General features: G+C 34.5%; 2 protein-coding genes across 5 annotated transcripts; both read left to right on the forward strand.

The window, feature by feature from the left end:
• Positions 1-31,589: 31,589 nt before the first annotated feature.
• On the forward strand, positions 31,590-39,207 carry LOC108486636 (LRR receptor-like serine/threonine-protein kinase ERECTA). 4 transcript variants are annotated; one of them, XM_017790789.2, is made up of 27 exons: positions 31,590-32,368; positions 32,776-32,914; positions 33,056-33,127; positions 33,254-33,325; positions 33,430-33,501; positions 33,604-33,675; positions 33,771-33,842; positions 33,962-34,033; positions 34,126-34,197; positions 34,291-34,359; positions 34,457-34,528; positions 34,639-34,710; positions 34,865-34,936; positions 35,064-35,135; positions 35,210-35,281; positions 35,365-35,436; positions 35,616-35,687; positions 35,761-35,832; positions 35,915-35,986; positions 36,068-36,139; positions 36,528-36,596; positions 36,709-36,780; positions 36,882-36,955; positions 37,042-37,170; positions 37,441-37,791; positions 37,950-38,320; positions 38,426-39,207. In XM_017790789.2, exons 1-27 carry the CDS (start codon positions 32,284-32,286, stop codon positions 38,777-38,779), a joined length of 2,937 nt encoding a protein of 978 aa, XP_017646278.1. In that variant the 5' UTR covers positions 31,590-32,283; the 3' UTR covers positions 38,780-39,207. The 4 variants fall into 4 exon arrangements, with proteins under 4 accessions (XP_017646278.1, XP_017646279.1, XP_017646280.1 ...); XM_017790790.2 differs by having other exon boundaries at positions 37,444-37,791; XM_017790791.2 differs by having other exon boundaries at positions 31,591-32,368; positions 38,444-39,207.
• Positions 39,208-41,957: 2,750 nt separating this feature from the next.
• On the forward strand, positions 41,958-44,365 carry LOC128293823 (uncharacterized). The gene is made up of 5 exons (XM_053029367.1): positions 41,958-42,927; positions 42,997-43,127; positions 43,309-43,360; positions 43,415-44,065; positions 44,340-44,365. Exons 1-5 carry the CDS (start codon positions 41,958-41,960, stop codon positions 44,363-44,365), a joined length of 1,830 nt encoding a protein of 609 aa, XP_052885327.1.
• The last annotated feature ends 27,724 nt before the right edge of the window (positions 44,366-72,089 follow it).

The raw sequence follows: 72,089 nt of genomic DNA on the forward strand, positions 1-72,089 counted from the left end.
GTGTCGAACACCCTTTCTTAGTTCAATTCGGCAAAAGCCAAAATGCCAAATTCGGCATTTCATGGTCATGTGAGTATCTGAATGCTCTCAAGTCATAGGGTAATTGTTAGATCCGCACCGCAAGGTGGTAAGCACGTTCGCGTGACGTTTTAGCGTATTTCGGAAAAAGGGGCTCGACGGGCCAAAAGCGGGCCCAATGGGCTTACGGACCAATATGGGTAAGAGATGGGCAAATTAGCTTTGTTAGGTAGATGGTGGAATCAAATTGCATAAAACCGATAAAATTCTTGAATTAGCTTGTGTAGCGGCGTAGATCACGAAATTAGCCCTAAAGAGCAAAATTATCGATATACCCCTAGGGTTTTCAATTGTCTGAACTGCATGATTGATCAATGTTGTATTTTACATGATATGCTTTTATTAATATCTGTTACATGGGGTTGGGGTATTAATGGAGGAAATCTGAAAGTGGTTCATCCACGTCTTGGAGGCTTTGCCTCAATCGATCGAATTTGAGCAACATTCTTTAACTGTGGTGTGTGTAGGGTGGGTGGGTTGAGATATTCCCACATGGTGTGTAGGGTTGGTGCAGGCGGTGTAGCGGTTGGTGGGTTGAGTAGTCTCCTCGGATGGGCTTGCATTCATTATTACCGATGTTACTCATGTTATTGAAGCGGGCCTATGGGCCACATTGTTATGTAAAAGGGCTAAGGCCTTGCTCATCAGATTACGAAAAGGGCTTGACCTCTCGTGTCTTGTTATCTGAATAGGGCTCAGCCCAATGGGCTCGAGCTGAATTGGGCTTTAGATGGGTTTCTGATATACTGAGTTTTCCCAAACTCACCCCTTCCTCTTCCATCCTTGCGGTGAGCCCTAGAATTGGTGGACTTGGGTGGTCGGGATTGAGTGGCCATGAAGATTGATTGACGATTTTAAATAAGTTTAGCCTTTAATTTGGATTATTTTATTTTATTATGCTTAAATTTGTAATAAGGCCGCTATTTTTAATTAATTTTATTTTGGGGATTATTAAACTGGCTAGCACTAGGGTTCGTTTTATAAAATCTACTTATTTTTAAAAAGATCACGATGACGCGCAAAGTTTCCGTAAAGTAAATGTTTTCCCAAGAAAAATAAATAATTTAAGCAAACGTTTTGCAACCTTAATCATTTTCTTAAGATGGTCATAATCAAACGGTTTTCTCAAAATTATACAAGATGTTAGAGTGTGGCAATGGCGGTGTGCATGTCTAGGATTGGATCCAAGAGAGCTTGGTACTTAAGCGATCAAGCGGACTCACCTCCTCTTTTTCCTGGTTTCCTACCTGGTGCACAGCTTCCATTCACTTTAACCTTCTTTTAAAAGTATCTTTTACAACACCAACTCAGCTTTTCCAAACTAAGTGTTTTGAACGCACCAATGTGGCGCATCAGATCCGGTCATAACATCCAGGCCGGGTTTGGGGTGTTACATTGGCAATTGGCTTTGTCACAACTCAAGCACGACATATCTGGAGTGATTGCAAGCACTTAATACGATAAGGAAATTAACCCTGGATGGTCCAAAGCAACGAGCAAAAATTGACAAAAGAATCGAGCATTCACCAAACTAGAGAATATGACAACTGTAACACCCCTAACTCGTATTCGTCACCGGAATAAGGTTACAGAGCATTACTGTTCAAACAGAACTTTAAATCATTCAATTCATACATTAATGCCAACATAATCTAATTACATTCAGTTACACTCATAACATCCCTTATTCGAGCCCTCGATGCCCTAAAAATACATTAGAAACAATCCGAGACTAAATTGAAAACATTTGGAAAGTTTAAGAAAACGTTAAAAAAATTGGACTACAGGGGTCACACAGCCATGTGGCCGGACGGTGTAACTCACACGGCTAAGATACACGCCCGTATGGCCGAACAGTGTGACTTACATGGCTGAGACACATGCCCATGTTTTTAGGCTGTGTAACCTTCGAAATAGGGACACACGACCGTGTCCCAGCCCGTATAGCTCTTTGAGTTGGGTCACATGGCCAAGTCACACTCCTGTGTGCTAGGCTATGTAAAACTCGTAATAGCTTTACACGCCCGTGTGCCAAGTCGTGAGCTAGGCCGTGTAATTGCCTGACTTGAGAGCCTTAAACCTATAAGGGACACACGGTCGTGTCGCATGGCTGTGTGTCACACACTGCTAAGTCACACGCCTGTGTCTCAGGCCGTGTGGACCTAAAATAAACATTGAACAACAAGTTTACCATTTCAAGCTTACTTGGATTCTAAGTAAACCATTTACCAACTGAAACACCTATTCAAAGTGACATTAATCAAGCCAAAAACATACCAAATCAACCTATCAAATGCCTAACCAATGTACCCTCATTGGTACCACAAGTATATACAATTGTACATCAAAATAAAACCTCAAGCACAACCTATTAATTTATCAAATCAACACTTAACCAATGTACTACCATATGTACCTCAAATACACATATCATTAACACATACCATTTCTTTTTGCATTGAAACATCTAACTCATTCATATGTATCTTATAGTTTAACAATATGTACATAAGTCTTACTTAACATTATACACATCCAAAACATTTATAATGACATATACACCTAATACATGCCATATAATTTGAAAAGTACGTTCCAAAAACTATCGAAATTAAGTTGGATGGTGTGCCTTGAGCGTCGATCCGGTCGTCCAACCTTCCGAGTATCTACAAGAACATCAAATAACACAAGTAAGTTCAACGTATTTAAACAATAAATCTTCCCGAAATAATTACAATAATTCAAACATTAACTATTCAACCACAAAGGTTTCCTGTCATCCACAATCTCAATCGATAAATCAGATGCGTTCAATTTAATACTTAAATGTATTACAAATCCATCAAATTCATTAAATAAATTACCTTACCAAGATTTTCAATTTGAAGAACGACTTACGGATAGGAGCACATTGTCAGTCCAACCATAACACGCCAGATGTTCATACAAGCCAATTCCTGCAAAACACACCAAATGCTCATACGAGCCAGTCCAACGGAAACATGCCAATGCTCATAAGAGCTAGGCCAACCAAAACACACCAATCAGATAGTATAAGACGAGAGTTTGTAACAAATGTTAAATCTCAATTTATTCAAAAAATATATATACATCCTTCCAAAACCATCTCCACTCCAATTCCCCCACAACACATCATATCACGACTGTACTTTATCCCGCATTTAAACCAATTCGAACATCAAATTCAAGAACAAATCTCAAATAATCATTCATTATCAATAATTGAATACATATATATATAGTATCATGTTATACTATTCAAAAATTCATATAGATGTTAAATTTTAAACCATACGAACTTACCTGGACTGAATTGTAGTAGTTGCTAAAGTTTAGGGACTATTCCCTAATTTTTCCTTTTCCATGAATATCTACAAGATCTTGATCTAAAATATAAAATTTCTCAATTATAAGCTTTTATTTCACATTTCAATCTACTTTACATTTAATACCGTTTTATTTTTCAAAATTACACAATTACCCTAAACTTTTACAATTTATGCAATTTAGTCTCTTAACTTTGAAATTCATCAAATTAACCATTTTCTAAATTAAATATTCCATCCAAATATACTAGGCCCTTAAACAATCTCTAATGAACATTAAATTTACTATCAAACCCTAAATTTTTGACATTTTTACAATTTAATCCTAAAATCAAAATCTAACAAAAATCACTTTACTAAATCATAAAACAACACAATCAAAGCTCCAAATACATGGTATTCATCATAAACATTCAAAATTCATCAATGGAAACTTCAAAAATTTTTAATAGAATAAAAAATGAAGGTATGGGCTAGTTAGATTTAGTTGCAACGATCTCAAAAACATAAAAAATGACAAGAAACGAGCTTAAAAATCACTCACATGCAAAGAATTTGTGCTTGGCCGATTCTCCCAAGCTAAACATCCATGGCATTCGATAATCACAAGCAAAAATTAAAGAAGATGATGACAATTTCATATTTGTTTTATTTTTAATTTTAACCTAATTACCATTTTGCTATTAAAATCACATTATTTTATTATTTTCTTTTGTTTAGCCATCCAACTAAGTTAGTTAGGGCTAATTTACCACTAAGTCCTTCATCATTTAACATTCAAGCTATTTAATCAACTAAATGCAATAATTACCAAGTTTTGCACCTTTTACAAATTACTTATTTTTCTTTAATTAGCCATCTAAACGTTAATATTTCTGAATCAAATTTTAATATGACTCAAATGAATCTATAAATATTCTAAAAATAATATTTATGAGTCGATACGATGGAAGTTTGTGGTCTCGGACTACTATTTTGTCAGCATTGAAAATCAGACTGTTACAACAACAAAATCATCCCTAAAATCACTTGTAAAACTAAGATTACATGTATAAGTAAGACTAAAAAAACGTGCTACAATAGCAAAAAAAAAATCTAAAACTGAAGACTTATTAAACAATGGAAAAACAAACAAAAAAACATATAAAACTTAAGACAACATGGGTCCAAATCGACATGTGAAATCATTTATTATTCTAAAATACTCTCAAAACATAAACATATTATGAAATTAACGAAGAGCCACCCACTTTTCAAGAAAAACTACTGGTGATAGGTAAAGTTTTAGCGAACGACAGGCACCGTCATTTGTCCATCACAACTTATGAAAACAACAAAGATACCTACAAAATAAATCTGTAAAATAAAATAAGAGAAAACATGTGTAGTGAATGAGAAGAAGAAAGAAAGAAAGTGTTGATGGAAGAAGAAAAATGCGGGCGATTGCTAGTCTAGAGGCTGACACTGCTACTGAGCAAAACAAAAGATAAAAAGAAAAAAGTTTTTAACAATTTTATTTTTAAATACAAATAAAATATAAATCTAATTTTAAAAAATATTTTTCATGAAAATAATTATTTCCCTAGCAAAAGTCAAGTGTAATTCTATTCTAATTTTATTAGTGTTTTTCAAGCACATGTAAAAATTTAATATAAATATTTAATACATGTGAATTATTTTTTGAAAATTTTGGTTTCATTCCTATTTTCATAATAAAAGGCACCAAAATTTTAATATATTATCACTTGTTACATTATTTTATCTGATTTATTTAATTAGAATATAAAATTTAATTAAAGTTTGATGAAATCAAACACTAGGACAACTAGCAAGGAGATGAAATAAATGTAAAGTTCAAAATTTGAAGTTTTAATAGTCGGGAGAATGGCTCAAGCAAGAATTTTTAGATCAGAAACATGGGTTTTTTACTAATATAGTCCAAAATAATAATAAAACACCAAAATGGTACAACCCAAAAATTATGTACCAAAATGGTACATCCAGGGTGGTGCTGCCCATGGCAGTAGCGTGACCACCCTGGTATCTGACGCAAATAGTAAAAAAAAGCATAAACAGAAAAAAAGCTGAAAAAGTAAAAAAAAAAGCTAAAAAATAAAAAAAGGTTACAGGCAACACAGATGGAGGCTCTGTAGCAGGTGGCACTGGTGCTGGGCCTGCCACAGGTCGTACCGATGGTGTCGGTGGCAGAGGCGGCACCGACGATTAGACCCCTCATGCAGGGGTTTTGTTTTTTCTTTGTTTAGGGACCATAGAGTTGATTTCATAAAGAAAGAAGGAGAATAAGAAAAGAAGAGAAGAAGAAGAAGAAGGAGATGGAGGCGTGTAACGCCCCAAAAATCCTGGAACCTAAAAATCCTGAAATCTTGAATTTTATTTTTTGTGCTTAACAATTCTAGTTAAGTGTTAGTCACGCAATAGTAGGTCTTGGTCAAGGTTTGAGTTTGAATCTAAGGGTAGAAGAAATTATAGTTTAATAATTTAAAGGACCTCGTCAGCAAGTAGTTGGGCTTTTAAATAAAAATAAGGGAAAATGGCATTAAAAAGCCTTGTGGAAGAGTGGCAAAGTGACGCCACTTAGAGTGTAGGGAGGTGGCGTTAGTAGCTAGTAAGGAGATCCAAGGCTCGAATCCTAGCTTAGTGTTTTTAGAAGTTTAATTTTAGCCTTCTAGAAGGTTGGAAGTGGCGTGAAGATGGACTCCAAGGGGAGTGTTCAAAAAAGAAAATTAAGGAAAGGATCAAGGGGTTATCAGGGAGAAAAACGAGGAGATGAGAAGGGGGAAGAGATAGAGCCGAATGGGGAATTGAGGGTCGGGCAATTCGGCTATAGGGGCTATAAATAAGTGCCGAATGCAGGGTTGCCAGGCTAATGCCGAATTTCCTTCACCCTGTTACCGGAAACCCTTTTCCCTAAAAGCCAAAAACCCTTTTATTTTACTCTCTTTTCTTTGTGCCGATTTTTATTCTTTCTCTACACAATTTTCTTTGTTTCGCTTAGCTGATTCCTTTTTCTACTCTTCTTCTCTAATCTGTACCAAATAAACCTTATTCACCATACTAAGTTTGAAAGCCGAAAAGCCAAATCTTACAAGGGCCAAATACTCTTCGATCGAATCTAGTGTAAGTGTTTATTCTTCCAATCAGTTTTGATAAGAATCTATTACGTTGTTCTTTCCTCACTCTTTCTAATCAATTGTGGTAAGGATTTAGTATCGGATCTCGAATCTTAGCTCTCTGCCAAAATTGCTCTTTAGGTGTTTGCAGTTTTGGTAAGTATTCCTCTCGATTTGGCTAAGGTAGCCGAATGTTCATAGTTAAGGTAAGAGGACTTGTGTTGGATACGAGTCACCTATTATTCTGGTTTTAATAGTTAAGATTGGTGCAAATCTAGGAGTTGATCGTGGTTAGTGATTTAAGAAGGGGCTGTTATACTTATCGCGCAAGGTAAGGTTAAGGTGAGGTTTCTGTTTTAGTAAAGATATGTATTAAGCATGAGATTAATTGAAGGGTGATATCATTTGTAGGTTGGTGACTAAGGGAATCGCAGGACGTTTGCTTACCAGGTGTGTACATACACTGTACACACAAGTAGATCGGCAAAAGTCGAAATGTCGAAAAGTCGAAAGTTTGGCTACGATAGTCTTGCGAGTGCGCGAACACTCTTAAGGGGGAAACCGATAGGTTGCTTGAGGCCCATGGGCAATTCCATGGACTTGGGCTGTGATCTGGCCAACCGGGCCAGAATGGGCTAAATGGGCCCGATGGGCTGTTGGGCCCATAATAAGCAAAATTTGATAATTGATGCTGTGTGATAGAAAATTTGTGTGTGAGCATAAATATAAGGTGATTTAGGCCTAACGAGCTATATAAAGGTGATTTGGGCCTAATGGGCCATATGAATATGAATTGGGCCTAATAGGCCATATAAATGAGATTGGGCCAAGTGGGCCATATGCATGTATGTAGGGGTTTTGGGCCTAGTATATGATAACTACATAAAACCTAATTAATATATTGCGACCGTGGACAAGTCATAGGGTTAAGGTGTGGCAACGGGTATATGCATGTCTAGGGTTGAATCTAAGGAGAGCTTGGTACTTAAGCGGTCTTAATGACTCACCTCCTCTTCCTTGAAATCCTACCTGGTGCATAGTATTCGTTCATCTTAACTCACGGGATTTGTTATCAAGCCGAGGTAAGTGAAAACCGTATTAAAGAAAAAATTACTGAAATGCCCCTAAAGACAAAAATGACCAAAATACCCTTAGGTGTTGAATGTAAGATTATGGATGTGAGACACATATCTGCCGCATACATATGATATCCTTCTTAGGTTGCATGTGGGTTGAGAATTATGGAACGGAGGAAGTATATGAGGATCACATGGTTGCTTGATAATCGTGGATCCACCGACGGCTTTAAGCCCAATATGTGAATGAAGGTAGTTTCGTAACTGGGCTACCATTGATGTATCGGTTGGGTGGGTCGATATTTATATCCCCACATAATGTGACGGGAGACAGAGTTGGTGTGTAGCGGATGGATTATTGGGATAGGATTGCATTGCATTGCATGCTTGATGTATGGTGTTTATTAAATGCTTGTTGCTCGTCGAGGGTTGTACACACTGAGTTCGCGAAAACTCACCCCCTCTTTTATTCTATTTTCAGCTGATGCTCAGTAGAAGGTTGATGTTTGGAGGGACTCTGGGTGGCTAGCTAGCAAGACAACATAGACTTGTGTTTTGTTTTTTTTTTGTAAGCATACGGGATTCTATTTTATTAAGTACTTTTCAATTCAGATTGTAATAAGGCTTCCTTTTTATGATTATTGGGTTATTATTTTTATGCGATGTAATTATGAGAGGTTAAACATGGTTTCTTAAATTATAGCATGTTATTCTACGTTTCCGCAACTAAATTTTTAAATGATAAGTTTTATTAAATCAAATGTTTTAAACAAAGCTTTCGCAACTGGAAGAGAGTTTTCATAAGTTAACTAAGGTTTCATATCTTGAGGAAGGGTTTTCAATGAAAACAAGGTTTTCGTTAAAACACTTCAATGTGACACGCCAGATTCGGCCATAACGTCCGGGCCAGGTTTGAGGTGTTACATTTAGGGTATCAGAGCCCAGGTTACAAAACACGGGCTGTGAAGTGGGCCTTATTACTTGATTTATTTTTTACGTTTTAAAAATATATATATACATTTTTGATTGAATTGCAAGGTTTTAAAAGGGAAGCCTTGCTGAGCGGTACACCGAGTCTCTAACATTGAACCAAGTAAGTTTTTTTATTCTTAAACATGTTTAAATTGTTGTATAGTAGATAGTTAGAGGGCTACTCTAGATAATTAGGTAGAATGAAACTGAAGCCCGTAGGATCTTAAAACTGTAGAGGATTTTCAGAAATAATCTTCTTTTTTAAATACTTTCATAAAATATCAGGTTAATTATTGAACTAACTAAAACTTCATAAAATTTTTCATCCAGAAAATATGTGAATCGACGATGAGTGTTAGAAGAGGTGTGAGAGGCCGTGGCCGAGGCCGCAGAGTGTTAGGGTTGAATCGTCAACATCAGGCCTTACGCTTGATGTTGGAGTAGAAGAGGCTCCACCTTCACTCGTAGCTGGGACTGGGCCGTATGATTGGGCCGCAGGAGAATGTGCATTGTCGCAAGCAATGCCAAAGATTTTGAAGAGGGTCGCTGGGCCCAATAATGGCACGGGAAATTAGGGGTCCATTCCGGAGCGACTTCGATCAAATAGGGCTGAGATTTTTAAGGGAGCCACACGTGGCTGAATATTGGTTGGAGGCCAGGAAAAGGATAATGTAGGACCTGGACTACTCACCAGAATAAAAGTTAAAAGGAGCCGTGTCACTACTTAGGGAAAAAGCCTACCAGTGGTAGCTAACAGTGAAAGAGGGCACCTAACTGGAGCGGGTCACTTGGGAGTTTTTCAAAGCTGCATTCCAAGAGAAGTATATGGGTGCAAGCTATGTGGATGCTAGAAGGAAGGAGTTCCTAAACTTGACCCAAGGAAACAAATCGATGGCGGAGTATGAGGCAGAGTTTCTACGCCTTAGTAGGTATGCAAGAGTAATGGTGGCAACAGACTATGAGCGTTGCGTTAGGTTTGGGGACGGACTGAGAGATAGCCTTATGGTATTAATAGCTTCACAAAGGGAGTGAGTTTTTTCGGAGTTGGTAGAGAAAGTAAAGATTGCGAAGGAGGTAAAGCATATTGAGTGCTTAAATCAGGAGAAAGAAAAGGGTAAGAATAAGAGGGAGGCTGAGACCCAGTTGTTGGACAGAGGCCTAGGGCTAGGGCCAGAAATAACGGGCTAGTTAGAGCAGGGCCCCTTACTGCTAATTTAGGGGTGCCACCTTGTGCTAATTGTGGGAGAAGCCACAGAGGCGAGTGTTGAAAGAAGATGGGAGCTTGTTTCGCTTATGGGTCTATGGAGCATAGGATTAAGGATTGCCCCCAAATGCTAGGTCGAGAGCCAGTAGTGGGCCAAGGTGGTGCTCAGCCACCAAGTGGTGGTCAGCTACCGCCAAGGGGTCGTGGGTAGGCCAGGGGCGGTAACGGTAATGGAAGAGGACGTGGAGCACTAGACAAAAATGCAGGCCATCCTGAGGCGAGACAGCCAGCTTTGGTTTATGTTGTTCGTCATCGAGAAGACAAGGATGCCCCAGATGTGATAACGGGTATGTTCTTTATATATGAGTTACCTTACACAGCATTGATTTATATTGGATCGACGCATTCATATGTTGCATGAAATATGACTGAATCTTTGGGTGATATGTTTGAAATTATTGTGAATGAGATGACTGTGATAAGTCCGTTAGGGCAGTCAGTAGAAGTGAATAGGTTGTTTAGGGAGGTACCCTTAATAGTCTAAGGGGTTACCTTTTTAGCGGATTTGATAGAGCTGCTATTTAGCGAGTTTGACTTAATCTTGGGTATGGATTGACTGGTGAAGCACCGAGCCACCTTGGATTGCACTGCAAAGCGAATGGTGTTAAGAACGGTGGAGGATAAGGAGGTAGTGGTGATTGGTGAATGCCGGAACTATCTATCGAATTTGATTTCAGTGTTAAGGGCTGAGAAGTTAGTACAAAAGAGATGCGAAGCCTTTTTGGCTTATATTAGTAATAAAGAGGCAAAGAGCCCTACTGTTAAGGAGTTGAGAATAGTTAGGGAATTTTTGGATGTTTTTCCCGGGAGCTGCTTGGGTTGCCACCCAGCAGAGAAGTGGAATTTGGAATCGAGTTGTTATTTGGGACGGCTCTGGTGTCTATCGCTCCTTATCGGATGACACTAAAGGAGTTGGTGGAACTTAAAGTATAGATTCAGTAATTGTTGGATCGATGATTCATACTACCAAGTATGTCTCCATGGGGAGCACTGGTGTTATTCGTGAAGAAGAAGGATGGAACCTTGCGAATGTGCATCGACTATCAACAGTTAAACAAGTTAACTATTCAAAATAAGTACCTTCTACCGAGAATCGATGATCTTTTTGATCAATTTAAGAGAGCGTCCATTTTCTTGAAGATTGATCTACGTTCGGGATATCACCAATTAAGGGTTAAGGAGGCAGATGTTCATAAGACAGCTTTCAGGACTCGTTATGGGCACTACAAGTTCTTGGTGATGCCATTCGGGCTGACGAATGCACCTTCCGCTTTCATGGATCTCATGAATCGGGTTTTCCAACCCTACTTGGATCAGTTCGTGGTAGTCTTTATAGATGACATCTTGGTGTACTCAAGGGATGAGGATGAGCATGATACGCACTTAAGGATTGTGTTGTAGACTTTGAGGGAGAAACAGCTGTATGCCAAATTCAGTAAGTGCGAATTTTGGCTAAGGGAGGTTACTTTTCTAGGACATGTGCTGTCAGCTGAGGGGATTAAGGTGGATCCCCGAAAAATCAAGGCAGTGTTAGAATGGAAAACACTCAAGTCAGTATCGGAAATTTGAAGTTTTTTGGGCTTGGCAAGATACTATAGGCAGTTTGTTGAGGGCTTTTCAGTAATTGCTGTACCTTTAACTAAATTGTTGAGGAAGGGGGTACCGTTTGTTTGGATGAACAGGCAGTAAGAGAGTTTTGGAAAACTTAAGAAAGTTTTAACGGAGGCCCCTGTGTTGATTCAGCCAGTGCCTGGGAAGGAGTTTATGGTTTATAGTGATGCGTCGTATGTGGGCTTAGGATGTATATTGATGCAAGAAGGAAATGTGGTTATGTATGCGTCACGACAACTTAAGACTCACGAGGTGAATTACCCAACCCATGATTTGGAGCTAGCTGCGATGGTTTTCGCGCTAAAGATATGGAGGCATTACTTATACGGAGAGAAGTGCGTAATTTATTTGGACCACAAAACTTTGAAGCACCTCCTTACCCAAAAGGAGCTAAACCTTAGGCAGTGTAGGTGGGTGGAATTATTGAAGGATTATGATTGCACGATTGAATACCACTCTGGTAAAGCAAATGTGGTAGCCGGCGTGTTGAGTCATAGGGCTAATTTAGACTTGAGAGCTATACTCGCCCGTTTAAGCTTGTTGGAGGTGGTAGCTTGCTTGCTGAGCTTCAAGTAAAGTCGGTGTGGGTCGAGCAAATAAGGAGTAAGCAATTAGTGGATTAGATTTTGAGTGCTCGTTTTAAACAAATGGAGAGTGGGGAGACATCAGATTTTGGGATAAATAGTGAAGGAGTATTGTGTTTCCGTGGGAGAATGTGTATATCAAAGGACGATGATCTAAGGCAGTCCATTCTGCGGGAAGCACATAGCGATCTCTATGCTATTCATCCTGGCAGAAACAAGATGTATCGTTATTTGCGTGAGCTTTATTAGTGGCCTGAACCTAAGCGCGAGGCTATAGAGTTCGTAGGTAAAAGCTTGGTTTGTCAAAAGGTGAAGGCGGAACATCAGTTGCCCTCAGGGTTGCTTCATCCAGTAAAGATTCCACTCTGGAAGTGGGAAAGGATAACTATGGACTTTGTTAGTGGGCTACCCTTGACGCCTGCTAGGAAAGACTCGATATTGATTATAGTGGATCGATTAACCAAGTCTGCCTATTTTATATCAGTTCGCACCAACTACTCATTGCAAAAGCTGGTTAGGCTGTATGTGGCGGAGATTGTAAGATTTCATGGAGTGCCAGTATCCATAATATCTGATAGGGACCCACGTTTCACTTCGCGATTTTCGAAGAAGCTGTATGAAGCGTTGGGTACTAGGTTGAACTTCAGTACGGCATTCCACCCTCAAACTGATGGACAGTCAGAAAGGGTGATCCAAGTATTGGAAGATATGTTGAGGGGATGTGTGATTGAGTTCTGAGGTAGCTAGGAAGACTATTTGCCGTTAGCCGAATTCACATACAATAATAGCTATCAAGCAAGCAATGGGATGGCTCCATGAAGCATTGTATAGCGAAGGTGTCGAACTCCAACATGTTGGACGGAGTTGGACGAACGAAGAGTTTTGGGCCCTGAGTTAGTAGTAGATACTGAGGAGAAGGTGAGATTGATTCGAAATCGGTTGAAGGAGGCCTCGGATTGGCAGAAGTCGTATGCTGACCTTAAGCATCGAGAAATAGAGTTTGCAGTGAGGGACTTAGTTTTCCTTAAGGTCTCTCCTTGGAAGAAGGTATTAAGGTTTGGACGGAAGGGTAAGCTAAGCCTAAGGTTCATTGGGCTATATTGGTTTATAAGGTGGATTAGGCCAATCGCTTATCAGCTAGAATTACCTCCTGAACTGAGCCAGATCCACAACGTGTTCCATGTTTCCATGCTGAGGCGGTATCACTCAGATCCTTCACATGTTGTGGCGGTTGAGGAAATCGAGGTCAGGCCAGACCTAACTTTCAAGGAAGAGCCCATACAAATAATTGGTTGAGATGTCAAAGAACTGAAAAGGAAGTCCGTTCTATTAGTCAAAGTGCTTTGGTGGAATCACAAGGCCGAGGAGTCTACTTGGGAACCTAAAGAAGTGATACGATATCAATATCCTCAACTGTTTAAATCAGGTAAAATTTCGAGGACGAAATTTCTTTTAGAGGGTAGAGTTGTAACGCCCCAAAAATCCCGGAACCCAAAAATCCCGAAATCTTGATTTTTTTTTGTGCTTAGTAATTCTAGTTAAGTGTTTGTTACGCGATAGTAGGTCTTGGTCAAGGTTTGAGTTCGAATCTAGGGGTAGAATAAATTATAATTTAATAATTAAAAGGACATTGTTGGCAAGTAGTTGGGCTTTTAAATAAAGATAAGGGAAAATGGCATCAAAAAGCATTGTGGAAGAGAGGCTAAGTGACGCCACTTAGAGTGTAGGGAGGTGGCGTTAGTAGCTAGCAAAGAGATCCAAGATTCGAATCCTAGCTTAGTATTTTTAGAAGTTTAATTTTGGCCTTCTAAAAGGTTGGAAGTGGCGTGAAGATGGACTCCAAGGGGAGTGTTCAGAAGAGAAAATTAAGGAAAGGATCAATGGGTTATCACGGAGAAAAACGAGGAGGTGAGAAGGGGGAAGAGATCGAGCCAAATAAGGAATTGAGGGCTGAGCAATTCGGCTATAGGGGCTATAAATAAGTGCCAAATGCAGGGTTGCCAGGCTAATGCCGAATTTCCTTCACCCTATTACCGGAAACCCTTTTCCCTAAAAGCCGAAAACCCTTTTGTTTTTTCTTTGTGCTGATTTCTATTCTTTCTCTACACAATTTTCTTTGTTTCGCTTAGCCGATTCCTTCTTCTACTCTTCTTCTTTAATCTGTACCAAATAAACCTTATTCACCATATTAAGTTTAAAAGCCGAAAAGCTGAATCTTCCAAGGGCCAAATACTCTTTGACCGAATCTAATGTAAGTATTTGTTCTTCCAATCGATCTTGATAAGAATCTATTACGCTGTTCTTTCCTCACTCTTTCTAATCAACTATGGTAGGGAATTAGTATCGGATCTCGGATATTAGCTCTCTGCCGAAATTGCTCTTTAGATGTTTGCGGTTTTGGTAAGTATTCCTCTCCCATTGGCCAAGGTGGCCGAATGTTCATAGTTAAGGTAAGAGGACTTGTGTTGGATATGAGTCACCTCTTATTCTGGTTTTAATAGTTAAAATTGGCGCAGATCTAGGAGTTGATCGTGGTTAGTGATTTAAGAATGGGCTATTATACTTATCGCGTAAGGTAAGGTTAAGGTGATGTTTCAGTTTTAGTAAAGATATGCATTAAGCATGATAATAATTGAAGGGTGATATTGTTTGTAGGTTGGTGATTAAGGGAATCACAGCATGTTTGCTTACTAGGTGTGTACATACACTGCACACACAAGTAGATCGGCAAAAGCCGAAATGCCGATAAGCCGAAAGTTTGGCTACGGTAGTCTTGCGAGTGTGCAAACACTCGTAAAGGGGAAACCGATAGGTTGCCTAAGGCCCATGGGCGATTCCATGGACTTAAGCTGTGATCTGGCCAACCGGGCTAGAATGGGCTAAATGGGCCCGATGGGCTATTGGGCCCATAATAAGAAAAATTTGATAATTGATGCTATGTGATAGAAAATTTGTGTGTGAGCATGAATATAAGGTGATTTGAGCCTAACGGGTCATATAAAGGTGATTTGGGCCTAATGGGCCATATGAATATGAATTGGGCCTGATGGGCCATATAAATGAGATTGGGCCAAGTGGGCCATATGCATGTATGTAGGGGTTTTGGGCCTAGTATATGATAACTACATAAAACCTAATTAATATATTGCGACCGTGGACAAGTCATAGGGTTAAGGTGTGGCAACGGGTATATGCATGTCTAGGGTTGAATCTAAGGAGAGCTTGGTACTTAAGCGGTCTTAATGACTCACCTCCTCTTCCCTGAAATCCTACCTGGTGCATAGTATTCGTTCATCTTAACTCGCGGGATTTGTTATCAAGCCGAGGTAAGTGAAAACCGTATTAAAGAAAAAATTACTGAAATGCCCCTAAAGACAAAAATGACCAAAATACCCTTAGGTGTTGAATGTAAGATTATGGATGTGAAACACATATCTGCCGCATACATATGATATCCTTCTTAGGTTGCATGTGGGTTGAGAATTATGGAACGGAGGAAGTATATGAGGATCGTATGGTTGCTTGACAATCGTGGATCCACTGACGGCTTTAAGCCCAATATGTGAATGAAGGTAGTTCCGCAACCGGGCTACCATTGATGTGTCGGTTAGGTGGGTCGATATTTATATCCCCACATGATGTGACGGGGGACGGAGCTGGTGTGTAACGGATGGATTATTGGGATGGGATGGGATTGCATTGCATTGCATTGCATGTTTGATGTATGGTGTTTATTAAATGCTTGTTACTCGTCGAGGGTTGTACACACTAAGTTTGTGAAAACTCACCCCCTCTTTTATTTTATTTTTAGGTGATGCTCAATAGAAGGTTCGATGTTTGGAAGGACTCTTGGTGGCCAGCTAGCAAGACAATATGGACTTGTGTTTTGTTTTTTTTATAAGCATACGAGATTCTATTTTATTAAGTACTTTTCAGTCCAGATGGTAATAAGGCTTCATTTTTATTATTATTAGGTTATTATTTTTATGCGATGTAATTATGAGATGTTAAACATAGTTTCTTAAATTATAGCATGTTATTCTACGTTTCCGCAACTAAATTTTTAAATGATAAGTTTTATTAAATAAATGTTTTAAACAAAGCTTTCGCAACTGGAAGAGAGTTTTCATAAGTTAACTAAGGTTTCATTTCTTGAGGAAGGGTTTTCAATGAAAACAAGGTTTTCACTAAAACACTTCAATGTGACACACCAGATTCGGCCATAACGTCCAGGCCGAGTTTGGGGTGTTACAAGGCGGCACTGGTGAGGGAAGAAAAAAGAAAAAGAATATGAGAATGAGAAGAAGAGGGAGGGAAGGAAAAAGAAAGAAAAAGAAGGAAAAAATGTAAATTTTTTTATAAATTGAGTAATTAATGTTAATTTAAGTAAATAATTTATTTATTTTAGGTGTTATTATTATTATTATTGTTGATTGATTTTGATTTAATTTAGATTTAATTTTTAAAATTTTTTTGCAAGGTGTTATTTGGTTAAAAGGGATATTAAGGTATGTTTGTATTTAATTTATATTTTCATTCTTTCCTAATTTATTTTTAATTTTATTGAAGTAAAAAAGCCTATGTATGTTATGTGCAAAGAATGTTTTATTATTGTTATTATTTTATGTAATTTATTTATTAAGTGTGTTTTAGGTTGATTAGATATATTTTTATAAAATTTATTTGGCATGTTATATTGATTATTGTAATTTTTTATTTTTTTATTTTTGTGATGGGGTTTTAAACTTTTTACAAAAATAGTATAAAAAATAAAATACTAAAAATATCTTAATAAAAAATAAAATACTAAAAAATAACTTTTTGGAGAAAGTGGTGCTGGAGGGTTTTTACTAAAATAATATAAAAATAAAATCTGAAAATAGTATATTTTAAAAATAAAATTTAAAAATAAAAAATATGAACAAAGTGCCAAAATCAGGTTATTTATTAAATTAATATAAAAAACTTAAATAATACATTTGAAACATTATGTACTAAAATAATATAAAAAATAAAATACGAAAATAGTATATTTTAAAAATAAAATCTGAAAATAAAAAATACAAACAAAGTACCAAAATCAAGGTTATTTATTAAATTAATATAAAAAAACTTAAATAATACATTTGAAACATTATGTACTAAAATAATATAAAAATAAAATACAAAAATAATATATTTTAAAAATAAAATCTGAAAATAAAAATACGAACAAAGTGTCAAAATCAAGGTTATTTACTAAATTAATATAAAAACACTAAAATAATATATTTGAAACATTATTTACTAAAATAATATAAAAATAGAATACGAAAATAATATATTTTAAAAATAAAATCCGGGAAAAATACTAACAAATGGCCAAAATCGGGGTTATTTACTAAATTAATATAAAAATACTAAAATAATACATTTGAAATATTATATACTTAAATAATATAAAAATAAAATCTGAAAATAGTATGTTTTAAAAGTAAAATCCGAAAATAAAAAAATACCAACAAAGGGCCAAAATCACCCAACAAAAAATTTAAGAATATTGCAACATAACCCTCCTTGTTTTCCCATCTTTTTTATTTCCCAAGGAATTTAATTACATATTATAATATATTTAAAATAATATTGAACAACTTATCATGTTTTTAATTATTATTGCATCACTCACATTATTATTAAATAAAATTAATTTAAAATATGTTGAATTACATATACGGTATATTATATATATTTTAAACCAAAATATATTACTTATTATCATTTTAAAATAATAATAAAATATTTGTATTTGAGTTGGATATATTTATTTTTTTTAATGTAGTATAGCAAAAAATATGTTGTCGAAAAAATTAATTGGTATTTTTTGTAATTAAAAGCAATACTAAAATTTAGTTATTCTGATAAATATTTAAAATCCATCAAACATTAAAATTAATAACCGAAATTTATTTTGAAATTGCAGGCATCGCAATGGCTTCATTGATTAGGAAAGATCCTCACATATCCGACACAGTTAATAATATGGTAATATATTATTATTTGTTAATCACGGGTTTCATTAAAAAAAGATCTACATAATTTAAGGAAATAAATTATGTCATTATAACTATTTTCTGTAATTTAACAATGTCAGGGCCCGTACCGCGCATTAAGGGGCCGGGTGAATGGTTTAGGATATTCCTCGGATGCACGACTAATGCCCTACTTGGAGCTAGCTAGATTCGGGTCAGCAGCATTGACCCAGACGTTCGATTTGTGGTACGATTTAATATCCATATCGGTCGAGCGTTGGCGCCCGGAGACCCACACTTTTCATTTGCCATGTGGGGAGTGCACTATCGTTGGCGCCCGGAGACCTACACTTTTCATTTGCCATGTGGGGAGTGCACTATCACTCTGGAGGATGTTGCATTGCACTTTAGGCTCCCAATCAACAGGGTGTCGTAACGGGTGTAAGTACGATAGCTAAGCCGGCTGCATTTTGTTATAGCCTACTAGGAGCCTCGCCCAGCGATGATGAGTCCAATTTTTCGGATTTGAAATTTACATGGCTGAAAGCAAATTTTGAGCATTTATCAGTTAATGCCACTGAAGAATAGTTGATGTGCGCAGCTCGAGCGTACATTATGCATATTATAGGGGGTGTGCTGATGCCCAATGCGACCAACAACAGGGTTCATCTCTAGTATTTACCTTTATTAGCTGATTTGCATAATGTTTGCTCATATAGTTGGGGTTCTGCAGTTCTGGCTATGTTGTATCCTGAGCTTTATCGGACAAAAAAGCTTGATGCCGTAGACATAGGCGGATGCCCTGTATTGTTGTGGTCATGGGCTTTTTATCGAATGTCATTCTTGGTATCGGTTAGTTACCAACCATACGTATTTCCACTAGTTAATAGGTGATAAAATTTAACTTGTTATTAATTGACAATTTCTTCATAATGATACTATTCTAACTATACTATATTTACTTAAAAATTGTTTTCGTAGATGGAGTATTTATCCGGGTATTGGGAAGTCGTACACTGTCCCGATATATCGTCTGATGATTGAATAACATGCCAGGGAAGGGGTAAGCTATTCAAATATTCGTGACATTTAATTACTTTGTATATCTTACTCGAACCGTGTTAAATTTTAACCATGGTATTAATCGTGCAGTTTATATGATGCCATATCGTAGACAAGAAATTGCTACTATTATACCCTCGTCTGCCTACGTTGATTCTCAATTGTGGTGTTGTAGCAGTTCAATTTTGAGGCTAGTCGGAATAGTGGTAGGTTAGCCAGAATAGTGGTCTTTTGACCATAAATCCGAAGTTAGAGAAATTATTTTATTATCAAAATAGAGTCATAGCCTGGTTATTATATGCATGAAAAATTTGGTGGATAATTTTAACGTTTGTAAGTCCGATTGCGAAAAAGGACTAAATCGCATAAAGTGCAAAAGTATTAAATTGAGAGCTAAAGATGTTAAATAGCTAGAGAACCAAAAATTAGGGGTCTTTATAGGGAAAATAGACCCTTAAAGAAAAGCATAGCCGGCCATGAGACAAGGAAATCAATTAGTCAAAGTGTTAGGTTTTGATGACATTAGCAAATTGAGTAAAATAAATAAAAGTTGTCATCTTTTCTTTTCTTCTCCCATACACCACCGAAAATCAGCCATTTAAGGAGGTTTGAAAGCTCAAAATTTTCAGCTACTTAGTTGACTCACAAGTAAGTGATTTCCATGTCCTTTGTTGATGATTTTTGTATTTTTGAGACCCTTGAAGCATGAGCTTTCAAATGAGGGGTATATCTTGCAAAATGGTTGAAGGTATAGGGTTTTTCCATGAGAGCATTTAGGGTTTTTTCTAAAATTTTATGGAAGAATATGAGTCTTAGTTGTGTAATAGGCAACTTTTGTGAAAGGTGTTACCATGAAAACACCTAAAGGGACTATTTTGCACAAGTTGTAAAATAGTTGATAAATGTGTGAAATATGATGAATTTGGAGTTGCTATAAGAGTAAAAAGAGTTCAGATAGGTTTGAGAAGAGAAGAAATTTCATAAAAATCGATTTTCGAACATAGGGGCAAAATGGTCATTTTGCCAAAGTCTAGGGGCAAAATGGTCATTTTATCGAAGATGTGAATTTTGATTTGTCTAATTTAATTTAGTGACTAAATGAGTGTATTTTTCTAATATAGATCAAGAATTGTTAAATTCAAACCTAAACCGGGGGAAAGCCAAGCAAATCGACTAAACCGACTAGTCGTATACATTTTGTAATCCGAGGTAAGTTGTATGTAAATAATACAACTAAATTGTTAATATATGTATTGAATTGTATTGAGTTAATATAGCATGAATTGTTTAGTTCTGAAATTGGGAATGTATGATGATATTTGAGATAGTGGATATTCCGTTGTAACCTTAAGAAGTGAATCGGATATTCATGCCATGACGTTTGGGTCATTTGTTTGTGGGCTAGTGAAAGACATGTCTAAGACATGCATCGACCACATTATGAGAGCCAGTGTAAGACCAAGTCTGGGACATGGCATCAGCATTGAGACGAGAGCTAGTGTAAGACATGTTTGGGACATGCATCGGCCTCGAGACGTAAGCCAATATAAGACATGTCTCAGACATGCATCGGCTACGTGATGATAGTCAGTGTAAGACCATGTCTGAGATATGGCATCGACACCTTACCCACGTTTAAGGCTTAATGAATATCCGGTAGTGTTCCAAATGATTCAACGGTGAACGTTATGTTCTTAAGCTAATGAGGAAAGTATAACCGTGTTGTGAATGGTACAGGTACCTAATTGGTACGTATGAAATATGAGCTCAGTATATATGTAATAGGTCACTTGTATGGATGGTATTGAGTAAGTTACACTTATGCCTACTTTGGTGTTATGAGCATGTTGATTATGGATAAATTGTTGTTGTATACTTACTTATATACAACTTACTAAGCTTTATGCTTACTCCCTTTTCCTTTCCATTTCCTTACAGTGTCGCCTATCTAGCTCAAGGATTCCAGAAGTCAGAGATATCGATCACACTATCAACCGAAGTATTCGGTATAGTTGAATTTATATTTTTGAATATGACATTTATAGGACTTAGACTTTATTATTTTGTGTCTTTGAGAATTGGCCAAATGTGTTGGCTTGGGTTGGAAACCCTTCAATTTGTATTAAGCCTTGAATGATGGCTAGCATTCATTTTGAATTTATAAAAGATACATTCTCATGGTTGAATGAATGTTTATTATGGCTGATTTAGTTATAGGAGTTACACTTGTTTTGATATTGGTTGGTATTTGTATGGAACTATATATGTAAGGGTGGCAAGGAGGCTTGCTAAATAGCCTTATACTGTCCATACGGGTAGAAACACGAGCGTGTATCTAGGCCGTGTGTTAAACACAGTCTGCCCCATAGGCGTGTGATCTAGCCATGTGTCCCTTGCACGTAAAAGTTTCAAGTCAATATGCATGGTAATAAACATACGGGCAGAGACACGGCCGTGTGTCTCAGCCGTGTAGAGGACACGGCCCAGTACACAGGCGTGTGCTTTAGCCGTATGACATTATGAGCATGCTAACGTCAGAAACAGAATGTCCATATTTTTGCACACGAGCTAGGACAAGGGCGTGTCATGGCTGTGTGAGGGACACGGGCTAATAACACGGGCATGTGTCTGGCCGTGTGAATACCCCTGTAGGTGTGAATTAGAAATTAATTCTACATGGGCATGTTACCCATCCACATAGGCGTGTGTCCCTGTGTGAAGTGACAATTTTCTATAGTTGGAAAAAGGGCCCGAAATGGTCCCGAATGATTTATGATATGTGTTTTGGGCCTCGTAAGCCCATATTCAGGATATGTTGATAAGTTTTAAAATTGAACAGAGTTTCGGTAACTCGGAATGAATGAAAGCTTGAGTTTAAAGTTGGGTAACGCCTCGTATTCCGTCACGGTATAGGATACAGGTATGGGGTGTTACAGGTGCACTAACGCACCAATTATCAATTTCAATGTAGTTGAGTGGTACTACGGGGATCGAGTACTACGACAGTTTGGTTGCATCTAGTATATCCTGGATCCATAAATACAAGTGGGGAAGGTTCACGGCATCAACAAGAGAGGAAAACATGGAAGTCATTGAAAGGTTGTGCATCGAAAATATATTGCGGTGTGGGATAATCGGATAGCTCAAAGACCTTAGATGGATATGTCTTCTGATTTGCAACCATCGTTAGAGTACATACAATGGTACTCTAGTATGGGAAAGCCATATTTACTTGGTGGGCAGTCAATTGTAGTCCCCCTGCAGTGCAGCGACCTAAGGCATACGAGCCAGTTATCGATATAGAGCCCAAGCCACAGTCAGATCCCGAGCCCGAGCCCAGCCCAAGCTAGAGCCAGAGCCAGAGTTAGAGCCAAAGCTAGAACCTGAGCCACATTCGGAGGCTGAGTTCGAGTGATCGTATTCACATTTGGCTTATACTTTTTACCATCCGATTTGTCGGGTAATGACTATTTCTCGGGCTCGTCAGGGGGCAGATACCATTACGGGTATGATATCTTTGGGTCGTATCCACCACAGCACAGCACTTCTCTCGGCCCATATCCACTACAATATAACACTACCCCCGGCCCGTATCCACCGCAGTACTCCACTCCTCTTGGGTTGTATCCACCGCAGCATGTCACTTCTCCTGGCTCAAGTTCATCGATGCCATTCGAGCCACATGATTTTTCTTTGATGTATCAGACACCCTCACCTGCGACTGAAGAGGATGTTGGTCGTCGCAATCACCCACAACGTGAACGTCGACCTCTGTAGAAATATACCTTTAGGACCACACCATTGAACCATCAATTTTAGGGGTTTCTTGAATTTATTACTTGTCTCAACATACTTAATTTCCTTGTATTAACATATCAAAGATAATCACATATTTACATGTCATGACAAATATCGTTCTCTTGCCTTTTCTTCATAAACATAAATTAGTTAATTCATTATATCAATATTTCATGTACCATGAACTCGTATTTCCTTATATCACATAATTAGGTTATACAAACTTACCTAGCTAAATTGCAGAAATACCAAGATTTAGGGGTATTTTGGTAATTTTCTATTTTCTCGATTTTTCAACCGATCTTTATCTAAATTAATAATTTCATTCAATTTATTAATTTAGACAATAAAATAATTCATTTTACTCAATTTGATCATTTTATATTTTTACAAAATTGCCTCTAGAGTTTTAATTTTATTTAATTTAGTTACTGAGAGTTTAAAACATGCAAAATATCCATTTAATATAAATCCACTAGCTGATTATTGATATATATATTTGTCCTCCTCCTCCTCTACATACCACATCCTTAATGTATATAATTCCACTATTTACTTATTCATATATAAATTAAATACATTACAACATAAGCTCAATTCCTACCCGATCGTGACGATTGTCCAACATGATAGTTTCGCTATGGGTATTTACTCCAATTATGACCAGCTAATCTGTACAATCCACAATGCTTACCATCGGATTTCTCCCTAATGTCCATTTCATTACAGATTCTGGATGATTACGGACGACCTCTCGGATTCCTATGTAGCCCTCTGTCTCGGACAAGCTCGAAAGTCGTCGGAGGCACCTCCCACATAGACAGGTCAGGCAGGACTGGAAACTCATTTTCTTAGACACGTAACGTACGCTCGAGTGTGTACACATCATCGACAAATTGTTCAACACTAAGGTTCACTTTAGCACACGCTGCCACGACATGCGCACATGGATAATGAAGTGTTTGGAACCTCCTGCAATTGCACTGTCTGTTCCGGAGATCAACTCCATAGGACCTAGGTAGTATACCGAGTTGACGACCGATGGTCTCCGTAACATGAAAGGTTTTAAGGTAGCGTGAATATATTTCTACATTCATCGACCTTGCCATCTGACGGTTTGCAACCATTGCATCCCTGACATATTCGACAAACACATGTCCCGCCTCCATCTGGTTGACTTGTTGCTGACCCATTATTGGCATCAAGGTAGCTAACTTGTAGAATATAGTCGAGAAGACAGATGAAATTGGAAGATGTCATGTTTTCAACAACACAGCGTTGACCCCCTCCACTAAGTTTGTGGTCATTTGACCAAAACGAAAGCCCTTGTCAAAACTTTGAGCTCATTACCATGGCTCCATAGTACTCAACCACTGTCGGAAAGATGTTTTTATTTGACCCTCCATGTCACTCTCAGGTCGAGTTTTTCTTTAGCAGAAAATGTGTGGCTCTAGCTCGTATGCATGTATATGTATTAAGAAAAGATAATTACAGTATTGCCCTAAAAAATTAAAACTTATATCGAAAAGACAAGGTAATCATTTACCCATTTTCACAACTTGTCTCTTCCAGTATGCATTCTTATAATCTCAATGGAAGTTAGCTGCGATGTGTCTAATGCAGTAAATGGATCTCCATCGGAGATGATGCAAATATTGCTAATAACATACCTCCGCAGGTTGGTAAGGAAGAATTCCCACGATTCCATGTTCTCCTTATCTACGATGGCAAATGTATCAAGAACACGTTCCTGTTTCCGTCTTGAGCAACCGCAAGAAGTAAGATATGTGTATATTTTCCATATAGCTAGGTCCTATCCACTTGTACAAACGGCTTGCAGTGGGGAAATGCACGCACACATGGATCGAACGTCCAGAACATCCGATGGAAAATACTTTTTCTCGGCTGTAGTTGTCATTTGGGCCGTAATAAGGTCATGCCTGTAACTCAATTACAGTTCCTGGTACGTACTCCCACATAGCGGCTATCCATCCTTGTAGCTCGTTATACGATGCATCGAAATCCCCATACAATTACTCTATTGCCATCTGTTTAGCTATTCACGCCTTTCGATATGATACTCAATACTGAAATTGTGTCTGCATTTCGGTAATCAGTATCGAAACTTTAATGGTCGGCATGTCCTTTACCATTGGCGTGATACATGTATAGATAGTTTTAGAATCAAGTTTTCGATGGTCTTTTATCATACGTGTTGATGTGTATGTGTGAGGCCCAACAAATTTGTGTATCTCCCACATCTATGAATTTTGAATAAATGCAGCTCGTACCCGCCAATTGCAGCCTTCTGCCGACTTCCAACACTCCCCAATATATAATGTCGGTTTAGACACTGCAACTTTGTAGCCCACTGATATATTCATGCTATACCACTTAATAGCAAATACGCTCTCTTCTTTACTTTCGAATCTCTGGCCTACGAACAACTCTTCAGAATCAGAATTTACGGCCAGCTGGTGAGCAGAAAATATTTCAAGGTACTCCGAAAACTCAGCTACATGCGCCACGTCGGGGTCTATGAGCGACATGTGTGGCCCAGGATTATTGTGTATCACAATACGTCGTATCTTGTTCCCGACCGAAGGAGTGTTAATGTTTCCATTATCATTCATGCCTTCATGGTCAATATCATCGGGGACATCGTCTACATCGGGATCACTATCACTATCGACCTCTTGATCACAAGGATCACTACTATCATATCCATCATTACCAACTACATCAATATCGGGTGTAACATTAAGATCAATGTCGATCCCACGTATAGTTGATTCACTATTAACATACGATATTGGAGCTACCATACACGGTTCTTGAGCTCCATGTTCTTCATCATATGAAGTGAGATCTTCATTTTGCTCTATACTGGCTAACTCAGCAAATAAGTAAATCGGTGCATTTTTGTCACTCTTATTCCCACAGTAAAGAGTGATCATTGTCTCCACATCTTTGTCATCTACAAGTTCCATTTCGGTGAATTTGATGGGATCTGTCAAAGATGGAAACTTGTAGAAAAGTTTCGAGATCCTTATCCCACAATGTCTAACAATTTTTGCGTTAATCATTGTCTTCATATCATCCAACGAGACATTTCTATTAAATCTTACTGCTATTTGTTGCCGACATTCAAAATATGTATCCAATGGTTGTTGTCAAGATGATTCCATCGAAATAAACGCATACGAAAAACTGATTATCCATCTTCAATACTCAATCTGTTAAAAAATAAACAAAATTTCTCAAAACAATTTTGAACAGCAAATAAATTACTTAAATAAAAATTAAGTAATCAATATGCAATTTTTTTCATTCATAAGCTCAGACTTTTTCATTTCCCATTTTGTACATGAACAACATTTATCTTTACATTTAACCACTTAAATTCAGTTATACGTTTTTTACATTTAACCACTTAAATTCAGTTATACGTTTTCTTCCATCTCTGATCCTATATCTTCATCTGGGAAATTTTCTACAATCCAATTTAGAAATTCTTGATTCTCTTCATATTCATCTTCTACAATCCAATTTGGAAATTCCTCGGGATCTTCTGGCTCTTCAATCTTTATAATGGGTATTGAATATACAAGTTCTCTTGATAATTTCCTAATAACTAATTTATCCATCCATGGTTTGTCAAACACATTTTGCTTTCCAATCAACTTTCGTGAACCTATACTTTGTCTCGTTATTTTCCTTACTCCATAAGAGATTATAAACTTCACGAAGTTTATAACTAGATTCCAATAGGTTCGTGGTACCGATGTCTTCCAAAGTTCGTCTAAAATGATTTGATGCTCCCATTCTATTATGTCCCTTTAAGGGTTAAGTATTGTACCTTATTATTTCTAATCATTTCATGACCCTTCTACAACACTTTTTGCATCTTTCGATTTACGGTAATAAGGTGTTGAACAATGTTTTCTTCTGGTTTCATTCTGTAATCTTGCACTTCTCTCATCATCTTATCAACTTTCTCGCTTTGTGCTAAAGTTATTATCTCATCAGGTAATACCAAATATGTTGCCATTTCTAACAATATGTATAACAGAAATATTTTCAGTTGTTATCACTAATTAACAATTACTTTATAATAGTTTTACTAACATAAAAACTTTCAAATATATTAAAAAATTTAAAACATAACATTCACAATAAACACATAATTAATCTAAATACAATATTTACTAAGAAACCACAATAAACAAAATAACTTTTAAAACAAAACATAAAAATAATACTAAACAAACTATATAATACTAACAAAATATTTTTTCTTATCATAAATCTATACTATTTAAAAATAACAAAAAAAAGACCTTTTATTTCTTCTCTTCTCTTCTCCCTCTCTTTTTTCTGTAATTTTTTTACTGAATTTTTTCTTTCTTTTTTCTCTTCTCCCTCTCTTCTTCTGCAAATTTTTTTTACTGCTGTGTGCATTCGTTTACACACCGAGGGCTTAAATAGGGGGTTTGGGGTGTGGGTGCCGCCTGTGCCATGTCAGCAACTGGTGCCGCCTCTGGCACAGGCACCTCTATACTTTTTATTTTTTTCAATTTTTTTTACTGTTTACGTTTTTTTAACTGATTATGACTGATTTGCGTCAGATACCAGGGTGGTCAAGCCACTGCCATAGGCGGCACCACCATGGATGTACCATTTTGATACATAATTTTTGGGTTGTACCATTTTGGTGTTTTATTTTTTTTGGGGGACTATATTAATAAAAAACCCTCGGAAACATACTAATGTTTAAAAAAAGTTAGAATATGCTTATACTTTCTATATATATGTTTAAAAAAAGTTAGAATATGTTTATACTTTCTATATATATTTTAAATTTTAAAATTCAAGTTTAATTATTAATATTATTAAAATTTATTTTGTTAAATTCAAGTTAATTATAATATTTATTTTATTATATAATTACTATATAAGTAACATTTTATTTTAAAATATTACAGTAATAAATTTAATAAAAATAATAAATAACTAGAGAGAGAGAGAGAGGCATTCGGACCCATGTGTTGGCAGATGAGGAACACGTTCTAATCTTAATCCGAAAACATTTCTTAACCTTCCTAGTTATGAAAACTTAAAATTACAAATTAAAAAAAATCAAAATTGAAAAAACTGAGGTTGACAGCAGCGTTAACGGTGTCAAAGGTGTCAGTGAAGGGACGGGACGAGACGAGATAAATGACCTTCCCGAGGTGAAATAAAACTTTATTAAATAAAATTAAAATTCTATTTGGAAATTTTTTGATTGATTGGATTAACTTTTTTCTTTTCTGAGGAGATTTATTAGCTCAGTGTACGATGATTTTAGCTAGGGGTGAGTGGTGAATAGAATCATATCAAATTAGGATAAAATTTTTGACTTGATTAATTTTATTTTATTATTTTTAATTTAATTTATTTTTTAAATTGAATAGAGTAAAATAGTAAAATTCTTCAAATTAAATTTAAAAGAATTAATATATCACTTATTATAATATAATTAATTTCATATTAAATTACGTAAAATTAAAAATCATATATATTTAAATTTTTTATAAAAATATTCTAGTATGATAAAATTAACAATTTACTTTTTTAGGTTTTTATTTTGAATTTTTAAAGTTTTATTTTCATTTATATATTTTTAGAATTTTGAATTTTTTAAAAAATGATTTTTAATTTTTAAAAATACTTTGAATATTTTGTAATTTTTGTTGAAAGAGATCGATTTGCTTATTTTTTAATTGATAAGGACTAAAGTGGTATTTATATCAATTTATTATTTAAGTTATTCAATTATTTAAATTATCAAAATTAATTTGACTTGAATTGGGAAATCAATTTACTTATTCAAATTTACTTGAAAAACCAAACAATTTAATTCGATTAACTCAAAATTTGAAAAAAATTAATTTTTCGAGTTGAATCGAGTTTTACTCACTCCTAATCTGAATCCTTATTTATATATTTTTAAAATTCTTAATTTAGTTTGCTTTTATTTACAGCAATAAAATTACTTTAATTAAAATACATATGAAAATTTTTTTATACACTTTTAGTAAAGTTTTTAAATTTCATAAGAATTTAAGAGATAATAAATATATATAAAAAATATTAAAAAGAACGTACGTTAATTTTTAATATTACTTATAAAATAAAATATATATATTATCACCATATAATATATTTAACACCAACGTAAACAGTATTTTAGGATATTGTACCTGCAAACAGATACACCCGATCTAAAATAGTATACAACGTAGATTTGTAATACGTGAGTTTTGTACGGTTAAAAGAAAATGCGAGTTTCGTGCTTTGGTTTATTTATTTTTATTGTGTTTTACTCTAAATTGATTTTATATTATAATGGGTTATACATATATTTATAAATATTATGCATTGAAACTTTGGAAAAAATATCAATTTAAAAATTCATTATTTTTATCAATTTTGTCACATAAAGAGGTAATTTTAAAGAACAAAAATCATTATAAACATAGAACAATGACGATAAATTAAAGATAACGATTCCAAATAATTAAGATCTCTGATAAAAATTAATAAAATTAACAATAAAATATAAAAATATATAAAATGAAAAAAATAAATTATTATAAAATATAAATATAATTATTATAAGGAGAATATATGATACATTGCTAGTAAAATTTTAGACTTCACAAACACAATTAAAGGTTCACAAGTATCTTATAAAAATATAATAAAATATTAAAAAATACATGATAATTTTTGAAGCTGCTGGTAAAATTGAAAAAAGTACAAATACTAATTCTTATTATAAAATATATAGAAATTATTCTTTTCCCCGCTTTGTTTATTGCCTCATGGTATTCGTTTTCAATATATACTGGAAACCATTTTGGCATCAACAAACATATATGTTTGAGTAAAAATATCAAATTTTAGAGTAGTCAAAGGGATGATGATGACCAGTGAATAAGGAGCCAACAGTAAATATGGTGAAAACAACTTAGGTTCATATCATTAACGAACTTCTGGCGAGCCAATAAAGAGTCACTGCAAATATTCAACCATGTCCTAATGAAACAACCACGCTTTGTTCATTGTAGTAAACTGAAAACGAAGATTGAGCTAATTTAATGCAATCAATAAAGGGGAATTTTTTATACATTTTATAATATTTTTCTATTTTATAACAAATTTTATATGTTTTTAATAATTCTCTCTATGCTTATTTTTTCTACATTTTTAACTTTTGCTTATTTTTCCTAAAGTTTAAATATTTTTATATTTTATTGAGTTTAATATTATTTTATCATTTTTCATCGGGGTCATAACCACGATACCAGTGGCGTAGATAATAACTTTAAAATTTTACGATCTTCTTATAAATTTTTCTATATCTTTTATATTTTATAATATTTTTCTATATATATTTTTATAATTTTTTCTTTTTTCTTATTTTATTGATTTTTATTAAAATTCCTCCAAGTCTCATAATCAAGATGTGAGATGTGGCTAATTTAATTGAAAAAAAAGAGAAGGATAATTAATTTTAATAGTCTATTATTAAGGTTAACAATTAATTAATTTTCTTAATACATTTTAACGGTTTAAATATTCAATTAAGTGCAAAAAAAAGTTTTTGAAAATATTTAAGAACTTTTTACACCATTAAGCTTTACTTTTAAATCTAATAAAATTTAATCATTAAAACAATATACAAAATTGTTGATACATTGATTTGGCGTGATTCATGCAAAGATGCCAAGAGTCATTTGGTATGGATCTGAGAAGATTAGAAAAAAAAAGGAATACTGAGAGAGATTTGAATCAAGTTTTTATTAATGAAAGAAAATATTATCCGTTTTAAGGTGATGTAAGAGTTTTTATGACTTACAAACTTAGGAGCGAGTTGCACAAGTGTCTGTTTTAAAGAGTTCAAAGATTTGAATTACGGTAAACCTTCTTACATGTATATTTAGATGTGATAAAAGTGAGATCAAATTCCTATAAACTTGTGGATGAGCGAAGGACTAGAATTTGGGCAAGTTGACTAATTGTTCTATAATTCGAGCTCCTCCTTATGTTTCAGTATTGAAGAAATTAACTCGCAGTGTTCCAAGTGAGGTGAAAGATTAGCTTTTCATCCACCAAGGATTTTCATTCATTTGCGTATGGTATATGGGTAACTTATGTTTATCAAAAAGAAATCACTGATTATTGTTGATAACAATATTTTAAAAATAAAAAAAAGAGTAATTTTACATAAATTATATTAAGTGTTGAAGAAATTGTTTCGAATAATATTTCGCACATTTTTAGTACTGAAATTAGTAGTCTTCCTCTATTTAATTAAAAATAATTAAATAACAAAAAGACACACAAAATGATTAGTATGTTTCATAACCTTTTTCATCTCCGAAACCCTTATTTTCCTTTTATTTAAAAAACAGAAAGACCTTAATAAAATCTAAAATTGTATAAAAATAAATTTAAAATCCAAAACATGACAAAAGTTAAAAAAATAAAATTAAAAAGTTATCTTTCTTTGTCAACCTAGAAAAGAAAAGATTATTTTATCTGCTGCCAAAATAAACAAAGAAAGCGACCCTTGATTTGTTTCATAACTATAATCTTTAGTACTTGAAAACAAATAAAACTACAATCTTTACTTAATTATCACATTATATTCTATTATTAATTATCCCCTGCAGAAATTAATATGAAAACAAAAAGAGAGAGAAAGTTGTATGTTTGTATGTTTGCAGTAGGCAGCGAAAATGGCAGAGCTATGGCAGAGAGTTTTTTTTTTCTTTTCTAGAATTAATTAAAATAATTCTTCTTTCTTCTTTTGTTCATTAAATGATTCTTCTTTCTTACACTGTCTCTTTCTCTTTCGCTGTATTTTTTTTAACAGTTGCAAGTATTTTTTCCCCTCTAGGGAGACTGTTGTTTTTATATTATTATTATTATAGGGAGGAGGGAGGGTCTATATTTTGCAGAACGATGTGATGCAACAGAGCAGAGCAGACTCCTCTTCTAGCTCTTCTTCTACTTTCTTCTCTTCCTTCTTAATATCGTTACATTGCAGGAGAAAAAAAAAACAACATATGTTAATAATAGGGACAACGAAAGTATCATAAAAAGTTGAGCAGATTCTTTGATTCTCCAGCATCATTTCCACAGCAAGTAGAACAGTGGGAGACAAAGCTGAGGCTTTTATTTTCTTGGGGGTTTTTATAAGAATTTTTTGTTCTTCTTTCTCGAGTTTGAGATAATGGTGTACTGAGGTGGTTTGTTTGAAACAAAAAGAAAAAGGTTTCTTCTTGCAAAAAGAGGTTGAATGATGGCATTGTCATTTTGTTTGGAGTTGGTCTTCTTGGTTTCTCTCTTATGCTTGAATTTGGCTTTTGGGGATTCAGAAGACGGTAAGTGTTCCATTTTGTAATAAATAAGAAGGGTCTCTCCTCTGTTTATTACTGTATGTATGGCTCTATGCCTTTTTCTTTCTGGGTTTTGTTTGGTTTCTTTGGTATTGTAAGAACCATTGACGAGTAGGAAGCTTTTATTATTCAAACTTATTTAAATGTTGGCCTCGTTTTTTTTTCCAGAAGAAAATGGCTGCTGGTTTATGAACCTTCTTCTTGCTCGTAGTGTTTGTTTATCGTTACAGTTGTGGTTCATGCTAGAAGCAACAATTATATGATTTAACCTTCTTTTTAAGTCTTTCAAAAGGTTTTGAAGATAAATTGATTCTTCACGTGTTGTCTAACTGTATATTTTACAAAGGAGCTAAGTTTTTGTGCTTTTCTCTATGGTATGTTATGTAATGAAGGAGCAACACTCTTAGAGATAAAGAAGTTCTTTAGGGATGTGGACAATGTCCTATATGACTGGTCGGATACACCATCTTCAGATTATTGTGTTTGGAGAGGGGTCACTTGCGACAATGTCACCTTCAATGTCGTTGCACTGTATGTTTTCTTTCATTTTGGTGTCTTTGTTTTTTCTATTACTTTCTTGGTCTTGATGGTACAATTTTTCTTCGTTTTCCAAGGGTTGGTTTTTGTTTTTCATCATTCAACTGTTTTTTTTTGGGTTCTCTTGCACTGTAGCAACCTATCAGACTTGAATCTTGATGGGGAAATCTCACCAGCCATTGGAGATCTCAGGGATCTTCTGTCTCTGTAATGTTCCCAATTTTCTCTGCCTTCTCTTTGAAATCGTGCACCTGTTTTGATCGTTTGAAAAGAATCGTTAAAGCCAAAACTTATTTGCCATTTTGCACGAATTTTTTTATGTGTTTTGATCAGTGACCTTAGAGGAAATCGTCTGTCTGGACAAATCCCAGCTGAGATTGGTGATTGTTCATCTTTGAAAAGCCTGTAAGTGCTTCAAAGGAAAAGAGCTCAAGAATCTAATACTGTGAATGAGTTTTATGAAGTGGCTTTTAAGTTAGATTGAGCACTATTATCTTGTGTTACATCAGGGATTTGTCATTTAATGAGTTATATGGAGACATACCGTTTTCAATCTCGAAACTGAAACAACTGGAATTTCTGTAAGATATTTTGAAGCATTTCTTACAATACTGTATCATATGAATTCTTGGTTGCTCAGTTGTGCGAATTTGATTTTTTTTTTTTAATAAACGACTGTTTAGGATTTTGAAAAACAATCAGTTGATCGGACCAATACCTTCAACTCTGTCACAGATTCCAAACTTGAAAGTTTTGTAAGTTATTTTGTATAATTTCTTAACATCAGCCAATGATTCACTGGTGACTGGATGAAGTTTTCATTCCCTAACGTATGATATATTGGTTCCAGGGACTTGGCACAAAATAGACTCAGTGGAGAAATTCCGAGGCTAATCTATTGGAATGAAGTGTTACAGTACCTGTGAGTGTAAAAGTGTCGCTGTACCCTTTTATTTCTACCATTTAACAGTTCAATTTTAATGTTTTTCCCATCAAATGGCATGAATCCTTTATCCTTGGTTCTTTTCTTCACTATTTTAGTGGTTTGCGAGGAAACAAACTAGTTGGTGGGCTCTCTCCGGACATGTGCCAGCTAACTGGTTTATGGTACTTGTAAGTTTACTTTCTATCCCACTTTATTTAAGGACCTTGTTATGTTTTTTTTTTTTTCGGCAAGTCTAACTTAAGTTCTATACTCTTTGAAGTGATGTACGGAACAACAGTTTGACTGGCAGCATTCCTCAGAATATAGGCAACTGTACAGCCTTCCAGGTCTTGTATGTACTCCTCATTCAGCTCAAGAGGACAAATGCTTTCAAAATGTCTGTATTGGTTAATTAAAAACCTCTTTTTTTTCTTCTGATTGGTAGGGACCTGTCCTACAACCGGCTAACTGGGGAAATTCCATTCAATATTGGGTTCTTGCAAGTAGCTACATTGTATGAGCTGAAATTTCTCCATTCTTCATCCTCAATGACCATGTAGCTAGTAAAATTTCAGTTTATTAATTGTTCTCATGTTGATTTTTGTGGCTAGATCTCTGCAAGGTAATCATCTTTCGGGGAAGATCCCTTCTGTTATTGGTCTGATGCAGGCACTCGCTGTATTGTAAGTGCATTTTGTTAATAGCTGCACTTAAGTTCGTTCACTATCATCGAGTTCTCTCCTTTTTCCGTGCTATCAATCTCATGTTTCAATGTGTCATATGTGCTAACCAGGGATTTAAGCAGCAACAAGTTAAATGGACCTATCCCTCCTATTTTGGGGAATCTGACCTACACTGAAAAATTGTAAGTAGTTGCTCACAGTTCATATCTTTTTAGTATCATTTTTCAGTGAGACTCTAATTTTAAGTTTTAGATTATGAGATTCAAAATATGATGAAACAGCTGCTAGTTTATATTCTTGAGTGATATTTTGATGGGAAAATACCGTTTTCTGTAGATATTTGCACGGTAACAAACTGACTGGGTCAATTCCCCCCGAACTGGGAAATATGTCGAAGCTGCACTATTTGTAAGATTACATGGTCTTTGTTTATCTCGCTTATATGCATTGCTAATTGGCCTCTGCCAAATTGTTGTGCTATGTGAAATCTGGGATGGCAATGTGACATCTGTTATGTCGGTTTTGCCTTGTGCAGGGAACTGGATGATAATCAACTTACTGGGCATATTCCACCAGAACTTGGGAAGCTAACTGAGCTATTTGATCTGTATGTTAGTTTTTCTGGTGGTTCTGCATATGAAGTTCTTAGTATATACAAAGCACTGATACAAAATTTTGCAGGAATGTTGCTAATAACAACCTTGAAGGACCACTTCCCGATAATCTTAGCTCATGTACAAATCTCAACAGCCTGTAAGCACTGATATACTGATCTAATTTCTGTTCTAAACTTGAATAACCTCAAGGTAGTAACCTGTTGATTGATTTGTTGACAGTAATGTCCATGGCAACAAGTTGAATGGAACCATTCCACCTGCTTTTGAAAGGCTAGAGAGTATGACCTATCTGTAAGCTTCACTCTTGTTATATTAATGCTCTATTTGGGATCTCAATGGGGGGCACCATGCTACCAAATGGACCCTAAATGCTCGGTTCAAATATTCACTAATATATGTATTATCCATTTTAGTTTCCTTTAATTTTTCTTGATGATGCTTATCACTCTAATCGTGTTGTTTTACCTCAGAAATCTCTCCTCTAACAATATCAAGGGCTCTATACCAATTGAGCTCTCCCGAATTGGTAATTTAGATACTCTGTAAGTACAAGTGCCCAAAGTTGTTCTTCTTTGCTCCTTTTATTGGTTCTTATTTGTTGTTTATTTTCTCCAGGGACATTTCTAACAACGAATTTAATGGCTCTATTCCTTCATCCCTTGGTGATTTGGAACACCTTCTAAAGCTGTAAGTGTTACTAGAAAATGGGATCTTGTTTAAGTGCTTAGCAATTACTCAACTGTATTATTGTCTTCTTTTTAACTTGTAGGAATTTAAATCGGAATCATTTGGCCGGAGTCATTCCAGCAGAATTTGCTAATCTGAGAAGTGTTATGGAGATGTAAGAAGCCTTAATTTTACTTCAATGAGTAGGCAAAATTTTTTCCTTGCTGACTTCTCTTTTTATGCTTATACTTTGTAGAGACCTTTCAAATAATCATTTATCAGGTGTCATTCCTCGGGAATTCATGCAGCTTCAGAATTTGTTCTCATTGTAAGTAACGGTCAACTCCATTTTTGAACATTTATGTGATGGAAAGAACATGTAAGTATTTATGGAACTTCAATTAGGTGGCACTTTTTATAGCTGTAGTAAAACTACTGTTGAGGCTCAAGTTTTAGTTACTTGTTTAGCTCTGTTTTGGGTGTTTGTGGTAATCATATTTAGTCTTTACAATAATAGGTCCATCTTTTGATTAAATTTGACACCTTATGTAGCTCAGCTAGGTTCTTAGATGATTATTGAGATGGTTATGAAAGATGGTTATGAATTGAATAATTTCTCTTTTTCCGTTTTACCTGTTCTAGCAGGATTAAGGTTCTCAAACTTCTTGATCATCTAAGTCTTTATTCTTATAATTTTTTGGTTCAAAATGATGCAGGAGGCTTGAAAACAACAACTTATCCGGAGATGTGATGTCACTAGTCAACTGCCTTAGTCTTACAATCTTGTAAGTTGACAATTAACTAAATTTTGTGGTTTATTTTCAATATAGCTTTAACTTCCAATGGACAGTAATTTGAGCCTCACATGAATCCTATGAATTCTCGAAAACCTTGCAGAAATGTGTCTTATAACAACCTTGCTGGTGATATTCCCACAAGCAATAACTTTTCAAGATTCTTGCCAGACAGGTTAGATTTTTCTTATTTGAATTTTGAACAAATATTTTTGAGCAGAAAAACTACCATTTCCCCATTAAAGCTAACTTGGAAGTGAAAACAACTGTTTGCAGCTTTATTGGAAATCCCGGGCTTTGTGGCTATTGTCTCTCTTCTCCATGCCATGTGTCTCATCCTGCGGAGAAAGGTAATTGTGACCTGTAGAGTAACAAGTATTTTATCTTGGAATCTCGACTATTAATCATTTTGTTGTTCTCTCTCTTGTTTATGCAGCTGTAATCTCCAAAGCAGCAATCCTAGGCATTGCACTCGGTGCCCTTGTGATTCTTTTGATGATCTTGTTTGCTGCATGTCGCCCGCACAATCCTACGCCTTTTCCAGATGGATCGTTGGATAAGCCAAGTAATTTCTCTTTTTATGTAACTCCTGTTGCTTTGATGTATTGAAACATTGGTGTACGGTGAATTATCTGAGTTCCAAGGTCCCATTTTTGGTTGCCAAATTGGATATGCAAAATATATCATTTAACAATGTAAGATGGTAAGCTGAACTAGTCTAGAACAATTTGGAGAAGATTGGATAAGAAAATTAATTATGAAAGTTTTTATGTTCTTTCTAAGATGCCTAGTTGAATTTTATGCTCATGTTATTGGCTTGTGAACTTGTTAACAGCAGTTACTTACTCGAGACCAAAATTGGTGATTCTTCACATGAATATGGCACTTCATGTATACGAGGACATCATGAGGATGACTGAGAATTTGAGTGAGAAGTATGTAATTGGCAATGGTGCATCAAGCACGGTCTATAAATGTGTCCTTAAGAATTGCAAGCCAGTTGCCATCAAGAGACTCTATTCGCAGTATCCACAGTGCTTGAAGGAGTTCGAGACAGAACTTGAAACAGTAGGGGGTATTAAACACCGAAATCTGGTCTGTCTTCAAGGATATTCACTCTCCCCTTCCGGGAATCTTCTCTTCTATGATTACATGGAAAATGGCAGTCTTTGGGATTTCCTCCATGGTAAGTTTGTCTTCTGAAGTTGAAGCAGTACCTTGTTTGTTTACATTGCTAGAATAATATGTTGGTAAAGAAATATTTCTTAATTTCTATGGTAAAGGAAGCATCTTTTTTTATTTTTAAACTCCGAATTACAAATTTAAGGTCTACTTTTACTGCAGTTTCTACCAAGAAGAAAAAGCTTAGTTGGGACATGCGTTTAAGGATAGCACTTGGAGCAGCGCAAGGGTTAGCGTATCTGCATCATGATTGTAGTCCCAGAATCATCCACAGGGATGTCAAGTCATCTAACATTCTGTTGGACAAGGATTTTGAGGCTCATATTACTGATTTTGGCATTGCGAAAAGCTTATGCATCTCAAAGTCTCACACTTCCACTTACATCATGGGCACTATTGGTTATATAGACCCTGAATATGCCCGCACTTCCCGCCTGACTGAGAAGTCAGATGTTTACAGCTATGGGATTGTCCTACTCGAATTACTGACTGGAAGGAAACCTGTAGACAACGAATCCAATCTCCATCATCTGGTAAAGCCATCATCCATTTAAGTTTTATATAAATGTAAATGCGGTTGGCAAATCTTTATTTTCATTTTGATTTGGGTATTACATTTAGTTTAAATCGCCAATCAGTATTTATATGCGTATCAGATTTTGTCCAAGACTGCCAATAACTCTGTCATGGAAACTGTTGATCCGGAGATCACTGATACATGCAAGGATCTTGGAGCAGTTAAGAAAGTTTTTCAGCTAGCCCTTCTATGCACAAAGAGACAACCGTCTGATCGACCAACCATGCATGAAGTGACCCGGGTTGTAGGAAGCCTAATGCCATTAGACACCCCACCAACAAAACAGCTGGCATCGATCCAACTGTCCAAAGTTACTTGCTACAAAGACGAGTATGTAAATCTCAAGACTCCACACTTAGTCAATTGCCCTTCAATGAGTACCTCACAAGGATCATGGAGAGGTCATATCTCTTGAAGCCAATCAATGTAAGCATCAAAATATTCCAGGAGTGAACAGCATTAGATGATTTGAGTGAAAAAAGATCATGGGGAAATGTGTATAAAGACTATGGTATCAATTATTGTAGCTTAGAGAAAGAAAAAAGGAAAAGGATGGGACTTGGAAAGTTGAGGGTACTGGTACCACAAATTAATGCTTGTATATTGTACCATATGAAATTATGGTGGTAACTTTGTTATTGTCTCAAAATGGGGTCTCTGCCTCTGGCAACTAAGCTTCTGCTTTAGTGGGGTCGTAGTTTCAGGCTGAAAGGGGGAGAGTTGGGTGTGTGCTCTGCATAAAAACACATAATATACATGACCTGCAATAATGCACTGAGAAGCCTTAGCTATGTTCTGAACAATATCAGTTATTAGTACATATATCTTATTACTGAAAGATAACCATTGATTTGCTCAGATGTTACCGTCTTAAAGCCAACCTGGCCTTCCATCCACTTTACTGCTTATGGGCAACTCTTATCAATCAAAACACTATAAGTTGGCTGGGATCATGTTATACTCTGCTGTTAAAACAGAATAATATGGCAAATATATCTTCAAAAAAAATGATAGAAAATATATTTGAAAAAAATTGATATGAAAATTAATTGAGTTTTTAGTTATAATGACACAAGTGACTCAGCCCAATTCAAAGGCCATAATAGAGATGAGTTTAGTTTCCCTCAAGACCCAATTACGAGATCTAAATCTAAACAGATAAAGTCAAAACTTAACTTAGTGGTTCAAGATTTTATCACGAAAAAAATTCGAGAAGAAGAGTAGAAGTTTCAAGACAATAAATTCTGGAGTAATGATGAATTAGAAGAGACTAATTATGTTCGTGGGTCTAAACTCTCAATTTATAACGACAAGCCCATGTGGAAAATGCTAACAAGCTTAAGCATTTAACTTCAAGAACCCCAATTGATCTTACAAGCTTAGACGTTTCATATTGGGTTTAAGTTTTAGGTTTAATTTTTATTATATATGAGCACAATATTTTATTTATTAGCTCTTATTATTTTATTATTATTTTATTCCGAATTTTTGAAAATTATTAAGTATTTTAAGTTATTTAGGAATTTTATGTTAACAAGAAAGTTTAGTTTAAAACTACTTCTTGTTTAGATTAAATTAGAGTTCTAGTATACTCAAGAGTTTTATTTAGATTTATTTATCTAGCCTATATATAGGCTTTTGCATTGTACACAATGGAGACAATTCATTATTATTCTATTTCTCTTTTGAGTTAATAAATTCTCTCTGAGTTTTTCTTTTCAAGAATTTCTCTTGAGTTTCTTTAGAAGAATTTTAACAATCTTTTTAGATTGTGGAGATCATATTCAAACTTTTTCTTGCCAAGGTTTTTATCTTGGAGGGGAAATTAGAGCCGCTTGAAGGGGGTTGTGGATTCTTCGTGTTTCCAAGGCTGCTTAGGACTTCTACACGCTACGTTCTATTTTTCCATTTATCTTCTTTATTCACTTCCTTAATCTTTGATTTATTATTTGTTTTAATTATTTTATCTAACTTGGATTTAATTTCGTTTCAGGTTGTGTCAAAAAATATCCAAGTTTCTTTCCGAACGTCTAGAGCCCTAAGTCAAATCCGTGACTTTGACAAACTTTACGATCCGCTTTTGCGTTCATCCTTCTCACCCTTTATCATTTGGTATCAGATTTGGGCGTTTTAGGTGTTCTTTTTAAACTGATTTCTAGAAAACAGCCTCAAAACAAATTTTACCCCTACAGTTTTCAAAAAAAAATATTTTTCAGTGGGTAAACGATTTTCAAACGATCTGAAATTTTTCATACTATTTCTTGGCTCTATTTTAAAGTATAAAAAAATATTTCCCACAAAAAAAAAGTGATAAAAAAAAGTACAAAAAAATAAAATACGAAAAAAATAAAAAATAAAAAAAATTCCGTGGGTTGAATTTTGTGCCGAAACTTTCCAGATCAAATCTAAATTATTTGAGGAGGCTCCAATTTAAATTTTGTGATTTTTGGAAATCGGGAACACCTTGAACGAAGTTTGTCAAGTTGCTTCGCAGTTTTTCGGGTTTTTAGGTTTCAGCAATTTTCATTGACTCTTAGCTTTAAGTTTTCATTTGTTTTTCCTTTTTATTTGTTCCTTACGCATTCTAACACTTTCTTGTTTCTTGTGTTAGTAGGTTAAAACACGCTGCATATTCCTTCCTCCGTGCAACAAAATTCTTTGATGTCTAAGCCAATTTTGGACTTATAGTGCTATTAGGTTTGCTTTGATAGTTTGATTCTAAAACATCTTGATTGATTGATATAGACACTTTTAAAAGACTCACAAGATTAATTCTTACGTCATTGAGAATTTTTTTTTTGAGTGCATATAGGTGAGGTTTGCTTAATTTTTTCTTTTGAAGTGTTGTGCTTTTCCAGGCTTTCACTATGACTCGTGACACTCGTGCCCGTAAAAACCATGATGAGATACCATCTGATGACAAAGAACAAGATGTTACATTGGAGAATGTTGTGGGGATGGTAAAATTGCAACATCAACAATTGAACGAGGTACGTGATACATTTGCGACCAATTTGACTACGTGTCAAACGGAACTACAAGAGAACATTAATCAACTTTCCAATCATATTCAACTACTAACTCAAGCTGTTGCTCGTTTGGAGACTTATTCGAATCGATGATCTCGTGCTCGTGATATTGATGATGATAGGGATAATGAACAACTTCATATTCGTTCTAATACTGGTAGACACGAATATCATCACATTGATGAAACTTTGGGTATTTCTAATCGAGGCCATCCTTCTGTCGCTAAACCAAAGTTCAACATTCCACCATTCCAAGGAAAGTATGATCCAGATGCATATTGTGATTGGGAGGATAAAATGGAGATCATGTTCTGTTGTTATAAGTGTCTGGAGGAGGAGAAAGTTCCATTAGCTATATTGGCATTTTTTGATTATGCATTGAGTTGGTGGACTCAACTTGTATTGAATCGCAAAAGGAATCGTGAACGAGATGTTGATTCATGGGAAGAGTTGACACAAATCATGCGAAAACGTTTTATCCCACCTCATTATTACAGGGATATTAAATGAAGACTTCAACACCTTGTTCAAGATAATAGATCTGTTGATGAGTACTTTAAGGAGATGGAGATGCTTATGCATAGAGCAAATGTCCAAGAAGATGAGGAGACTACCATGGTGCGGTTTGTAGATGGTTTGAACGTTTTGATAGCCAATGTTCTTGATCTTCAAACCTACATTGATTTTGAAGATACGGTACGCAAGGCAATTGAGATTGAGCGACAGTTTCAACAACGTCAATCTCGTCCATTTAGTACTTCACAATATTATAGAGGTACGAGTTCTAATTCTACTTTCAAGAATTCAAAATTTCTTTCTGCTACTAATAAGTTACTACCAAAACATGATGAGACTAAATCTTTTGAGGGGAAAAGTGGGGCTCCTACAAAACCTTCTTCTTCATCTTCTAAGCAGCTCACTTCTACTACTTTACCAAAACAACAACGAGCTCCTGAAATTGAATGTTTTAAGTGCAAAGGGCGTGGGCACTATAGCCGTGATTGTGCCAACACAAGACTTTTGTTGATCAAAGAAGATGGTGATTATACTTCTGATTCCGATAAAATAGATCCAAATATGCCCAAATTAATTGATGATGTCAACGATGGCTGTAAATTTTATGGTGAAGAAGAGTTGGTGGAACCACTAACTCATCCCCGTTGTTTAGTTGTGAGGCGCATGCTTAACATCCAATTGAAGGATGATCATGATCTTCAACGGAGTACTATATTCCATTCGAGGTGTTTGATTAAAGGTACACTTTGCTCATCTATCATTGATAGTGGAAGTTGTGCTAACGTTGTGAGCAACTACCTTGTGGATTCTCTTGCTTTTCCATGTAGCAAACACCCTACACCATACCATTTTCAATGGCTTAACGAAGGTTCGGAGGTCCGTGTGGTAAAACAGTGCTTGATCACTTTTAAACTTGGGACTTACATTGATGATGTTTGGTGTGATGTTGTTCCCATGCATGCCGCCCACTTGTTACTTGGTAGACCATGGCAGTACGATCGTGATGTTATTCATCATGGTAAATTAAATTGATATTCTTTTATTTTCCGTGGGAAGAAGTATACTTTCACCCTTTTGAATCCAAAAGATATTCACAATGATCAAATCGACATGATGAAGTTTTGTAAGGAGGTTATGGGAAGTAAGACACAAAATTCAAAAAAGGCTGAGAGAAAAGAGGTCTCTAGTGAAAAAAGCCAAATTAATGATGACCCAATGGTGAGTGCATCCTCTTGTGAGAAAAAAAGAGTGGTTCATAATTTTTATGGGAGTGGAAAAGATGTGCGACGAGCCTTACTCACTAAACAACCTTGCATCATTATCCGATTTAGGAAAAATTGTTTATCTTTGACTAACCTTCATAACTCTTTGCTTAGTGTTTTTTGTGTCTCTTTTACAGGAATATGAAGATATTTTTGAAGAAGCACCTAAAAGATTACCACCTTTGAGGGGTATTGAGCATCAAATTGATTTAATACCTGGGTCAACAATTCCAAATTGACCAGCTTATCGAAGCAATCCCGAGGAGAAGAAGGAGTTACAAAAGCAAGTAGATGAACTTTTGGCACAAGGTCACATTCGTGAAAGTTTTAAGTCCTTGTGCAGTGCCGATAAAATGGTGCCAAAGAAAGATGGTTTTATAGTAAGTGCTCAAGGTATTCATGTCGATGAGGACAAAGTAAAGGCAATCAGAGAGTGGCCCACTCTTAAATCAATTACTGAGGTGAGATCTTTCCATGGTTTAGTAAGTTTTTATAGACGTTTTGTGAAGGATTTCTCCACTATTGCTGCTCCATTAACTGAGATTATTAAAAAATCTGTGGGTTTTAAGTGGGGAGAAGTTCAGGAAAAGGCTTGTCAAACTTTAAAGGATAAGTTATGTTCTGCTCCGGTTCTTAAATTACCTAATTTTTCTAATACTTTTGAACTTGAATGTAATGCTTCAGGTATTGGAATTGGTGCTATGTTGATGCAAGAAAAAAGGCCAATCGCATATTTTAGTGAAAAACTGACAAGGGCGCAATTAAACTACTCAACTTACGATAAGGAGTTGTTAGCATTAGTTCGAGCTCTACAAGTTTGGCAACATTACTTACTGGCAAATAAGTTCGTTATCCATACAAATCATGAATCTTTAAAATGGTTAAAGGGACAAGGTAAGTTAAGCAAGAGACACGCTCGATGGTGGGAATTCATAGAGACATTTCCATATACAATTAAGTATAAAATAGGTAGAGAAAATGTAGTTGCTGATGCCTTATCTCGTAGATATTCTTTGATAACTACATTAAATGCTAAAGTCTTAGGGTTTGAACATATAAAAGATTTATACTTAAATGATATTGATTTTGCAAATGTTTTTTCTAATTGTGGGAATGGTGCCTTTAACAAGTTTTATCTTGTAGATGGGTTTCTTTTTCACCTAAACAGGTTATGTGTTCCACAATGTTCTATGAGAGAGTTATTAATTCGTGAAGCACATAATGGAGGCCTAATGGGACACTTCGGTGTTGCCAAAACACTAGATATTCTACATGAACATTTTTATTGGCCACACAATAAAAAAGACGTTGAAAAGGTATGTTCTAATTGTATTACTTGTAAACAAGCAAAATCTAAGGTAATGCCTCATGGACTTTATACTCCTTTACCGATTCCTTCTTCGCCATGGGTAGACTTATCCATGGATTTCATTCTTGGTTTACCATGAACAAAAAAGGGTCGAGATAGTATCTTTGTTGTTGTTAGGTTTTCAAAGATGACTCACTTCATTCCTTGTCACAAAACGGATGACGAAACACATGTGGCTGACTTATTCTTTCGAGAGGTGGTGCGCCTACATGGGATACCTCGCACCATTGTATCAGACAGAGACGTAAAGTTCCTAAGCCACTTTTGGAAAGTATTGTAGGGTAAGCTTGGTACTAAATTATTATATTCTACTACAAGTCACCCCCAAATAGATGGACAAACTAAGGTAGTCAATCGAGTCTTAGGTGCTTTACTACGAGCTGTTGTGGGTAAGAACCTTAAAAGTTGGGAAGAATGTTTGCCATTTGTTGAGTTTGCATATAACCGATCTATTCACTCTACAACTGCATATTCCCCATTTGAACTTATCTATGGTTTTAATCCACTAACTGTACTTGATCTTGAACCATTGCCTATAGAAAACATTTCTAGTTTAGATGGTGAGAAGAAAGCTGAATTGGTGAAATCCATGCATGTGAAAGCAAGACAACAAATCACCAAAACAAATGAAACAACTGCCAACAAAGCTAATAAGGGGCCCAAGCAAATTATCTTTGAGCCCAATGACTGGGTTTGGGTCCACATGAGAAAAAAGTGATTTCCAACTAAACACAAAATAAAATTGGACCCACGTGGTGATGGACCTTTTCAAGTACTCAAGCGCATTAATGACAATGCATATCAAATTGACCTTCCTGGTGAGTATAATGTTAGTGCCACTTTTAATGTCACTGGCCTTTCTCCTTTTGATATTGCAGTTTCGAGGACAAATCCTTTTGTGGAAGGGGGGAATGATACGAGTGACTCAGCCCAATTCAAAGGTCATAATAGAGATGAGTTTAGTTTCCCTCAAGGCCCAATTACGAGATCCAAATCCAAACAGATAAAGTCAAAACTCAACTTAGTGGTTCAAGACTTTATCACGAAAAAAATTTGAGAAAAGGAGTGGAAGTTTCAAGACAATAAATTCTGGAGTAATGATGAATTAGAAGAGACTAATTATGTTCCTGGGCCTGAACTCTCAATCTATGACGACAAGCCCATGTGGAAAATGCTAACAAGCTTAAGCATTTCACTTCAAGAACCCCAATTGATCTTACAAGCTTAGACATTTCATATTGGGTTTAAGTTTTAGGCTTAATTTTTATTATATATGAGCACAATATTTTTTTATTAGCTCTTATTATTTATTATTATTTTATTCCAAATTTTGAAAATTATTAAGTATTTTAAGTTATTTAGAATTTTATGTTAACAAGAAAGTTTAGTTTAAAACTACTTCTTGTTTAGATTAAATTAGAGTTCTAGTATACTTAGGAGTTTTATTTAGATTTATTTATCTAGCCTATATATAGGCTTTTGCATTGTACACAATGGAGACAATTCATTATAATTCTATTTCTCTTTTGAGTTAATAAATTCTCTCTGAGTTTTTCTTTTCAAGAATTTCTCTTGAGTTTCTTTTAGAAGAATTTTAACAATCTTTTTAGATTGTGAGGATCATCTTCAAACTTTTTCTTGCCAAGGTTTTTATCTTGGAGGGGAAGTTAGAGCTGCTTGAAGGGGGTTGTGGATTCTTCGTGTTTTCAAGGCTTCTTAGGACTTCTACACGCCACGTTCTATCTTTCCATTTATCTTCTTTATTCACTTCCTTAATCTTTGATTTACTATTTGTTTTAATTATTTTATCTAACTTGGATTTAATTTCGTTTAAGGTTGTGTAAAAAAAAATCCAAGTTTCTTTCCGAATGTCTAGAGCCCTAAGTCAAATCCGCGACTTTGACAAACTTTACGATCCGCTTTCGCGTTCATCCTTCTCACCCTTTATCATATAGGATAAGTTACACATCAATCACTGAATAAGTTAATAAGTTTTCGTTATAGTTAATTAAAAAAAATTACAATTTAGTTATTGTTGAAAGTTTTGATTGAGATCATTAAATTGTTAAAAATTGTTATATGGTTTTAATCAATTTGCTTGTATTAATTGAAAGCTTTCTCTCATTTTTTCTACGATTTGGTTTTCTTTTTCATGAATAAACTTGTGTATGTTACAAATTTGCAAATAAAAATTCAAAAATTTTTTCTTCAATCTCCGACATTGATCATTAGATATACTTTGATCTAAATTATATTCTACCCTTCGAAGGATATTGATCCATTGTATTGATTGTTGAATTATCGTTTAGAGCTCACTAGTAGAACTTAAAAAAAAATTAAAATACTAAATGAAGTCCTTTTTTAAAAAAAAATAAAACTAAGCCGAATTTTTGAAAATTTACAGGAATGGGCCGATTTTGGTAAATTTTGAGTTTTCGACATTAGTACTAAAAGTGACAGCACTAATATTTTTTTTTAATAAAATTTGGTGCCACTTATTTTAGAAAAAAGTTACCAATCCAGTGACTAGAATGAAAATCTTTGAATAGTTCAGTGACATAGATGAAAGCTTTCAAATAATTTAATAACCAAATTGTAACTTTTTTTAATTAAGTGATCAAAACGAAAACTTATTCATAGTTTAATGACTAATGATTTAATTTACCCTCACTTAAAATGGAAAAGTAAAATAAGTAAAAAAATCATTTTATCTTTTTTTTCTTGTTTTTTAATTTTATTTACATTCCATAAAAGATTTATTAGTTCCACCAAAAAATATAAAAAATTTGTCATAAATTTTAAAATTTCATTCATATTATTTAAAAAAAATTCATTCATTTCTCACCATAATAACAAAGCGAAAGGAGCCTATTACATAAAGAAATTCAAAAGTTCCTCCAACGGCATATTGTCCAAACATAAATGTTAGAGTTGTGTGACCCAAATTCTAAGAAATTATTTGCAAGTCAAGTTATACAAAAAATATATTTTTCTAGAAGATTTAGTATTTATTAGTATAATATATTTAGCATTTATTAGCATAGTTTATTTGACCTACTAATTTAGCCTATAAATAGTTCTTTTAAAACCTTAGAAAAAACACGCATTAGAGATTAGAACTCAAAACACATTTAGAGAATTTTGTGTTTACGTTTTGAGGGTTTTTTGTTTTCGGGGTTTAGTTTTTATCTCTATCTTTTGTACTCTTCGTTCTTTTGCCATTATAGTAAAATTATTTTTGCCCGTGGTTTTTTATCCTTTTTGGAGGGGTTTTTCGATGTTAAATTTGTGTGTTCAATTTCTCAATTTATTCCGCTATTTTTTTTTACTTGTTGCTTCGGGTCAGTCCTAACAAGTGATATCAGAGGTAGTTCAATTTTTATAGATTAGCCTATTTAGAGATGGCAGCAACAATGTTTGAAATTGAGAAGTTCGATGGTGAGCAAATTTCAATCTGTGATAAGTTCGGATAATGGTAATTCTAGTTCACATCGGCTTGAAAAAGGTTGTTACCGAGAAAAAGCCTGAGAATCTAAATCAAACAGAATGAGAAGATCTTGATGAAAAGGCCTTGTCTACAATCTAGTTGTGCCTCGCGAATACGATATTGCAGGAGGTATTGATGGAAAAGACCTCATTTGCCTTGTGGAAAAGGTTAGAAACTCTTTATGCGACTAAGTCTCTGGCTAACCGTTTAATGTTGAAACAACGTCTATTTACGTTTTGCATGAACGAAGGTGAACTTCTTAGAGATCGCATCAGTCAACTCATTACTCTTTTAAATGATTTAAAGAACGTTGAGGTTCATATTGACGATGAAGATCAGGCTATGCTATTATTGTGCTATTTACCCCCTTCATACAAGTCTTTCAGGGAGATCCTAATTTATGGAAGAGACAAACTCTTGTTCGAAGATGTGAAGGGTCATTTGTTGAGTAGAGACAAACTCGACAATGAGTTTGGTTTGGATAGCAAGGCAGATAGGCAAGCTTCCATTTTGGTAGCATCAAAGAAACGAGACAAAAAGTGTCGCTCTTGTAAAAAGTTAGGTCACGTCAAAGCAGATCGTTATAAACTGCGAAATAAAAAAGCTGCTGAGAGTAACGAGGAAGATGTAGATGGTGCTAATTTGGTAGATGAAAGAGGTGATGATTTCTTGTTAGTGTCAACGAGCGATAACTCTAAGCTCACGTCTAAGTGGGTCCTGGATTCGGGATGTTCTTTCCACATGTGTCCCAATAGAGAATGGTTCTCCGCATATAGTTCGATTGAAGGCGGAGTTGTGCACATGAGAAATGATTCATCTAGTAAGGTAATTGGTATTGGTACTGTTAAGATTAGGATTACGATGGGACGATTAGGACACTCTCAGATGTCAGGTATGTACTTGATTTACGAAAGAATCTCATCTCTTTGAGTATTTTAGACTTGAAAGGATGTAGAATCAACATCGAGTTGAGCGACATTAAAGTATCTCGTAGAGCTCTCGTTTTGTTAAAAGGTAAAAGAACCGACAATTTTTATATTTTGGAAGGTTCTACAGTGACTGGTGAAACCGTAAGTCCTTCGTCCATTACGGAGCCGAAGTTAACTCGTTTGGAGCAGAGGCAACTTGATCATAGGAGGGAAAAATGTATGATCATTTCGTTGAAGAGAGATTCTCTTTTGGATGCAGGTTTTGAAAAGTTAGGGCACTATGTTCGTGAAAATCAGACCTGGGTTAGTTTTGATTTGGCAGTGCACAAGTCAAAGGCTAGAAGTCTTCTAGCTTCTAAGCACAGATTCGACTCGGTTAATTTCCTGCATAGTTCAAGATAGGCCTGTGGCAGGCTTTGACAAAGATGGCGTTGTAAGAATTCATGTCAAGGTAGATATTGTTAGAGTTGTGTGACCCAAATTCTAAGAGATTGCTTGCAAGTCAAGTTAAACAAAATATATTTTCTTTCTAGAAGAGTTAGTATTTATTAGTATAATATATTTAGCATTTATTAGCATAGTTTATTTTACCTACTAATTTAGCCTATAAATATGTTCTTTTACAACTTTAGAAAAAATACCCATTAGAGATTAGAGCTCAAAACACATTTAGAGAATTTTGTGTTTACGTTTTGAGGGTTCTTTATTTTCGGGTTTTTGAGGTTTATTTTTTATCTCTATCTTTTGTACTCTTCGTTCTTTTGCCATTATAGTAAAATTATTTTTGTCCGTGATTTTTTATCCTCTTTGGAGGGGTTTTTCCACGTTAAATTTGTTTGTTCAAAATTTCAATTTATTTTACTTGTTGCTTAATCGGGTCGATCCTAACAACAAATTTAGGTGATACATATTTGCTAAAGAAAATTTTATTCTTCAGAGTTTATTTATCATAATTTTAAAACATTGCATTAATAAAATTCACAACTTTTAGAAGGAAGTCATAGTTAAATTTCCAAGTTCTCATTCCCCTACAAAATAAAAAAAAACCCATATATTAGTTATTTTACATATAGTTGAAAAATGAGTATATAATTTCATGCTTAAAGAAAGATTAACCTCTAAATCTCTTTCTCTGCTTTGTTGCTCCATTTAAAAATAAAACAAAAAAAAGTCTATTTAGTTTCATGCTTAACACATTCATCTATTAAACTTTTTTTCTCGAGACCCAAAATTTTAAACTTTGTTATCATTATATATATATATAGATTTAAAAGAAAGAAGATACCTTCCTATTTCTGAGTCTATTAAGAGATGCAATGAGATGATCCTCCATAAACTATATTTGGTTTAGGTTCTCAACATTACCTGGGTTTTTCCTGTCCCTATCATTGGAATACCACAAAAATTATTATTAAAATATTTTATCATCTATTATACTATGATTCATGTGTTGATATATGCTTAATATTGACAAGTGACATTTGTATACATAATCAAAATCGATTCATACAATGATTTGTGCATAAATATCAACATGTGACATTTATATATATAGTTAAAATAAATCCCAACAAATGGCATTTATATACAAAATTAAGATCGATTTTTGCATTAAATTATGTGTAAATCTTAACGCTTCACATTTACATAGAAAATCAAAGTGAATCTGGACACATGATATTTATACATGATCAAAGTAATTTCAATACGTGACATTTGTATATGTAATTAAATTCATTTGTGCATTGATCTATGTGTGAATGTCGACACTTGACATTTACATACACAACTAAAAATAATTCATATGTTGATTCATGTATAAATCTTAACTTACGGCATTTACATGCACAACTAAAATAAATCTTAAAACATGACATTCACACGTACAAGTCAAAATCTTTGAATACTAGAATATTTCAAACCTTAGTATCTTGCTCTTCTTAGCAAGTTTTTCCTTGAGCTCTCTCAATTCATCTTCATATAACTAGAGAAAAGAAAATTTAATTTAAAAATTAATAAAAAATAGAAAAAAATTGTTATGTTTTCAACTTTAGGAACCCATTTACCTTGAGGGGAATTAGCATTTCTGTCATTAGGCAGGCTTAACGGATCAAACTCTGAATCTGAATTAATATATAATTTCTTCAACATCCTCATTAAAAAAAACTAATTTTAATTGTGAAAAAATAAAATTATAAAATAAAAATCCTAAATCAAGATCGGGTATTGAGACGTACCTTCATTGTATAAGTCCTCCTAGCGGCAAAAAGAAAAAGAAATTTTAGCTATTGAATTTTTTTAAAAAAAGTAAAAAGATACTTTTTTATTAATATTATTTACTTTTTTTCGCGCTCTACGAATGACATATTTGACACTTTCTCAAGAATGCTATATAAGCCACCGCTTTGATAATATTTTAAAAAATAAAATTGAAAAAATGAAATCGAATTGAACTTAAATAAAGAAAAAGAAATTAGAGTTTTAATTGTGAAATAAAATAATAATATTAATAGTGATAATGAAAAGGAAAAAAAAAGAATGAAATAATTTACTTGGGGTCTTGACCAACAAAAATGGTTGGTTTACCCTAAAGGGAAGAGAGTAAGAGAACAACTTCAACATCACATAATATGGAAAGCTCTTTTGCTTGTCTTGCTTTTTTGTCTTCCAATCTTTGGATTTTTATTTTTTTTCTCTTCATTTTTGTTTTCTTTGTATTTTTTTAAATTCTTTTATGGGTTTCAGAGTAAAAATAATGTTGTTTATAAATATAAATAAAAGTTCTAAACATTTAAGATAAAAATCTATGGTGATATAAATCAATTAAATGTCACAATGTTTTCACATTTGTTGAGTGTTTTTGTTGAATTCGTGAACCCAGGTTTTGCCAGAAGTAGAGAAAACTTGCCTTATGTTGTTTGCTGTTTTGTACTTCCCATTTAGAGATTGGAAATGCCATACGGGGATGGGACCACATAAAGTGTTTTTTTTTTTGTTAAATCATGCTATTAGTCTATGTAATAGCATAAGACGTGGATTTAGTCCTTTTTATTTTAATTTGGTTAATTTTAGCTCTTATAATTTTTTTACTGATCAATTCTAATTCTTATATTTTGAAATTTTAGTAATGACTCAAATGGTATTAGTTAAATTTGTTTGATTAAATTTTGCTATTAATCTTATTTTAGGCATAAAGTTATATATTTAGTCCATATTCTTCAATTGGATCATTCTTAGTTTCTATGCTTTTTGAAATTTGAAATTTTAGTTTTGACGCATCCATTTACTAGCTTTTTGTGGGTAATATGTGAAAATATGAAACTAACATGATATTACACATGTGATAATATGTCTCTAACATCATATTTTGAAAATAGTATAATTTAATTTAACGAATTTAACAATTTCTGTTTGGTCAAAAGTGAAATATCAAAATTTTAAAAATATAAGGACTAAAAATGACCAAATTCAAGTACAATTATTAAATTCACAACTTACACATAATATGGGGACTAATAACAAAATTTAACTTTTTTTTCTCGCTCCAACTTTGATTCTGAATCTATATTTATTTTTCGGGAAACTACACTAGCTGTCCCTAAACTATGTTTAAAATTACATTTCAGTAACCCAACTTTCAAAAGTTACATAATGGTCACTAACGTTATCAAATTGTAACTTTTCATCACTCGGCAATAAACTTTCGCGTTAAAAAAGTAACTTTGCACCTTAATTCAAAGGGATAATAGCTAATTTGGTCCAGTTAAAAATCATTTTGATATTTTAAAATTTTATTAACTATAATTGTAAATTATTTTTAAAAAATCTTAGGATAAAAATTATTAAAAATCTATAAAAATAACTAAAAGATCATAATTTTAAAAAATATAAAAATAATTAAATATGTATAAGTCTAAAACACTTCTAAAAATTATAACTAAAATTTTTAAATTATTTCTTGCAATTTTTATCATATAAAAAATCTTAAAATTTTCAAACTAAATTCTATTTGTTTTCCATTGTAGATTGAACTCCTTCAATCACATCAACAACTTTATATTGTTATATTCAAAAATTGCTTCACAAATTTTCTTTTGATTTGTTTTTTTCTTAAAGCCTTAGCAAAATCCATCTTAATGAAATATTTGCATTCCAGTATTAGATAAATTTTTGCTACTCAAGTTTTCAAGAAACAAAATCTAGGCTTGCAACACTACATTCGTTCTTGAGAATCGCAAAAACTTCTACCATAAAGGACCTATTTGTAGGGTTTTCCAAGTAATTATGAAAAAAAAAAGAAGGCAAAAAATTAAGAAAGAATAGGGCAAGAGAGAAGAGCAAACTGTTCTATTATATTGTTTGGGTTCTTTAGTAAGTTTCGATTTTTTTCTTTTAATTTATAATACAAAGTGCCGTACTTCTTTTCTAAACCCATCATTTCTTTTCTGTAACTCTAGTTATTAGATTGATTGGGTTTCCGAGTAACTTTCAGTTTTGAAATTTTGAATTTTTTAAATTTATAATACAAAGTGCTCTTCTTTTTCTCCAAACACACAATTTCTTCTCTCAAATTTCAAATCAACATTTTACTTTCAACTATAAATAAAATATATATATATATATATATATATATTATTTTAATGATTTGAGAAGAGTGTAGCCAACACCGATCTACTTAAAACACCGATCTACTTAAAAAAGATAAAAAGAGGCAAAGAAAGATGAAAATGAAGAGAGTGTAAAACAACAAAGCAAATGAAAAACAAATGGAATCAAAGCGAATGGATATTTATTTATTTTTTTTGTAAAAGTTCAAAAGCTTATTTTTATGAGATTGGATGTGGCAAAATTAGCTATAAAATTCATGATTTTTCCTTACTACAATTGATTTTTATATGATCTTTTATCTATTTTAAAGATTTTAATTTTTTTACAAATATTCTTCAAAAGATTCTAAAAATATCAAAATGACTTTTTAACTATAGCTTAAGGAAAATATTAGCTATTAACCCTTGGAATTAAGGCACAACGTAACTTTTTTTAACAAAAGTCAAAGTCGAGTGATAAAACTGTAGCAATTTGATAACGTTAGTAACCATTATGAAATTTTTGAAAGTTGATGTAACACCTTTAACGCGTCACCGTTGCCGGATTAAGGTTACGGAGCATTACTATCCAAAACAAAACCTTTAACTTTAAAATAGAACAATAATATAATTTAATACTTATTAACAATAACTCAATGCAATCATAGAGAATACACACATTTGGGCCTTAAATTGAGTCTTCGAGGCTAAAAAAAATAATTTGGGAATAATCAGGGGTCAATTCGAAACAAATTAAAAAATTTGGGAAAAGTTTGAAAATCTTCGAAACAGGGGTCACACGACCGTGTGACATAGCCCAAACCGTGTTGATATTCAAAGTTAGGACACATAGCTGTGCCCCAGCCCGTGTGTTCGCTCGTGTGGGTATTCGAAGTTAGGTCAAACGACCATGTCGTCAAGCCGTGTAACTCTCAAAGTTCATGTGGTTCATCTTGCACCTAAAATTTAAATGACACATGGCCATGTGTGGCACACTGTAACATTCCAAACTCGGCCTAGGCGTTATGATGAAATCCAGAGGTGTTACAAAGAATGAGTTTTAATAACGGAATTTATACGATAAAACCATTTCAGTTTTTCAACTCTTATTTGTTTATATCCATTGTTTAAACGTTTATTCAATTAATTAATTCGCCTTAAAACATGTTTTATAGTAGAAGCTTATGAAAACCGTTGTATTTCAAGAAGGAAGTTTGTATTTTAGAAAACCTTTGTTTTAGTAAAAACTGTGTTTTTAGAGAGTTGTTCAAACAAAATATTAACAAAAATCCAAATCCCAAAAATTTAATCAACAGTCCGGAGAGTCCAATTAATACAAATCTCTCAGAAATATCTTTTAAGTAAATAAAACCTTTAAGTAAATTCAGTTCGTAGACTAGTGGTCACCGCTAGACTTCGCCGCACCGATCCGTCTAAGTCTGTGACAACCAGAAGTGAGTTTACATAAACTTAGTGTGTAACCCAACATAAATAGACATGCAAACGTGCAGTAAACTCACATACAATCAGATACAGATTTTGGGTTCATGCCCATTTCAGATACAAATAACAGAGTCAGATAAACAGAGTCAGATAATCAGAATCCTACCCCTTTCCTCTACACACCAACTCCGACCATCCCATCACACCATGTGGGATTAAAAACACCCACCCAACCTTACACACCATATCGTGCCATTATGACACATATCAGATAATGTGCAGCCAAGCTGCCAGAATATAGATGATGATCGCCATACAGAACACTTCCTCCACATATACAAATCCCACCCAAGACAGATACAGAAAACAGATACAAAAATAACAGATTAAACATGCTCAGCATGCTCATATACATATAATGGAATAATCATACATACATAGCATTATCATACTTAGAACAAAATATCAGACCATCACATCTATAGTTTTAGGGTTTGGTTAGCCCTTGCTGACCCTATGGTAGGCCCACAGTAAATCAAAATGACCCGTACGGCCCTAGAAAAAGTTTCAAAAGTATGGGCCCACATGCTCGTATGGGCTGACACGCCCAGATTGGCCTTGCCGGTGTAGCCCACGCAGCCTGTCCCAAAAATCCACATGCCCATGTGGCCCACACGCCTAACTTGGCCTAGCTCGTATGGCTCACACGGTTACACTCCGGTCGCCACATGGCTGTGTCTTGTGCACAACCATGCCTTCATTGACCACATGGCCGTGTCTCACACACGACCACCCACACGGCCCGTGTGGCGTCGACAGTAAGCAGTTTCAGCTTTCGTCGAAACTTTATTTTTCGTATTTTGGGAAAACACCTGGTACGATTTTGATGCAAAAATGATCCCGAGCCTTCCAAAACTAAAAAACAGAGTAACCAACATCAATTTAGCAGATTGATTAACAGATTTGACACAAGGATCAAACATGGAACCGACTTACCTTCGATGACAAACTTCCTCAAACACAAACTAAACCTTTGAAGTGCAATTCCCTGTTCCACAGCTTGAAAAACACAAATTACCAACAATCACTCACTACTGATTGACATTGCTAAACCCCAAACCAAAAAAAAACAACAATAAAGTTCTACTTACCAACTAAAAGGAGAACCTGAAAGTTGCAATGGCATGATTGAACAATATATTCACAAGGCAAAAAAAGAGAGAATAAAATAGAGGGTTGCAGAGAAGGAATTTGTTGTCAGATTTCCTATGAAGAAGAGAGAATTTTTCAGCAAAAAGAAAATAATAAAATAAAAATAGATAACCCCCATATCCCATATTTTTCTCCCACTAACCCTCACTTTCAGACTTTCAATACGATCAAAACTCTATCAGTTAGCAGAGCAAAAATTACTATCCATGCTCACGTAGGGATTCAAACACAAGACCTCCAACATACTAACACTCTTACCACTCGAACCAGCAAGCTCATTCTGATAAGGAGTCACAGATAATTTTATATAAGCCTACTCCACAAGGGTAAGGCTTAGATAAAAAAAATAACAAAATTTGGAAAAGGTGAAACTAGAACCCAAGACCTCATACACACACCCATGACACTTAACCACTGAAGCAGATACACATTTGTGTTAGATATTTACAGAATCAAAAATAAATTATTCAGGGCATTACACACATGACCATGAGGGTGACCGTGTGTGGTAGACGGTGGTGTGATAGCCTGTGTCCCATTCTGTGTGCTCCCTTAACAACCCTTAAAACAAGCCATTTCTTACTTATAAAGCCATACCATCTATAGTTACTTTCACATGCATAAATCATGTAATAGCCCGATTTTGGGCCTAGTTGGAATAGTGGTTGAAGACCACAAATCCAAAGTTAGAGAAATTATTTTAATATTATTTTGGTGTTATATCATGATTATATAAGTGCATGAAAAATTTGGTGAATTAATTTTAGTGTTTGGGAACTTAATTGCGAAAAAGGACTAAATTGCATTAAGGGCAAAAGTTTTATTTTATTAGCCAAAGGTGTTAAATTGCTAAAGAACCATAATTAGGGTGTTTAAAGTGAAAATATACCCTAAAAATGTGCTTGGATGGCCATAGGGGACAAGAAATAGAGAATAGTCAAAGTTTAGTGGCATTAGGTGACTTATTTGGTCATAAAATAAAATAAGGAAAAAAATTGTCATTTTTTTTATCCTTCTTCTTCTTGCACTGAAAATGGCAGCAAACAAGGGGGTTTTAAGAGCCTAAACTTTCAGCCACTTATTTCTCTTGCAAGTAAGTGATTTTGATGACTTTTCTTGATGATTTTTACACTTTTGGGACTTTTATAGCATGAGCTAGCTAATATGGGGACTATTTTACAAAATGGTTGAAAGTATAGGGTTTTTACGTGAGAGAATTTATGTTTTTTGCTGAATTTTTATGGAGGAAAATGAGTCTTGGTTGTGTAATAAACAACTTTTGTTAAAGAAGTTTGCATGAAAACACTTAAAAATGGCTATTTTGTAAAGTTGTAAAATAAGTTGTAAATCTGTGAAATAATTGAAATTGTGAGTTTCTATAGTTATAAAAAGAATTCGGCTAGGCTTGGTAAAGAGGAAATTCAATAAAAATTGATTTACGAGCCTAAGGGTAAAATCATAATTTCTGTGAAAGTCTAGGGGTAAAATGGTCATTTTGCCAAAGTATAAATTATGGAATGTATTGGTTAATGTGATGATTAAAGTAGTTAGTTTTATCATTCTAGATCAAGAAACTGAGATTCGGGCTTAAATAAAAAAGTACAAGGTTATTGACTAAAATGGCGTAATTAGCTGAAATTGCATTCGAGGAAAGTCCGTGTGACTAAATAAACATGTTATCCATGTTATTGTTAATATACTTGAAGTCTATTTTTCTATGATTGTATTTAATTATATGTTGATGGGGTTGTGTTAGAAAGTGATGCCAAATGTTAATAACCTTTTTGTGATGATTGAATACATTAGAAATTTGATGGAATATGACATTCCATTGAAACAAGTAAGTTGTGTGTAAATATTACAACTTTATCGTTATTATGCATTGAATGTTTGATTTCACATATAAGGCTTGAATGCATCTATGAGTAATGGTATGATGAGACTTATCATGATAAACTCTCGGTTGAACCTTAGGAATAGATTGGATAATAATGCCATAACATTTGGGTGATACGTGTGCTAGTGTAAGACATGTCTAGGACATACATCGGCCACATTATGAGAGCTAGTGTAAGACATGTTTGGGACATGCATCAGCCTTGAGATATGCAAGCCAGTGTAAGACCTGTCTAGGACATGGCATCTGCTTGACATGTGTCAGTGTAAGACCTGTCTGGGACATGGCATCGACATCGATATATGAGAGCTAATGTAAGACCTGTCTGGGACATGACATTGGCCTCGATATATGGAAGTCAGTGTAAGACCTGTCTGGGGCATGGCATTGACTTAGATGTGTGAGCCAGTGTAAGACCATGTTTGGAACATGGCATTGGCATCGTACCCTATGTTTGAGGTTTAATTATTATCCTGTGGTATTCCAAATGGTTCAATGGGAAATTTAAGGTTTAAGTCAAAATGATAGAGTTTATGGCTATGTTGTGAGTGGTACAGGTACTTACATGAAATTGATGAGGTGTGAATTCAATTCCTGTTGTATGATTAGTAAGGAATGAATATGGGCATGTTGAGTAACACAGGAATGTATGCCGAGCTCATGAGAAATGATTTCGGTTTATGATGCACATTTGGTGAAGATGTAAATAGGTAATTCACGCCTATAAGAATTATTTGAGATAAACTTGTGATTATAGGTCTATACTTATGATGTATAAATATGTATTATTTACCAATGTGGTGAAAATGAATTAATAAAGTGTGATAAACTTAGTATCATCAATTTACAATAAAACAGTTTTGGACAACAGTCGTAGTCTGAATTTGAAAATCCACCAAAAATTGTGTAAATTGAGCTACAGGCTGAATAAAAAATGGAATTAAAGCTTAATGAGTCTAGTTTCATATGGAGGAAATGATGTAAGCAAAAGAGTTTCATATTTATGAAATATTTAAATTTTTGTGAGACGGAGTATGAATGATTTTGAAATCCCCTGTCCTGATTTTGAAAAATCATAAAAAATTGTAAAAAAAATAATTATGGGTTACAATTTATATTATTAGAATACTTAATGAGTATATTTTCAAAAGAAACAAACGGTAACATCATTCAAATGTTTTGTGAGGAGATAATTAATTTTTAGTAAAGAAAGGTTGAAGCTGTCAAACATCAGAATAGGGGTGAATTTGAAGAATAAACTGTACTAATTTACTGAACCAAAAATTCTGAAAATTTTATGGTAAGAATATATGTGAGTCTAGTTTTTTGGAAAATTAGAGAACTTAATTTGGAGTTTCTTAACTCTAGATATAAATAATTTAGTGACTGTGACTCGAGAAAACAACTTGACCTGAACATACGTAAAAAGGCAATCATGATAGTATTACCTTGAGATCATGTTGTAAGAATTGGTGGAAGCATATTGATAAATTGCTTATTATTTTCATATGGACTTATTAAGCATGAAGCTTACTCCCTCCTTTCCATTTCTTTTAGCTTGTCAGGTTAGCTTGGTGTTGGAGATCGTCGGAGGCAACATCACACTATCAAGTCACTACCTTTGGAATCATGAAGCATATGTTAGAAATTTCAAGTGAGTGGCATGTATAGGGATCTAGTTTTATGACATGTGTTATTATGCTTTGGCCAAATGTATTGGCTTATATTGAGTTATATGTATATGGGCATGAGATGTGGCTCATATTGATTATGGCTTGTAAACTTAGCTATTCATGTCATGTCTTGTTTGCCATGCATGGTTGGTAATATGACATGTGTGTTGGATGTATGCTCTATGGCCAATTGAGGTGATCATAGCCATGTAGTAATTGCACGTTATGAAAACAACGTGATAATGGTTGAACATGAGTGCTTGATGGATAAGTTAGTAGTTAGTAACTATAGTATAATGGTAAAAGTGGTCATCAAAATGACAAGTCTTACAAATGTGAATTAAGGAATCTAGACTCGATATTGCATGAGTAGATGCGTTTCTTGTAAGAGGGCATGTTAATGTTATGAATATGTCTAAATAAAGAGTGTTTAATTACTAAAATGATGTCATGATTTGTGGTTTTAATGTGTATAAGGTTGTAAGGGTTTTTGGGTAATATGAAGGCTTAGAAAATAGCCTAAAATGTTGACTACACGGGTCGAAACACGGCCATGTGTCTTAACCGTGTGGGGAACACGGCCTTAGCACATGGGCGTGTGGCTTGGCCATGTGGTCCAAATTATTCGCTGATGTCATAGTTAGAGAGTTACACGGCCTGAGGACACGAGCGTGTCAAAGGCACACGGACGTGTGACCTTGTGTCATGGAAAAATTTTCTACGTTTTCCCAAAACTTTCTAAGGTTCTCGGTTTAGTCCCTAACTACTTTTAATGCATGTTTAGGGCTTCGTAGGCCCTTGTATGGGACATTATGTATGTGTATGAAATTTTTGAATTAAAAGAAATTTTGTGGCCCGTTTTTTGCATGTTTGTGAACGATTAAGTCTGGTAATGCCTCGTACCCTATTCCGGCGCCAAGCACATGTAAGGGGTGTTACAAATTACATTCAAAGTCACCTAAAACATGTAAAAAAATCATTCAATATAGACCTAACCAATGTGCCTTTATTAGACGCCACAACTCATGCACCTAAAACATATCAATTTCAACACCATAAGTCCATGACCAAAACATACATCACATATACAACATTTAGTTACTTCATTCTCAAATCATACCTCTTAGCCATACTTTTTCATAAGACATATTTAAGTGACCAAATTCACCTATTAACTTAAAGCACAAGATTAAATCCTATAATATGGTCAAGTTAGCAACACACTCCTATTACTTTCAAAACATACCAATTCAACCATTTAAAAACATATCAATCAACCATTTCTTTCCTAATTTCAGAAGACTATGAACAACTATTAATAAAAGGTATTAAGGCATACCAATTTAACATACAAAGATATACATGCCATTTTATAACCATTAGCCCAAATTATTCAAAAGCTACCAAAATAGACAATGGATAGTGTGATTGTGCTCCGACAAAGATTTCAACTGGTCGAGCCTTTCGATGATCTACAAAACAAAGAAAACAACTATATAAGCAACTAGTGTTTAGTAAGCTCATATAAGGGAAACTTAAATAACCAAACCTACTTTCATCATGTCTATGCCAAACTTCCTTTCCTATACGGACCACCTCATAAGGTTAGTAAGTATAACATTACATATAAATTCCAAGTAAATCATGGCATATACATAATAAGCATTTAGGCTTTCTATATCACCCATCATATATATATCCATTACAAATTATTCTCATTTGAATCAACATAGTTATTAGATAATAAGTAACATAACATCTATGAAACATAACATATATTAAGAAATAAATTCCATGCATATTTCATCCATCACATGATAAATTCTCAAAATTTTCATTTCATATATGCATATCCATCTTTCCATTTCTTATGAACAATAGTGACATTAAGTTTTTATGCATGCCTTTCCATTAACCATTACTTACCCGTTGAACCATATAGAATTATACCGGATACTTGGGAATGCTCACACATAGTGTGCCTTTTCATATAACCATAACCTTTCCAATAGTGCTCACATGAGCTGTGAAATAGGCCTACTCACACGAGCTATGGGTCTGGATGTTAACTACACGATGCTGCTCACACTAGCTATGGAGAATTCGCAACAAATGCAGGACCTCAGTCATTGGTAGGTGTAACACCCCTAACCCATATCCGTCGTCGGATTAGGGTCATGGGGCATTATCGAACAAAAACACATTTTCGAACAACCACACATTTATACAAGTCATATTCATATATATAAAGCATATGTTCAGTTAAAATAATAAGCATGATTTTATTAATCATAATATAATGTAAAAATCATATTAAAAACATTTCAATAATATCCGAATACTTAGTAGAAATCAAACAATTTATATCTTATTTTCTTACAAGCACATTTCAAAACAATTTAAACAATTAGCATGGTACTATATCCTTTAGCATATACATATAATATTATCAACTTTACCAAATGGTTATATCTACAAGTCATATATTAAGATATAAGTCAATAATAAACCTCAACCAAAACACATCGAACAACCATGTTTATTCTCTTAAACCAAATTCATATATTCAATATCATATTTATATACTTACATATATAAAACCGATACATCATATACTTAGATACATAAGTGAAAAAGCCAAATCATCGATCAACATTTTCATTACCTAAATTCACATCTCACTGAACATACTTGTCAACCAAATTAAACTACTACTATTTTTACAAGTCATAACTGAGTCATTTTAACCAAGGATAACATAACAAACTTAATTTATACCTATATGTATACCATGGCCGAATCACTCAAATCACATCCAAATCACCAATCAACTTCAATGCAAAAAACTCATATCACATATACCATTCGTCCAAAGCACATAATATTATGATAAAAAATGAACTTAAACCATAACAAAAAACAACCGAACTCAACATAGAAAATTTAGCCATTTTCGCATGGCTTAAATTATACATAAACCAAAATGCAACATTCCAAAGGTATAATCCAGCCTATACATGCCATAGATTCAAAAATTCACTTATAAAGATATCAAAGACAGTCGATAGTGTGATAGACTTTACTGATGATTCTCGAACTCATAACTTGACTCCAAAATCTATAAAACAAAGGCAAACACAAACACATACAATAAGCTAACATAGCTTAGTAAGTCATAAGCAAATAAACAACCCAATGATATAATCAACTCAATTAAACTAAACCAAATTATATTATCAGTACCATAATTAGTCTTAAACTTACAAATTTCATAAATAATACATTTTCATACACAAATGCTACCTTGGCTGAATGCTCATATAATTAAAATAACAAATTATCATTCAACTTTCAAAACCAAAATGTCATTATGTAACCAAATATACATACACCCATATGCAAAAGTTCAATAATCATGATATAACATCATGTACATATACTGCTTATGTGGCTGAATATACATGGTCATATATACACATATTCAAGATTCAATTCCATAATTTTCATATCATTTATTCACAAGCCGAATACACTTACCATGTTCACGTACATTCTTACTTTACTTCATACAAGTCTTACAACATATATCAAGTAACTTACTTACTTTATTTCAAGTAGGAAATAAACTAATTCATACCTGATCATTTTAGCTCAGTTTACACATTCGATCACACTTATTGTTGCTCGATGAACCATTTGGAATTGAATAGGACACTTGGATAATCACATATATCGTACAATGCCAACGTCCCAGATATGGTCTTACATGTAATCACATATCGATGCCACTGTCCCAGATAGGGTCTTCCTCTTACACATATATCGGAGTCACATATCGATGCCAACGTATAAAACGTGGTCTTACTCGTACACATATATCAAAGTCACATATAGATGCCAATGTATAAAACGTGGTCTTACTCGCACACATATATCGATGCCATGGTCTTACTCGCACATCACATATCGGAATCCTATTTCATGACATATGTATCCTAGCTATTCCTAAGGTTCATACGGGACTTTCGGACGTCGTATCTCGGTTGAATCGAACTCACAAACATAGTTGCTAAGCTTGTATACATTTGGCTATTATAATATATGTTCACATATTTCATTCTAGAATATATATAGTTCGTATTTTATTAAAATTAACAATGTCTATGTGCTAATAAACTTACCTCGGACGATGAAAAACGGAACGGGACGACTAGTCGACAACTTTAGTTTTCCCCCGATCCAAATCCGATTTCTTTGGTTCTTGATCTAAACATATTCAAATTAAACTCATTCAAACATATTTGCATTCAATTTAGTCTAAAAACACATAGATGGGCAAATTACCATTTTACCCCTAACATTTTACACTTTATACAATTTAGTCCAAATTGCACAAAACACAAAATATGCAAAATTTCACTACACCCATGTTAGGCTGAATATTCCTAGTATTCATACAAGTCCATGTATTTCATTTATTTCACATTTTAGTCCCTCAATTTATCATTTTTGCAATTTAGTCCTAACTACTCAAAATCATCAAAAATTCCAATATAAAACATGTTAACCCAAAATATATCTTTCATATTTCATCATCAAACAAAAAAAATCACAAGCTTTCAACAATGGCATAACTCAAAATATTCACCAAAATAAAAAATTCAAGCATCGGTCTTGTAGATAACTTACCAACAATATCAAAAACGTAAAAATTATCAAAAACTGAGCTAGAACTCACATTGAATCAAGCTTCAACAAGGTCAAACCCTAGGTTTCTTTTTTTCTTTTCTTTCTTAATTATGTTTCGGTAAGAACAAGCATTATGAAAGCATTTTTTTTTAATTTCTTTATGTTTTATTATTTCATAAATATAACATATTTTACAATTATAACCTTAATAAAATTATTCATATTTCACTAACTAATGGCCGAATGTCTCCATACAATATTTCAAGGGTATAATTACATTATAAATACCCCATATTAAAAGAACAAAACAATTCAACAATTCAACAATTAGCATACACATTTTGCATTTTACGTGATTAAGTCCCTTTATTTAATCGGACACCCAAATGACAAAATTAAATTACGAAAGTTTCACACACACAAATTCAAACATAATAAGCACAAAAAATAATTTCAAAATATTTTTCTGACTCGAATTTATGGTCTCAAAATCTAAATCGGGCTGTTACAACTCTCCCCCTTAGGGTTTTTCGTCCTCGAAAATCTTACCGGTGAATAGATTCGGATAACACTCTTTCATTGCATCTTCTGGCTCCCACGTTGCTTCCTCAACTCCGTGTTTATGCCACAACACCTTAACTAGCGAAATTTCCTTATTTCGCAATTCTTTAACTTCGCGATCCAGAATGCAAATCGGTTGTTCCTCATATGTCATATCGGGTTTAATCTCAATCTCTGACAGATTAATCACATGCGAAGGATCAGATCAATATCTAAGAAGCATCGAAACATGAAATACATTGTGAATCTTTTCTAGCTCAGGTGGCAACAACAATTTATTAGCAACTGATTTGATAAGCTCTATAATCTCATACGACCCAATAAATCTCAGACTCAATTTGCCTTTACGACTGAATCTGAGTATTTTTTTCCACGGTGAAACTTTCAAAAATACTTTGTCTCTAATCAGAAACTCTATGTCTTTTCGTTTCAAGTCCACATACGATTTTTGACGATCTAATGCTGCTTTTAGACTTTCACGAATTACTTTCACTTTCTGTTCAGTCTCTCTAATCAAATCGACCCCGTGTATCTTGTTTTCACTGAGCTCAGTCCAATACAATGGTGTACGACATTTATGATCGTACAAAGCCTCATAAGGTGCCATTTTGATACTCGATTGAAAGCTATTATTATACGCAAATTCAATCAGAGGTAAGTATCATTGCCACGTACCTTCAAACTCGAGAATGCAACATCTCAACATATCCTCAAGTATCTGAATGATTCGTTCAGACTGACCATCTGTTTGCGGATGGAAAGCTGTGCTGAAATGTAATTTCGTACCTAATGCATCTTACAACTTCTTCCAAAACTGCGATGTAAACCTCAGATCTCTATCCAAAACAATAGAAATAGGCACACCTTGTAATCTCACAATCTGAGAAACATATAATTCAACAAGCTTGTTAAGCGAATAATCTGTACGAACCGGAACAAAGTGAGCCGATTTAGTCAATCTATCCACAATAACCTAGATTGCATCTTTCTTGCTCGGTGTCAACGGTAAACCAGATACAAAATCCATCGTGACTCTGTCCCATTTTCACTCAGGTATCATGATCGGTTGAAGTAATCTAGAAGGTACCTGATGTTCGGCTTTTACTTGTTGATAGACTAAACATTTCGAAACAAAGTCGAAAATGTCTCGTTTCATACCATGCCACCAGTAAAGCTGTTTCAAATCATTGTACATCTTCGTACTCCTTGGGTGAATAGATAACTGACTGCTGTGAGTTTCATTCAAAATCATCTGAATCAACTCTAAATTTCTCGGGACACATATTTGATTTCTGAACCACAAACAACCCTCAGCATCAACTCTAAATTCTGAATCAACATTTGAATCACATTGAGCTCGTTTTGTTATCAAATCATCACCAACTTTCTGGGCATCACAGATTTGTTGAACAAATAACGGTCTTGCTTTTAATTCAACTATTATTGAACCATCATCATATATATCCATATGTGCATTCATTGCACGCAAAGAAAATAGTGATTTTCGGCTTAAAGCATCAGCAACAACATTAGCCTTTCCCGGATGGTAATCAATCACAAGCTCGTAGTCTTTTAAAAACTCTAACCATCATCGCTGTCTCAAATTCAGATCTTTGTAAGTCATCAAGTATTTAGACTTTCGCTATCAGAATAAACATGACATTTTTCACCGAACAGATAGTGACGCCATATCTTCAATGCAAACACAATAGTTGCTAATTTCAAATCGTATGCCGGCTAGTTCTTTTCGTACGGCTTTAACTGTCTCGAGGCATAAGCTATAACTTTGCCTTCCTGCATCAGAACACAACCCAAACCATTTAAAGATGCATCACTATAAATAACAAATTATTTACCTGATTCTGGCTGAACTAGCACTGGAGCTTCGGTCAAAAGGGATTTCAACTGATCAAAACTTTTCTGGCACTTTTTTGACCACTCAAACTTAACATCTTTTTGTAATAGCTTCGTCATCGGAGTTGCAATCATAGAGAAACCTTTCACGAACTGCATATAGTAAGCGACAAGTCCCTGAAAACTTCGGATCTCAGAAACATTTCTCGGAGGTTTCTAATCAAGTATAGCTGAAATTTTACTCGGATCAACTCGAATTCCCCATGCTGATACAACATGGCCCAGAAAACTAACTGTACGTAACCAGAACTCACATTTACTAAACTTTGCAAACAACTATTTATCTCGCAAAGTCTGTAACACAAGTCTTGTGACAGCCCTAATGTGACCCTAGTCGGGAAGTGGTTTCGGGGCCACAAAACCGAGTCATTAAAATAATTAACCATCATAGTTGATGCTCATTATATGTATATATGCATGTGTGAAAATTTCATGTTTGAATTTTGTTAATTGTAAGTGAATTTTATCAAATAGGACTTATGTGAGAAAATTTAGAAATGTGCTAGGCAAATGTAAAGAGGCCTAATAATGCATGTTGTGAAATGGTGGGTTTGCATGTCAAATTGCCCAATATTTGAGCTAGTGGCCGGCCATGCTATGGGGCATAGCATATTTTAAGCATGGTGTGCTAATGTGGTATGTAGGAAACAATAAAATAAAAAGCTAGTAATAAAGAAATGGAAAAAGGAAAATGATGAAAACAAAGAAAAAAAAATGTCCATCCTTTTTCATTCTTCTTGACCGAAATTCAAAAGGAAAGAAAGGAGGAAATTTTGAAGAGATTCGCCATGCTTGTAGCTAGGTTAAGGTAAGTTTGATGTTGTTCCATGAGATTCATGCATATTTTTGATGTTAGTTTGAGTTCTACCTAGCCCATGGTTTAAATCTTGCTATGTGATGAAGATGATACTCGCCATGGGTGTTGTTTTCTTGGTTGGTGTTTGTTTCATGCTAAATCTAGATGAACAATGGGGTTGTCATTTAGGTTAAGATCAAAGAAATTAATCTTATTAAAACTTTGAACTAATAATGCCCATATGTGTGATAGCCGAACATAGACTTTGTTTAAAGTCTTGGTCAAAGGCCGGTTAAGTGTTTTGGAAATGATTAAGCTAGGTGTTTGATCTTTTGGTTCGGCATTGTAACACCCCAAACCTGTGACCGTCACCGGATTTGACCACGAGGTGTTACCGGGCTTAATTCCTTATTTCTCTCTTGGAAATTATGAATTTCTGTTCGAGCGAGCTAGCTAACTACGTCCTTTGTTACCTTAAAATCATATCTCGAGTTCCCGAACTCGAAAACCAGTTTCGTAAATTTTCCTGAAACTAGACTCATAATTCCATCTACAAATTTTTTCTAGAATTTTTGGTTAGGCCAATTGGTACAGTTTATTAGTTAAAGGCACCCCTGTTTCAGGGTTCGACTACACTGACCTTTTCACATTACGACCTGGATATCATCTCGTACAGAGCTCCAATGCTCATACCGTTTGTTTCTAATGAAACTAGACTCAAAGGGCAATCTATGAATATAAGGCATGACTTCTAATTGTTTCTGGATAATTTATGGTAAATTTTCAAAGTCGGAGCAGGGGATCCAGAAACCGTTCTGGCCCTGTTTTACGAAAACCTGAATATCTCTTAAAATCTGACTCATATGACCGTTTCGTTTCTTCCATATGAAAGTAGATTCATCAAGGTTCAATTTCATAATTTATTCACTATTTAATTCTACTTCTACTATTTTTAGTGATTTTTCAATCTCACCTCACTGCTGCTGGCAGCATCTGTTACTAAAGCAAACAATGACTATTTCATAATTCTTCCATGGCCAACTATAATTCATCATACATAACACAAGCTATGGCCACCTTATCAAAATTAAGGTTTCTAAGACTTGTGACTATAGGTTTTAGAATCACACTCAACCGACCACATAGGCCATTTTCGCATGGCTTAAAGTTTACAACCCAAAATTCAACAAAACAAAATAGCCTATACATGCCAAATGTTCTCCTAGATCGACTAAGGAGACAATACCAAAAGATTGTTCGCGGTGTGATGACTTCGATGACGGTTCCGAGTACACAAGAGACGAGTCCAAGAGACCTAAAATGGGTGACAAGAAAACACCGAGTGAGTTTATAACTCAAGAAGGCATAAGCATTCCACAACCATCCATTAACAAAATTATTACAACATGAAATAATGAACGAGGCTAAGTACTCCATCCATATCGAACTATATCATAGTTCCTTGGACCTTCGGTTCAATCTCATACCAAGTCATACATCCACATTTCATATTCTATACAATAAGATATTTGAGGCATTTTACACACCAACTCATTTTCACCACAATCATACAATTGCAATCATCACATAGATTTAAAGCTTACCAAGCTCAACCCCGAGCATGAACATATTACCTATTCGTCATGAGCTCAAGGTACTTACCCGATCCGCTGTCCATACTCAAATCGATGGAGACACACCCTCCATATAATTGTTCGATCGGAGATATTTATATATATATAGAGAGTACGCACACACAGTGCTTAGTACTCGATTTCGCACACTTAGTGCCATGCGATTTAAGCCCGCACACATAGTGCCATACCCTTGAGCTCGCACACTTAGTGCCATATATTTCCAGCATGCACACTTAGTGCCATATATTTCCAAGACGCACACTTAGTGCCAATCTCGTCACCGTACACACGTATTGCCCAAGACACTTAGTGCCGAAAGCAAACTTTCTACACATTTCACTATTTCTTTTACATTCAACAATTGTCATCACTCCATACACATACAATTTCATTTATATATATATAGCATCCCATTAAACACAATTGCATAGATTTTACAATCATTTAAGCAATATCAAACATATGTGCTTAATGACTTACCTTGTGTTGGGCAAATAATTCTAAGTCGGCTACTCGTTGACCTTCGATTTCCCCTTGTTGGACGCCTCTCCTTTAGGATCTTGAGCTTAAACAAACAAATTAACTCATTCAATCGTTTTGGTACATATGTTGGTATCCACATTCTAATGATCATATAACATACGGAACGACATGGTAAAATTTTTATCTTGCTACCTTATGTTCTTGGCTATTCGGCCAATAGCCTTATGCAATTTACTATTCTATCAATAATCCTATCACACATACACATATACATATTTGTATATTAAATAGCCACCCTCACTAACCACCCATTTTAGTTGATTTTATACAATCAAAGGCAATATCATGATTGGGTATACCTAAATAGCCGAATGTGCTAAAATTGATCTAACATCACCTATACCCTTGATTGAATGGCCGAATACTTATACTATCAATTATAGTATCGATTTTATTCTTTCAAACACATAGTCCCCATTCGGCCCTAACCATTTACTTAACGTATGGGTACAAATTCCATCTCAAAATTAGGAGTTGCAACTACAACTAGGTTACCACAATGCTCATCAATGACCGAATGCCTAAGCACAACTCTACTAAAAATTTATCCAACATCATTAACTTGCCCTTCACTATTTTTTTTTTTTTAAACATCATATACAAAGTAACTTACATGTATATATAAAACCAACCTTGCTAGCACAATATCCCTTAACCGAATATCATAAACCCAAGCCACATATATAGTTCATCAAGGCCTTTCATTGGTCACATTGGCACCCCCTCCCCTTATGAACAAACCAATTTCAACTTTCATGAAAAATATATGTACCAAGAGCTTCAACTACTTGGCCAAATACCAAACCTCCAAACAACCAAATTTAATTCATGGAATGAATAGAACTTGAACTAATCACCTCATTTACATCTAAATTTCCAAGGGTTTCAAAGTGCTTACCTCTTCCTAAGCATCAACCAAGCCAAATCATGCACAAAAGAATTCCCTTCTTCTTCCTCCTTCAAGCCACGGCAATGGAGAATAGAATGAGCATTTTCCTTCTTTTTTTTTTTGTTTTTTCTCTCTAGTTACGGCACAATGGGGGCATCCATGCTCATTTTTTGTTCATTTCTTTAATGCTAGCTATTATTTTATGGCTTCCTACATAGACCACTAGCATAACATGTTGGAAACATGTTCCTTGCCCATAATTTTGTCATGGCGGCCACTAACCTTGTCAAATGGGTTATTTGACATGCAACTCCATTTATTTTACTTCATTCCTTTATTAACCTCTTAAAATTAGCCACATATAATTAAATCCTTTCACATGAGTCCTTTTTCTTTCAATTCACCTTCAAATTAACTAAATCAAAGAATTAAAAAAATTCACACATGCATTTTCACATATTTAGACAGTAACTATCATACTCAAATAATTTAGTGACTCGGTTTAGCGGTCCCGAAACTGCTTTCCGACTAGGGTCACTTTAGGGATGTCACAGGCATAGTACATAAAATGTTGCTAGATGGAGAAAAATTCGGCCAGTAAGATGTGTGCTAAGGCCGAATATAATTTTGTATATCAATGAGTAATGCATGTGTTGAATTGATGGAAAGGGAGAGGATGCTTTAATAGTGTATATATGTGTATTAGCCAAGTTTTGAACTTGAAACAAAATGGTGTTTAGTCAATACAAGTGACCATACTTGTAGAATGTATTAAGTGTTGCAATCGGCCTCAGCATAGACATGTATGTTCGGCCACATGAATGAGTACATAAATTGATGTGTATGTTCGGCCATAGGTAAGCATATTGATGGCTTTATCTTGACTTAGAAAATTCGGCTAAGGGGAATATTAGCTAATATGTTGAATTCGATTTGTGATTTCGTACAATATGTGACTCTAATGTCTAATGTATATATGGGCTAAGTACCTTGAGCTTCTCTTTTGATGTTCGAATGAATTGTATTAAATTACTTAATGTGATTAAAAATGTGCATGACCATTGTGTATTTGAGCTAAAAGGTGGCCATATGACCTATCAAATTCCTTGTCATATTCGGCCATAAGCTAGCATAATGAGACTTTAATAAGTTAAATTTGTTTGAATTAGCTCAAGAGCTTAGAGGACCACAGTTGGATAAGGGAAAGGAAAAAGTGATCGAATAGCCGTCGAAATCGTTCGACCACATCCGAGGTAAGTCTTTGAGTAATGGAGCTTAGATTATGATTCGATT

The sequence above is a fragment of the Gossypium arboreum genome, chromosome 6 (assembly GCF_025698485.1).
Source record: "Gossypium arboreum isolate Shixiya-1 chromosome 6, ASM2569848v2, whole genome shotgun sequence".
Classification (NCBI taxonomy): Eukaryota; Viridiplantae; Streptophyta; class Magnoliopsida; order Malvales; family Malvaceae; genus Gossypium; species Gossypium arboreum.

Excerpts from the sequence above, each read along its gene's own strand:
- LOC128293823 (XM_053029367.1), top strand. The coding sequence starts at position 41,958 with ATGGAGATGCTTATGCATAGAGCAAATGTCCAAGAAGATGAGGAGACT. Across the intron at positions 43,128-43,308 it reads AAATTAATGATGACCCAATG|GAATATGAAGATATTTTTGA; the intron begins GTGAGTGCATCC and ends TCTCTTTTACAG. Across the intron at positions 44,066-44,339 it reads AAAATGGTTAAAGGGACAAG|GTTATGTGTTCCACAATGTT; the intron begins GTAAGTTAAGCA and ends TCACCTAAACAG.
- LOC108486636 (XM_017790789.2), top strand. The coding sequence starts at position 32,284 with ATGATGGCATTGTCATTTTGTTTGGAGTTGGTCTTCTTGGTTTCTCTC. Across the intron at positions 35,688-35,760 it reads ATTGGTAATTTAGATACTCT|GGACATTTCTAACAACGAAT; the intron begins GTAAGTACAAGT and ends TATTTTCTCCAG. Across the intron at positions 35,833-35,914 it reads TTGGAACACCTTCTAAAGCT|GAATTTAAATCGGAATCATT; the intron begins GTAAGTGTTACT and ends TTTAACTTGTAG.